At 42.2% G+C, this 72,089-nt stretch overlaps 1 protein-coding gene and 2 long non-coding RNA genes across 4 annotated transcripts; 1 reads left to right on the top strand and 2 right to left on the bottom strand.

Moving 5' to 3' along the window:
- Positions 1-17,131: 17,131 nt before the first annotated feature.
- ST8SIA5 (ST8 alpha-N-acetyl-neuraminide alpha-2,8-sialyltransferase 5) lies at positions 17,132-59,424 on the bottom strand. Of its 2 annotated transcripts, XM_053932812.1 has the most exons (8): positions 59,036-59,424; positions 44,000-44,107; positions 32,304-32,396; positions 29,771-29,857; positions 25,553-25,697; positions 23,096-23,208; positions 19,521-19,613; positions 17,132-18,544 (listed from the first exon to the last, which is right to left on the bottom strand). In XM_053932812.1, exons 1-8 carry the CDS (start codon positions 59,164-59,166, stop codon positions 18,082-18,084), a joined length of 1,233 nt encoding a protein of 410 aa, XP_053788787.1. In that variant the 5' UTR covers positions 59,167-59,424; the 3' UTR covers positions 17,132-18,081. The 2 variants fall into 2 exon arrangements, with proteins under 2 accessions (XP_053788787.1, XP_053788788.1); XM_053932813.1 differs by lacking the exon at positions 44,000-44,107.
- A 4,200-nt stretch (positions 59,425-63,624) lies between these two features.
- LOC128782147 (uncharacterized) lies at positions 63,625-68,170 on the bottom strand. The gene is made up of 3 exons (XR_008428668.1): positions 68,030-68,170; positions 67,791-67,904; positions 63,625-64,091 (listed from the first exon to the last, which is right to left on the bottom strand). It is a non-coding gene; the product is annotated as an uncharacterized LOC128782147 (long non-coding RNA).
- Positions 68,171-68,278: 108 nt separating this feature from the next.
- LOC128782148 (uncharacterized) lies at positions 68,279-69,372 on the top strand. Its single transcript, XR_008428669.1, has 4 exons — positions 68,279-68,568; positions 68,854-69,014; positions 69,091-69,131; positions 69,231-69,372. It is a non-coding gene; the product is annotated as an uncharacterized LOC128782148 (long non-coding RNA).
- The last annotated feature ends 2,717 nt before the right edge of the window (positions 69,373-72,089 follow it).

Raw genomic sequence — 72,089 nt, 5'->3', positions numbered from 1 at the left:
CCCTGGTGCAATTTGAGGCCGTTCTCTCTCCTCCTGTCCCTGTTCCCTGGGAGCAGAGCCCAGCTCCCTGTTCCCTCCTGTCAGGGAGTTGTGGGGAGTGACAAGTGACCCCTCAACCTCTTTTCCCCCAGAGCAAACCCCTCCCCACTGCTCTGTGTTGTAGCACCAGGCACGGAGCCACCATGAAGCAAACAGGTGATGATTTTTTTTTCCACTCTGTTAAGTTTTCAAGTTAGATTTCTGAAATTACTCTTTCAAGACCAACCCTCAATATCCATCTAAGTGATCATTGTGATTCCACACAGCTGAACTCCAAAACAAAGAGGAGGATGACAGCCACTTCCATTTGCTAAGGGAAAAGGAGACACCATGGCAGGAGCAGGGAGAGCTGGTATAATGTGCAAATATATATGCGTACACAGACAGTAAACAAGTATCTGAAGCACTAGGACAAATAGAAAGGAGAAAAGTAATCCAGCCCAGCTAATACTGTCTTTGCAGTGGGCCACAGCACATGAAGGACAGACATGAAATCTCAAAGCAGACACGCAATATAAAGCAGATGAAGTAACCTGACAGAGAAAACCAAAAACCAACCAACCAAAAAACCAAAACGAAACAGAAAACGCCAAACAAAACAAACAAACTAACCCCCATATATAAAAGGCACCTTTACAAGAGGACATGTAGAGAAAAATGTTTTTACTGTCGATAATCTAGGAGGCATATGTACTTGAGAGCCAATTCCCATTCAGATCTTTGTAGGGAAAGCACTCATGAAATTTCCTTTTATTCCCTTCACAAAGAAATTGCACAAGACCAAATTTCCCAATTCTTATTGCCCTACCTTGAGACATATGTTGTGCTATTTTCACCAGGGCTAACTAAGTGCACCTAAATAGGTTTTTTAGAAAATTTCCTCAGACCTTCCTCGGACAAAGGCCACCAGTGCCTACCAGTGTCACCAGAAGAGCAGCCTGTGCACTCCTCAGGGGCTCTGGGCAGAGCTAAGGACAAACCTCCCCCTCCTTATCCCTTATCACAACAGGGAACAGTCTCCAAGATGTTTAAAACCCACCCGAAAAATCCCTGCCTCAGAGATCAGTAATTGGGACCACGCCTCACTGGGCATCCTCCATCCCCTGCTTGGGTTCAGTCCAGCAGCACACCCAAGACAGGCTTAAAATTAAGCCTCAGACTCTAGGGTCCAAACCAGGGATTTTTATGGTGATGTTAAAGCTGCTCAAAGAACAGGGAACTGCTCCAAGTTTCACCCATACATGATCTCCAACACGTAAAGGAGAAATCTTGCATGTATTTGAAAGACCCTAATTTCTTTCATGTGATGTTACAAAGCGGAATAATTAAAATATATCATTAATTAAGAGCCTGTGAAAGTGTAACTGCTCTTGGTCTTTTGATAAGATTTACTTTCACACCACTTCATTTGCAAAGAAAGATAAATAAAGCAGGAAAATCTCCTGACCATTTACCATTTCGCCAGCAAGGTTTTCAGTACAGCTCAAACCTCATTGCCAGGGTCAGAACATAGAATGGTTTGGGTTGGAAAAGACCTTTAAAGATCATCTGGTCAACAAACCCTACCCCAAATCTTCAAGTCTGCATTATTTCATTTAAAAATATTGATAAACCTCCTCTCTCGTGCTGCAGCAGTCTAATCTATGCCCCCCAACCACATGGATTTGGAGAAGCTTATTATAATCATAAGCTACCAAGTCACCATTTAAGTTTTTAGTTCCTCCTTATTAACTTATGTAAATTCAGCTCCTTTGAGAGTGAAGCTGTGGCAGGGAGTGAACAGGGCACTCCACTGCTCTTAACCCCAATTTATGCATGCTCTTACAGGCACCTTCCACCTGTGCTAAAGAACAGCAGCACTCATTTTTGATGTCACCTGTCTTCTCCTGCAGGGGATAATATAAAAATTATATAAGTTTTGAGATTTTTTTTTTGGGAAAAAAAAAAAAGAAAAAAAAAAAAAACTAAAAGCAACAAAACAAACAACAAAGTGTGCCAGTGTAGCTTTTTTACCTGTCTACAAAATATCAGTATTAGGCTCAAAGTAAGCAGAAGCTATTATGGCAGTTTGCTGCATCCCTTCAGCCCGAAGGCTTTTTTCTCTGCATATTTTTACCTCTTTCTCCTTATAGAGATGAAAGACTCCGAAGGTAATTTTTTTTTCTCTCTGATTACAGCAGGGAAAAAAAAAAATCACATTATAGCTTCTGATTATAACTGCATATTGTTTCAGCTAATTTCTGGAGGGGAAGGGGGTCTGTGTACTTACAGATTTGGGGGTAATAAACACAGAAAAGTAAAGACCACTACCCTACCAGCAGACTGTAGCCTCTTCTCCAACCACATGGTGCCCACTCTTGTTCTTGAACTGCTGAGCCAGTTCCCTCCTTCAGCTCCTGGGTGCAGATTCCTAAATGAAGCCACCTGAGAGAGGGAAAAAGTTCTTCCCGAGGTCTCAGTTGCCCTCAGCAGAGGAGTTCAGCCAGGAAGGGAGTCAGGGTATTTGCATGCCAAAGTCAGCTGGGAGCCCTGACTGAGTTAATGAGGGCTTTAAAAAAATATGAAGCCAGCAAGGACCTATTGACCTCTGAGAGATGGTAAGGAGATGATAACAAAAAAATTTATTATTATTGTTGTTATTATTATTGTTGTTGTTGTTGTTTTTGTTGTTTATGGTGATAATAATGGGAAGAAGAATAATTGTCCACTAATTCAGCCATTGCAGGTTCACCCAAGAGTTCCTTTCTCCCATTAAATTCACTTTGACTTTCTCCAAAAAATACAGAGTAGATCCATTTTATCCATTTGTACGAAGGTGGAGAAAACCTGCAGTTTCTGACTTTCAACGTCAAAGAAGAGTCAAATCCCCTTCTCAAGGCACAAATCAGGTTTGTTTGATGGAGTCAATCCTATTTAACTGAGGATGTTCAGTCATGAAGATAAATGGACCTTACAATATCTTTGTGCTTTTCAGCTTGCAGACCTCAGCACAAATTCTCTCCCTCTTTCCCAAGCATTTTCTACTTGGGAAAAGGAACAAAGGATGACTGGGGAGAGCTGTACACGATGGCCAGCTTGTGCACTTGACCAAAGGGCAGGTCACTGCTGCTTTGCAACAGGAAGAAAATCAGGTCAGTGCAGGAATTCTTAGGAAAACGTGGTGAAGAAACCCTGCATCGAGGGCACCATCTGCTGCTCTTCCTCAGGTCACAACTCACCAGCTGCACTTCCTATTGTAAAACAGAGAGTTTTCACTGTAATTAAAACACTGCATAATTACAGAGCTGCTCTTGTGAAGATCTGGCCACCAAGAGAGGGATATATCACCGGGTCTCTCTGAAAGAGCAACCTTTAAGGTTTAATATTGGACTTTGAAGGCATTAAACTTATCAGCCCTGTCAAAGGTGGTGTTAGGGGGGTTTCAAGGTGCTCAAGCCTTAGCTGGGGTGACACTGCCAGCCCACAATGCAGCAAGGACCAGTCACAGGTGCTCATCCTGCAGCACACCATCCCTCAGAGAAATAACTGAATTTAGACACCATTTCAGTTTACCTGCCCCAGTTCTCTGTGTTTAGGTGAGCACACACTGAAGTAGTCTTTGCTTTGTTGGCTTTTGTAAATTCAAAAGGACAAACCTTGAAACAAATAATGGAGGTGGTTAGTGAACTCAGCTGCTTCAGAGAGCTAAGGGAACAAAGCATTGGAGACTTTTTGTGTCAGAAGGTCAAAGCTTATTATTTCCAACATAAATAGTACTTTAAGGGGGTGATGAAAGAGGCATACTGAAAGAGTCAGTCTGAGTCAGACTTTGGAGCTAACAAATAATAAGCTATATTGCAACACAGATTTTATAAACAGAGAGAACTAACATAAATTCTTTCTCTGATTACTGACTACTTTTTCAAGGAATGAAAATGTGCCAGCTCTCATATATTTGCAAGTTAATCTGTTATGGAATAAACTGTGAAGTGGAAAATAACTTAATCAGCTAAAGAAGGTGTGGGCTGATTCAAGTGTTGGGCAGGGGAAAAAGAGTCAAGCAGGTTTCCTGAAAGGTGAATAAATGGGCCAGAGCTTATCAAATGGAAACCCAGCATGTGTGAAAGATGTTGACTTCATTTAAAAAAAACAAAACAACAAAACACAGGAATAATCAATATGAAGGAAAAGGTCTTTTCATTCCTTTAGATGCAAATATGCTCCGAGCATATGGAGCAGCTCCAGGTACATGAGACCAATGCCAGCCTGCCCACCTCATCCTTCTCATCCTGGATTTCCTATCTGGCAGCTGTCCATTGAATTGGGTTGGGTTTTGCCTTTTTAGGTGTTTTTCATATCAGTCTCATTGACTGTGATAGCAAGAGGAAAAACTGCCACTCAGGCGCTGCATTAAGATCCTCATTAAATAATAACATTTGTGCTTGTGAAATTTTGATCATTTTTCGTGTGGTTTATTTGGCGTCCCTTTGATCTGGCAGCAGTTACATCTCCTGGATATATATTTAACACCAGAGAAAACTCCTCAAAAAGGCAGAAAAGTGTAAAAACACATGGGCTTGCCTTAGTCAAACCAGGCAGGGGTATTGGTGGGGTGAAGAGGATGTTCCATCACAGAAGGAGCATTGTCAACCTGAGCTGTGGAATTCAGCAAAGAGCAGAGCAACTGTGCCCCGTTTAGACAAAACCCAGCTCAGCTGAGTGGCCTGGGGGACAATTTCTGAGATATTTTGCTGTTAGAGGCAGACTTTCTGCATGGTTGTGAGGGAATGACCATGAGGAGCCATCCTGCACAGCCAGGAGAGGTGGCCCAGCACCACACTGATGGGCACACAAGTGCTGTGAGAGGGTTCTGGCATCCCAAAGTGTCTCACACGGCCAGAACTGGGGGGTTTGGAGCAGCTTCCACCCCACAGGAGCATCAGCAAGCCATAATCAGACAATCAGATGGTGGCAGAGGCAATTGTCCCCGCGTGCCTTAGGGCTCCACAGGTGGAGATGTGGAACAGTTAAGGATGTGTCCTTGAAGGTAGACAGGGACAGCATGTTCAGAACAAGGAAAGAAATGAGTAGGTGGTGAGCAGGAACATTACCCCCTCAAATATGAACAGGGCAAATGATGAGCTGTGTCTGGGAATGTCTCTGCATGACATTTTCCTGGGCTGTTCTTTGCATGGCAGAGCTGACTACATTGATATTTTGAGTTAGATTTTAAGCCAACAAAGCCCTCACACTCCCCTCAGCCCATTCTAGCCTGTAACTTCATGTTGAAAAAAAATCAGAATAATCTGAAATATTTTCTGCAGGGTCTTGTTTATATATATTTTGATTTCTGGACTGTAGTTTGCAAAGATATTAACCAACTCTAGTTAGAATTTGAAGACTAATGTTGTCTCACTCGTTGTTGATCCGATCATCTTTGATGTGCTTGTCTTGATCTGTTTTCCTTTGAAGCCCTTCTCCTGAAAAAATACCCAGGCAACACTTAAGACATATCTCTGTGTAATAAATAAAGCAGCAACATTAATAGTTAATCGTTAAGTGCTTAATAACTGTCTGTAAAGATATGGCAATAAAGTAAATTAATACTTCAGGGTCCTGATTTGTGTCTCACTTACATTGGTGTTCCAGCACTAAAACTATTGGTTTCTGCTGGGTCATTTACAGACAAGTAGTGGAGGTTAGCCTGACCCCGCATTGCTCCAATAAATACATCACAGCAACAACAGGTCTGGAGTCAGAAGGAGTTCGCAACAGTAGCATGGTGTAAATAATACATGGATATTAGAAAAGCAATTGCATCCCAATATCAGAGCCCATATCATGGGCACAAACCGCTCTGCAACACAAGCTGGCTCTGTGGGGATGAAGGCCCTTCCTAAATTACAGCCTTACAGATCAGCTGGATGTTCACTCTCTCTGGAGTTATGCAAATCAGCTCCAAGCTTAGGGTCAGCCCAATTTAATTTTTTTTTTTTTTAAGCAGATCTCCTCAAGGACATGAGTTCATCTTTCAGAGAGGACAGTGCCCAATTTTGGCCCTGGAAAGGTGTGGGATGACATCTCCCTTTAGCTCTGGTTCCTCCAGGCTGGTGCAGAGGAGGGAGAACAAAGGCAGGATGGTGATCAGGAAAACTGCCATCAGACTGATGCCTTTTGTAGGGAACAAAACCAACTCCTGGCCTAAACTGATAAATCTGGGGTGTATTTCTACTAAATAGAGCCTTGGCAAGGAGCTGACATGTTGGCTCTACACACTGGATGTGCCTGAACTTAGCAGAGAATCATTCACACCAAGAATTGTTGCTTTCAGTTTGCAGGAGGCTCAATTTCTCTCAGTCTCTGGTTTTCCATATGTAAATGGAGAATGTGAACAGCACACAGCTGTGCTCATTAGTGCTCCTCAGGCTGTTGGAAATCAATGGACAAAGGGACAAGTTCCCACTCCTGCATTTGCCAGGGTCTTTTCACGCTGGGGTTGTGCCTCAAATGTTCAACAAAAGCAAAGTCTTAACAGCAGCGTTAGAAATAGCTGGGCTGAGCTCTCTACTTGGCAGAAAGTTCATTTTTCACTCAAAAAATGATGAAACGTGACACTGTGAGGTGAGCCAGATTTGGTTTTCTTGTGCAAAGAGTATGATTAGACCTAAAAAGAGAGAGTCAAGGTTAACAACTCAACCAGACCCATCCAAGTCTGTGTGATTTATGGATGGATTACAATGAGCTGTCCTTCATAGCAAGCTCCTTTAAATAGCCATGATCATGCTATAAAATTATGTAACAAAACCCAATAGTTTTTAATAAAAATAGTCTTGCTGAGGATAAGGAGGCAGGGCCAAACTATTTTAATGTCATATTTGATTGCTCAGTGAGTGCATCTTGTTTGCTTTTTCCTGCTGGTTGTGCATGTGGAATTAAAAATCAAAAGGCTAACAGATGAAAAAGTTGTTAACATAAAGGTTAATTAATCCCCAGAAATCAAATCTTTTGCTCTTGCAGCTACAAAATTTTCTAATCATAAAAATACATTTTTTAAGCAACAGCTTAGCAATACTTAGCAAAACTTTGCACTAGGGGTGGCCAAAAATACTCAGCAGAGGATATGGAAATGATCTGTGCATAAAGACACACAGCTGGTGCATTAAATACCCTGCTGAGGACAGTCAGCATCTGGTGAGCTGGTTGAAAACTCACCCAAAACATTTAATGATAAGAGCTTATAAAAATGCAAACACATGCCACTTTCTTCGGAGAACCACGGAGTTGCATTTGTACGTGTCTTATCAGCCTCTTCTCTGTTACAAAGTTTAGCATCTGCCTGGCAAAATCTCTGCAAATCTATTTGGGTATAATATTTGGAGTAAATAGTGCCTACTGACGTGATTTCTTACAGAACACATTCTGTGAGTGCCCTGTCAGTGTCTGTCAGTCTCACCCTTCCACCGTCCATCTCTGGCGCTGAATTTCAACCAAGGCAGAGAGCAAGACGTAAACTGCAAGAGGGCAGGGTTAGGTGGGATATTGGGAAGAAATTCCTCCCTGTGAGGGTGGTGGGGCCCTGGCACAGGGTGCCCAGAGCAGCTGTGGCTGTTCCATCCCTGGAAGTGTCCAAGGCCACGTGGGACAGGGCTTGGAGCAACCTGGGGTATGAAAGGTGTCCCTGCCCATGGCAGGGGGTGGGACTGGATGAGCTTTAGGTCCCTTCCAATCCAACTTATCCTATGATTCCATTATATTTACCGCCATATATAGCAGTGGCTCATGTACTGCTGCCACAGCCAGTCCTGAAGCAAGGGGAGGGCCTCAGGGCCTCTCTGCTCCCATAAGAATGGAAAATCCAGGGATACCCCTCTGTCCCAAACACCTGCCGTGCTGTGTACAACTCACTGTAAAAGGTTGCAAGGCAGGAAAGACCAAAGAGCCATGAAACTGTGAGAGCTAAGGAGAAAAAGAAAGACATTAAAAAATGCATCTTCCACTGAAGGTCAGACAAGTCTGACTCTGGGGCTAGTCTGAGAGTGGTGCAGAGCAATGTGCAGAGCCTCTGTCCAGTCCTCCTGTGTCCCTTCTGCTTCTGGGAAGAAAAGGAAGCAGAAAGATTCCCTCAGACCATAAATTGAGATTGCTGCCATCAAAGTTTTTCTGGAGTAATGAACTCTGGCAGAAACATATCCATATTACCTTGCAGAGAATGCAAACAAGATTTCCCAGAAAAAGGCAAGAGGAGCAGAGAGTCTTATCCCCCTGAAACAGGAGAAAGGAGCTGGTAAACATAGCAACCTGCACTAAGATATTTAGATGTTTAGATTGGGTACTATGAAGGAATGTTTCATGTCAAGGGTTGTAAAGCAGCGGAACAGAGCATCCAGGGAAGTGATAGAGTCACCATGCCCAGAAATATTTTAAAACTGTGTGTGTGTGACACCTGATGGAGTCACCATGCCCGGAAATATTCTAAAATTGTGTGTGTGTGACACCTGAGGATGTGGTTCGTGGTGAACCTGGTGGTGGTGCTGGGTTGATGGCAGGAACTGGTGATATTAAAGGTCTTTTCCAACAGTAATTCCATGATCCTATATTCCCCTCAGGGGGTTGTGGCTGCACACCCAAATCTCATCAGGACAGAGGGGCACGTACATGTCCAGTGATCTGGACTCAGTGCTTCTGCACAAGCAACTGACTGTCCACCAAGGACAAAGAGAAATATCTGAGGGTGGTTAATTGCCATTCTCACCACCATCCAAAGACCCTATTCAATCAGTTTCTACATAAATTGAAATTCATCACTATTACAAATCCTTCCCCAGTGTTGCCACATGAAGGAAAAATTGTGAGAGATTTATTAAAGATGTGATTGGGGAGACAGATTTGAAACAAACAAACAAACAAAAACCAAAAAAACCCTGAAACCCATTCTGACTACACAGTACTTCATGAAACACGTAGATGGGAAGTCAAAAATTTAATTAATCTTTTCAGAGGGAAGGGACACATATGCCATATTTATCATCCTGCCACCACATGCTCATGGAAACCTCCAAAGAGCAGGGCATTAGGGATGCAGTATTTCATTTTATTGCCTGCTGGTGTCTGTGTTGAGCAGTAAAGATGGCAAATTATTTGCAAAATTACCAGGCTCCCTCAGTGCCTCAGCACTTCTCAAGGGAAATAACGTGCTCAGAAATACAGATGTCACCGAGATTAACTTCCAGTGCCTGAAAGGCATTCACCTGCCTGACCTGAGTGCAGACCACGGCTTTGCCAAGTGCCACTCAGCAAACAAAAATGCTCGTGTGAAGCTCCAGACAGCAGCTCAGACACTTCAATGGCATTTCACTCACCTGATCTGGGGGAAGGGTGAGCTTCACTCTCCAAAATCTGACCCTCAGCCCAGCAAGGCAGAAGGACTTCTAAAACTGAGTGTGGCTGTTTGTATGGCTGACAAAATCTATTCCTTGCAAAAATAAACAAAAGATGCCCCATGGAGGGAAAACAGTGGATTTTAGACCTTATTATTTCTAAACATGCAATAAAACCCACAGAAAGCTGCTTTTTGTGGATGAATTTCATCACACTCTCTCAGGCCTGGCAGAACACCTTGTATCTTGTATCTGGAGGGCCCTTAATTCATCAGCATGTCTGGGGGGAGGTCTCAAAAGGCAGAACTGAATCCCAGGAATTCAGTGGAATTCCAAGACTCTCTTGTCCTGCCCCTGCAGGACCAGCTACCCAACGGCAAGGACCTCCACACAGCAGCCTGGAGGCTCTATTATTCTCTCTGAGGTCTACAGAAATCTGTATTGACCTTCAAGAAAATGCTCATGCTCTCAGCTCAGGGCTAAAACCTGAACTTGCTACATCAAAAGTTTAAAGGTTCAGAAAAAAGTGAGTGGAGTGCCTCCTCATAGGCAGCTTTAGTGCTGACATCCTTGCAACCAGCATCTTCTCCATCTAAAAAAAGTGCCTGTGGCAACACTTATACACACTTAATGTAGTATTTCACCTCTCTGTGAATGGGCAATAGTTTCTTTATGGATTAAAATGTTTATTCTTCTAGCCAGATCTGTTGTGATGACTAAAAGATGACTAAAAGATGTAGAGGGAGAAAACAACTAAGTGATAAAATTACCTGACTGCTGGCACTTCACCACCCAGGAGCAGATTTGGGTTAGCAGTGCCAGGGAAAGAAAAAAAAAAAGAAAAAAAGAAAAAAAAAAAAAAAAAAAACAGAAAAAAAAAAAAAGGAAAGCAGAAGATGAATAGAAATTCATAAAACTTTCATTCCAAGAGATGCTCCCTGCGATGCTTGTGCTGGGAGAAGGGAAGTCAGTACCTGCCCTGGCTCCATCTGGCAGGGCCCACAACCCAAAACCATCTTGTTGGACACCCTTGGGAGCTCGTAAGAGCAGAAGGAACCACTTCATCACGAACACAGAGCTGAAATCTGACACTCAGTACCACACAGCATTGCCGAGGCCAAAAATACAAGCTGTCAATACCAGTCTGAGGGAATACCAGCAGAAGGGCCATTTATTATTTCCCCTGTTTCTTCTGCTCTTCCCCTAAGTGCCCACTTCTGGGCACTGTCAGACTGTGGTGAAACATCTCTGTAATTCACTACGGCTTTTTATGGAGACTTTCTCGGAGCCAAGGCTGCAAATGCCACTGAGGAAAATGACGGATGCTGCAGGCTTTAGGAAATTAACCATTCTTTGATTGCTTGCTTAGCCGAGCAATTTGCAGTGTGATAGACAGAAATTATATCATCCAGTGTCAATTTGTCTATTCATTTTTCCCTCTCCACATGCTTCCTCTCCTTGATTGAATAATCACTAACAATAATCACAAGCATCTGGGGGAAGGAAGTACATCCATCAGTTTTAATGTCAGCAAGAATGAGGGCTGATTCCTCCAGCATTCACCACAGCTCTGCATCTTCAAAGTAATTTACATTTTCCTTATACCAGCACTAATACCCTGATTGTATTATTTCTGTTACGTACTCCCATTTCAGTTTATAATCTAGGAACAATAGAATGGGAAATTGGGAAAATACCCAGTTTCAAAAAATAGATGGTTGTTTCATCTGCTATCATGCATTACCACAAATATTTTTTGTGGCAATGATCTGTATTTTAATTCTCTGAGAATATTGATGGAAGTGTAAACTTGAAAGACTGAGGCTGAATAAGGCAGACCAGATCCAAAGAAGATTATTTTATATGAAGATTGAAGACAGTAAAGGACAGAGCTGTTAGGAAGGTGTAAGTAGACAAATCCCAGGGATTGCAGAGGATTTTCAAAGGCTGTCTGTGCACAGTTTGCTACTTCCAGTAATAAATTACCTTACTGTGTTTAGATATTTCATAGACAACAGTCCAGAACATATAGTGAATATTCAGTGATCAAAATACCAAATTCTCAGTTTGTACGGTTGCATAACTCTAAATATACTTTTATATATATCTATAAATTATGCTATATCATCATATAATTCCAAAGTGGCTTTCTCTAGTTTTGTGAAACAATTTCTACCAGCTGAGGTTCCAACTCCCCCTGTTCAGGGACACAGAGCAGCAGAAAATACAAAATCAGTTTGAAGGCACAATAAGTGGCCCAAAGATTGCCTTTCCCAGAAAACTGTTCAAGTGGTTTTTTTATTCAACAGAATTAAACCATCTTTCAAACACAGTGACACAGACAAAAAAAAAAAAAAACAAAAAAACAAAACACAAAACCAAAAAAAAAAAAAAACACAACCAAAAAACACCACCAAAAAAATAAACCCAAAAAACCCAAAACAACAAACCAAAAAAAAACCCACACCAAACCCAAAAACCCCTGATTACTGGTCTAGTTATGGCTTACAGCAATTGATAGGCTTTCTATCACAACCATAGTACAGCTACAGAAACAATAATAAGCCAAAATTACAAGGTGTAAGGTTGACAAAATAAAGGTCAGCCAAAGGACACAAGAGATTAACATCATCATAAAACCAACATGACTCTGCATGGATTTCTCCACCCTCACTGCCACTGCCTTACAGAAACAACAAACTTGAAACATCTTTAGTTTTGTCATAGCCCAAGCTCCCCTACAATGAAGACACAAAGTTTTACTCCAGTATTCCCAAAATAAGGATTTGCTTCCCACCAGGTGAAAATCAGGGACATACTCAACAGGCAGCAGTTTTTAAGTACAATTTACATGGGCTCAGTGCAGAGGTTTGTTCAGGAACCTCATGGTTGAGAGCAAGGAGGGCCTAGAAATGAAGCAAAAGTCACCAGATTTTTGTCCTGTCCCAGACAGAGAAGGGATTTTTCTCCCTTCCCTCATCTCTAAGGAGACAAGCTGGAATGCACACCTAAGTGTGTATCACTTGGCCAACACAATGTCAACAAATAGGGGTTAATTCTGCCTGTTCCACACTGATAAGAAGGCAATAACCAGAGTCTTCACAAGCCATATGGAGCACTGGAGATACTTCAGTGTCTTGGTCCGTCAGACAGTTTAAAGTACAACAAACATCTCGAGAACCAGCCAACACAGTATCTGATTTTTCTGGCTTAATTTGTCACTGTTTTACATGCTAACACATTTTACAGTGATTAGTACAGTCAAAAATGTACATCAGCTTACCCAAAGATCAAACACTGAGAACATCTATGGCTTCTAAATAGAAATAGACACATTGGTAACATATTTACATCTTCCAATCCTTGAAGCGCTGAGGCAGATTTGTTTTCCTTCGAGCTTCCCACTGTGGCCCAGTCCCTCATTTCTGATGTTTCTTGGATGCTCAGAGCTTTGGGGAGCATTGGAGGTGCTGACAGCCTGGGATCCTCAACCTAATGCCTCCTGTGCATTTGGATTTCCCTTAAGGTTTTTTTTAAAGCACTTAAGTACAATTTAAATTTTTAATAGAATCAGTTTGGTGTTTTTTTTTGGGTTTTTTTTTTTTTTTCTTTTTTTTTTTTTTTTTAATACCATGCAGACAACACAGGATACCAAGCAGGCTCACCCACATTAGACAGGATGAAAACAAGACACAAACTGATGAAAATAATCTGGGAGGGTTTTCTGGGAGATGCAGGTTATTAGCTTGGCTTACAAACACTGATGTAAGGCTTGAATTCTCTTTCTGCTGAACACAAATGTGAATGTTGTGGTGGCTTCAAAGGTAGTGGGATGCATCCTGGCTTGAACACATTCATATCACTGACAAATTCCATGCTGGTATTTTAAAGCAAGCAGAAAAAAAACCCTCTTTTCCTGAGGCTTGTGGTTCACATACATACTGCCAGGTACAGAGGGCTCATGTATGATTTACACTGCCATGATGAAATGCTTTGCATAGATGAGTTTGAAGAGATGAACTGATGAAATCTGGAAGGGAGAGTGACAATCACAACACTTCTGCTTCCAAAGAAGCTTGTTCTTTACTCACACCATTAAAAACATGGTATTGCTGCTGCACTGTATCTAAAGCATATTAAAAAGTGTATCTGAAATCAAGTGGGGGGGGGGGAAAGAGGTTGCTCGTCAAGGCCTGTTTCTGGAGCACACAGAATTTCCACACGCTTCACTGGATTTTGTAAAGGCCTTAAGCATAAATACTGACTTCTTTGTTCCTGAAACCTCAGCTCACTCCAGAATTTCCCAGGGAACCTGGCCCTTTGGAGATTGCCGAAATTTGCTATTTCCTTTTTCCTATACTTGTAAAACCTCCAAGGTTCTCTGCACACTCAAATGCGAGTGAGATCGGAGGGGAAAAAGGCCCATTTCAGAGCCCTCCCTGTTCACTGCCCGAGCACACAAGCCACCTGGCCTCAGAAGATCAGAAAGGACAGATTCCCTGCCTCTCCACCTCGGCTTCCCTCACAAAGCAGAGATTGCTCCTCGCCGCCAGGGAGGGCAGCCCACCCACGCAGCTGCGTCACCACCAGCGCTCCTGCCTCCAAGGCTTGAGCAGCACTTCCACTGATTCACCAAACACCCACGGAGGGGACTATTTTTGGAGATGATTTCCTTCCTTCTACTACATCTGGCCATCCCGAGTCACCTTTAATTCACCATCAGCCAAGCCTGCAAGAGGGTGGATTTTTTTAAGGACTCGGTTGCTGCAAGCTGTGAAACTTCATCTGTGGTCTCTGCCGTGTTATTCCACGGCACTAAAGTCCCTGGAGCAGCGTTGTGCTTGCAGTCTCCTCTCTTCCCTTCGCATTGTTTCTCCAGGAGACCACAGACCTGCTCAGCATGGTGCCTCTCCTCCTTGAGATAGCAGCAGAAGGAGCTGTCATGGCATGGCTCTCCCTTTTGCAATTCATGAGCTAGCTTTGACAACTCTGTTGCAATCACAGGAAATATGCTAAAATATTATAATGGCCCCATCGCCATTGAAGCCATTCTGTCCAACAGCAAAGCTGGATTTCATAAATCAAAAGCAATCAGCTAAACTGTTCCAGCTAAATACTTCCTTCCCTTTGATGACAGCACTGGCAGATTCATAAGCCTCCTCTGTTGACCCGACAATAAAGTCAAAGCAATCCTAGTTATGATTTCCAACTGAACTTGCATTGCCAGTGTATGCAGATATCAGGAACTTCTTAAGGGATTCTCCTAAATAATGTGAGGAATTGGGGATTAAGCCATGACATTTTCTCTCTGCCTGTCTCAGGCTTCATATCCTCAGCAGCAGAGCTGAGATTACAGCTCAAGCTCAGGATCTGGTACCAGACAGCTGACAGCCTTTCTTCATGGATAGGTCAGAATTATTGGTGGGGGGATTTCTCTGGGGCCTGAAGACTTTTTTCTGGGAAAGCACAACGTGCTACACACATCCTTTACTTGCAGCAAACACACCTGACAGTCACTTCTTATCACATATATCCCGTTGTTCAGAGGTTAAGATTGGACTTTTGGAGCTTAGGCCTCATGGGAGAAGGGAAAACAAAGCCAGCCTCAAACTCAGACAAATGACTGATGTCAGAAGAATATTTTCTGATGCTCAGCACACAAAAGAATGATGGCAGAAACCAAGGAGAGTCCTTCTTTCTGCAAAAGCCCTTCTACATATGGCATTTCTGACAAATGCCATAGTTTTGCAATCATTTTTTGAGCAACACCTGAAAAATGAATCAGAAAGTGAACATGTTGTGACATGTATTTCATCTCAAGGACTATTTTAATATATTTCATTAATTATCTTTCTGGCTTGCGAATCACTCTTTATATCTAACTGTAAACCTATGTACACCTTCACAGAAATATCTGGGCCTGTTTCTGCAGTCCCTACACAAATAAAATACCCACCCACCTGAATGGGGGCTTTTTTCAGATAAATGTGGCAAGATTGGGCCTTTGGTGCATATGTGCAAATAACCGGCACACACTTCTTAAAATCATTAAAAAAATATAGTAGCTATAGATTTATAAGCAATCAAAATCTAAACACAGTAACACTGCACTTATTACAGTGAATTTACATTGCTCATTTATATGAAGCAAACAATGGAAAGGAAATGTCTGTGACCCTGTAATTACAGATTAACTGTAAATGCAGTTTTGCTTATCCTTTTGTCTGTCCAAAAGGATTTCTTGCAACTAAAAAGAGGGATTTGCACTATTTCTACCAACATATGGATGCTTCTCAAGTGCTTTCCCAACTTTTTTGAAGTGCCTTTTGCAACGTATCAGACTCCTTCCAGTTGATTTTGTTCACTTCCATCACCATAGTAAAGATTACTAAAGAAGGTAACCTTAGCAGAGCAGCAGCAGCAAAGCAAACCTGAAGTCACTACTAGTCCCAAACTCAGGCAGAATAAGGAGTAAGGGCTCCAAGTACCAGCTTCAGGGTCATTACTGTTATCATAAAACTTAATGCACAGCGAGACGGCCAACCTGCAGTGTCACATTGCTCTCTAAATAGCACTTTCATCACAGCACTTCATTGTCAAAGCCCTTTGCACACAAATTTACAGAACACAGCAAAGACAAAGATCTCTTTTGCATATTGAATCAAGGAAACTGTTTCACCAGCAGGTTGATGGGGTTGCTGCCTATTTCACAGGTAGACGATACGAGGGGGTGCTCAATAACACACAGTGTAACTCTAAGACCTAAAACACATCACCACAAATGATATATTAAGCTTAAGCACTGGTCCTTCACCTGCCCCTGGCTGGTGTTTCCTAGGTGAGTTCTGACACTTTCATCAAGGTTATGGGTTGCTTCTAAGGCAATCAAACCTCAGGAGTCCAGTGTGTAAATAAAATACACTCTCACTTGCCATCCAGGTCACTGCTGGCCAGCAGGGACTTTTGAAATGGTGACCAGTGTGCTTCCACTTTCTTTGTGATCAGTTTATCTGTACTGCGAGCAACTTGCACAGCTCTCAGCATAGCACAGAGGCTTTTAAAAGAAGCTTTGTGCATTCATGCATTACAAAATCAAAATCCAAGTCCATATTTGGATTTAAACCCTCTCCCCCCAGCCCCACTCCCCCCCGAAAAAAAATATCCCTCATACGGAACTTTAAACTTCAAATCCTTGATCAAAGATCTTGTAATCTACATAAGACAAGACAAGGCAACAGCCCTAGTGCTTCAGACTAAGAACTTAGACAGGGAAACTCTGTTCATTTAACTATGCCAGCACAGCTGGAGCAGCAAACCTCACCTCCTGTGTATGCAGTCATACCAGTATGAAAGGGCATATACCAGCAGCCTACGACTACAAAATAAATCCAGCAGCTTGTGGCATCTTTTCTGCTTCAGGATTTTGTCCAGCTGTAGCAGGTGAAAAATTAGGCTTGGCATACCTGACAGAGCTACACTGATGACATTTAAAGAATACACCACCAGCCCTTTTACTACCCTAATAACATTCTCAACATACAAAAACACCACATTAAGACATTTGACATCTCAAGATGCATAATTTTAAAATAAGCATCATAATCTAAGCCACAAAATAACTTCTCTGAATTTAAACTTCATTTCCTGACATTAACATATTAAAGATACCTGAAAGTGTTAACTCAACCTGCACAACAGTGAATCAACATTCAGATACTTTTACAAAGTCTTTAATAAAAATCAACGAGGAATTTTTTTTTTTTTATCTTATGCTGAACCAAAAAATCAACATGTAAAATATAACTATGTAATCCCCTTGCCCTTCATCTCAAGAAAACCTTGTGAAGGAGCTTGTTCCTTCAGCAGGGACTCCAATGTGATGCTGAGATGGTGGCTGTAGGAGGAAGTACACACATTGACATGTGTTAGCCAGAAGAAAAGCATCACAGACAAGGAGAAAGGAAGCACAATCAGCAGAGGAGAACAGAAATGCAAGGCGCAAGAAGGAAGAAGAAATAATCTCTAAAACAATATCACAACATGATTCACACAGTTACCTGTTGCTGTGAATGGGAGTTCAACGTTCTGTTCTATCCTGGTTGAAAAAATTCATAAAGCGATTTTGTTTATTCCTAACACATCTATCTGCTATTTTTTATCAACACTTTGTGACATTATGGAACAAAGATTTTAAGTTATATATCCCCATTAAGCTGTAATGCTAAAGAGTATTTTCAAAAACCTAAAGGCCAGAGAACAGAGTGTTCAATAACATCTGGCAATACCCCAAGGTACGTGATTCAGAAACCTATGTAAAGTCATATAATCTACACTAAAATTCTCCACCTCTGTTTTTCCTCAAAAGTTTGGTGCTTTTCTCTATAGTGAAATGATAAATACATTAATGTGGCCTATTTATCCCTAAATGTATTGTAAATGTGCTTCTTATCTGACTTGCTTTCCAGAACAGCATGTACCCTGGGGCACAGGAGTTTTGCTTCTCCTACACTGTTACGGACCCAACTCTGCTAGCAGGAAAGATGCTGGTGTCCTAGATCTTATGGGATGCAATGCCTTGAGGAAATCTATATCAAACAATTATTGCATAATCTCGGGGTGTAACAAAAACCTCCTACACCTTACACAGGCCATCGAGCTCCTGCCACACTCTCGCAGTGTGTCCCTGTCAGCTGCAGGTCCCCGTGTGAACCCGCAGGATCCCCTTGCTGTGCATGTGGAGGAAATTGAATATCTCCGAGGGCATCGCGTGGAAGCCGGGGCGAGGCTTCACGTTGTCGTAGTAGTGGTGAGTTATAAAAATCCCTGAGGGGTTCATGGGGAAGGCCCAGAAGCCGAAGAGGTGCACCTCCTCGCAGAGCTCCAGGGCCGCAGTCACCAGGATCAGCCCGGTGCTGACCCGCTTGGCCCGCACGCCCTGGCCGAGCCAGTAGCGCGAGACGTTGATGAGATACTGGGGGTGGAAGTAATAAACGGCCTGCTGGGACTCGAAGTCGTCCAGGACGTACTTGACCCGGATGGACACGTCCGTGTTGCGCGTGTTGTAGAAGGCCGGCAGCAGCACGGAGGCGTTCTCGTACACCTGGAGCACGTCGTAGAAGGGCTTCCTCCACTTCTCCAGCTTGTGGAATCTGAAGGGGAAGAGCGTGCGAGTGATGGTCAGACCACTCCCAGCAAGAAGCACCCAATGGGCTCTTACTGAAATATTTCTGACAAAGGGATAATTGAGATGATACTTCCCGTTGGTAGCTTCTCGTTATCAACGGGAATGTACTTAGATTTGTAGCTACAGCATCAGCATGAAATGTAGGGTAAAAATTCAGGGCATAAAAAACTTCATAATAACCTTGTGGCCATCTCTAATCATGTCTCGCTTCTCATGGTATTATGAGAAGTACATAATTTTTCCAAGATACGTGGTGCACCATGCAGTGCAGAGCTGTATAAAAAAATGGCCAACACCAAAGCTAGCAGGTGTTTAAAATGTCTAACTGTAACGTTTTTAAAAGAAATCCAAAGTCAAACAATTTTTTTTTTATGTTGCTTGAGAAAAGAAACACATTCCCCCACTGAGAAAGAAAAGCAGTAATGAACCTCATGGTCCCAAAAATGTCACAAGGTAGCATTAGGGAATTAACAAATTTAAGATTAAAATCACTTAGGCAGTCCTGTCTACAGTAAAGTTACACTGACATTTCTTTAAGACATGTGACAATGCGTGTTACTTTATTTATTGATGATCTTAATTTTCCAATGTTAATGACTCTGATTCTATGACTTCAACATTTCGAGTGGGATCCAGTTTCTTGCACCTGAATGTTTCTAAAATGTTTCACTGGGACTTGCAAGCAGAGCAGGGGAAGGATGGCTGTGTTGTTTTAATTTAATTTTAGCTCATTGCCTTTCCATTTTCTATCATCAAAGTTCAGGTTTAAGTGTTTAACACATTTCTACTACTTGTTACTTTTTCAATTCAGAATGAAATGTATGATTCATAGCGACAGTATAAAGTAGGATTTGGGAAAAAAAATCTGTGTAACAGAATTAAGTTAAAGGTAGGTTTGGGAAATCAAGAGAAATGAAAATACAAAAAAACCCAGAAATAACCTCTCAGTGATTATACTGGGATTGACTGTCACGACATCTGTCTTCACCCCAACGTCCATGAAGTATTTCTCAGATATAGGAGGCAAATTGCATCTATAAAAAAGAGAAATTAATAAGAAAGTTTAAAAATTTATTTCACCTTTTCAGGGCTAGAAAATAAAATTCATTTAGGCATTTCTGCCAAGCAACAAATCTAGAAACAGAGTGAGAATTTAAAATTCCATCAAAACTTGTTGATGCCCAAACTGTGCAATAATCCAACAAGTTCTTGAGGGCTGTATGAAGACCTCTCTTGTTCCCTCACCTGTGAGAGATGACCCCTCTTTGCAGGTGTAGCCAATGCTCACTTTGCCTCCTTAAGAGCAATTTACCTATTTACTCTGGAAGTTTTGGATGCAAAATGGATTGAAGCTCCAAGGCCAATCAGCCTATAAAATGAAAGGCTTGCTGAGCAGTAGCTGAGATGTATTCAATAATTAATAAACTATATCTAAAACACTGCCTTTAAGATGCTTTGGTTTATACCCAGGAGAATTTAGGGGAAATGTTCCACAAGAGAGAAATCAACCCAGACATAATTAATCCCAAACTATCTGCTTCACTTCCTTTTCCATTTATAAGCATCTCCCAACGTGGTGTAATAGCAGCAGTTCTGACTCTACAAGTTCACCACAGGACATCAAAGTTATTGGAAACAAACTTGTGAGATTTGCAAGCCTTGACTTTGCCCAGCCTCCATTCACCTTGGCCTTGCCCTAGATACACCATCTCGCAAAAATTAGAGCATCTCTCAAGAGATGCTGAAGTTACTGAAATGCACACTCACAAGCCATCACGCTGTCTTTCCTTCCAAAGGAAATCCAGCTGAAAAAAAAAAAACACTTCAGCATGTGTTTTCAGGGATAAAGCGTGTGGCCTGACAACCGGTTTTACACTCAGTTTAAGCTAGAGCTGGGCACTGAGTGACACTTTGAAAGCTTTTTGAAGTGACCTGCAAGCCTCAATTAAAACCATCACTGTTAAGACCACCCACATCTCAAAAATACTGCTGTGCCTAATTCTCAAAGTTGCCCATATTTCTGAAGAACGGGGCTGAGCAAAAACTGTGGTGGTATTTAGGGTAAGAGATGCTTACTGTTTTCACAATACCACAGCTCAGCTGTCAGGATAATTTCTCAGTCAAAGACAGAGGACGGTTTGAGGAGCAGAAGAATGCACAAAATTCCTTCAAAGTCCTTCTAACACTCAAAAGGTTCACATCCACCTTACAGATAGTCTTTTATCTGGCCAGAGAATTGTTTTTGGCTATCCTTTTCATAGATAATGCCATTTCTAGGACTTCCTTCTGCTGGGTCATGCCGCTCAAGTCCTTGGGCACCCCCAGTTCTGCCTAGCACTGGGCACTGTGCTTATTAGATGATATTTGAGGAAAGTTTTCAGCTTCAGTGTTTCTGAATAGGAAATTTACGCCAGGATTAAGAGTGACTGAATTTTTTGAAGGTGATAATAACTTATAAAAATGGTCCCATCTGCACAAACTGTACTTTTGTCACACAACTCCAAAAACTCATCCCCAGCAAGAGAGCAGTCCCATCTCTAAATTCTCCCGGTGTTTCACCACAGAGCTCTGCTCTGGCCAGTAGATGGAGACAGACAATAACTGCTGGTAAATGCAACCCTGGTGTGCATTTTATACATTCTATTGTACTATAACTAATTGCTTTCAGAATTTACTTCACGGAACAACCCTGGCTGTATGCTGCTGGCCACAAGAGAAGATTTCCCCAAGTGTCCTGAAGGTATCACTGGATGTAATCAGGGCTCCATAAGCAGCTTATGAAATGTTTTAAATAATTTTACTGGTGGCCAAGATGATGATTCCTGATAGTTTGGCGGAGTGGTGACTGGAGAGCTGATGTGTTCAGACCTGACCTTGAACACAAGCTTTACTTTAAAACTGATGTCAGCAGACCTTGAGTTTTACAACACTGGCACATCTTTTTTGCACAATCCACAATTTGGAAATGGTGAACCAGGGGTTTCTTTGGCACGGATATATTTATTCATATTCCAGTTCTATAGACTAAACCTCTATTTAATTGTTACAGTTACCAAACACAACCCAATTTCTAAGTTCTGTAATAATATCCTCTTTTTTTTTTCAAAGTTTTAGTACCGTTCAAGGAAGAGTAGCAGTGGTAAAACAGGACCTCAACTAAAAGTCCTTAAACATAAATGAGATTTGCCAGACATATTTCAGCTTCTGCTTAAAAGCTTGCCATCTCTGTGTGTCACATGGGCTGTTCCTTTCATCCATACTTATGGTTGTGATCCAACACAACAGCAGGGAATCTACAGTAATTATTTAATGCATATGGAGTACACTAGGCTTTTAAAAAAGAAATTATGTGAAGCCTGGACTTTCTCACAGCCTTTTTTTTTCATTGAAAACTAAGATAATAGTTTTCTGTAAAGCTGGGATAAGAGGCAGACAGAGGGGTCTGAAAATAATGAATCCTGAATGTAGGACCTGTAAAATTTTCTCATATGATGTCAAATTAAATTAAGACTGCACTGAACAAAAATCTGATCTAATTTTTGCTGGTGTGAGGTCAGAGAAATTAATTGGTTTGTGCATTGTAATTCTAAACTGACAACAACATACCCAAGATCAGAAAATAGGCCAACTGAAATAAAGAGGTTTTTCTTTTCTAGAGAACAAGTCATGAATCTGTGAGCTAGCGGTCATATGCCATGACCCAGGCAAAGAGCTTAACAGGATTTAGAGAGGGATTAGTCATGCATATGAATAACAAAAAAAAAAAAAAAAAAAAATCTTTCTCATATATATTAAGGATTATAAAACTGCTGCTAGACTCTCTTATCCAGGGACACTCATCATGGGACATCCCAGTTTATACAAAACCTGTATAATTCCACATATAGTGAGGAGCAGTGAAGACATTTAACCTTTAAAGTCATTCTGGTGACTCTGGAGGCCCTGGGTTGATTATTGATTACAGTAAGTGCTGTTATTGAGCACCTGAGCTCTGTACCAGTCCAGAAACACACCTCTGAGGCACGTCAGGTGTGAGCTATTAACATCTGACCAAGCTGCTTGTCACTCAATAGAGGCTCAGATCTGCCCCAGAAAATTATGCCCAGGTTCATAGGACACTGATTATAGGGTAATATCCATAGAAGGATGAATCCACAACCTCACTGGCAGGGGATATCCTGAAAAAGAGCATCAGACTTTGCCAATAAATCAGTTATTAACCCCCTGGAGTTTGGGAGAAATAATTCCTCAAAGCTTTATTAAAAAATTATTATGAAGTAAGATGTTTTGGGGTTTTTGGGGTTTCTTTTTGTTTGCTTTTTTTTTTTTCTCGTTTTGGTTTTTTTTTTTTTTTTTTTTTTTTGAAACACAGCTTTTCGTGCAAGAAGCAGGCTTGACACAGCCAATTTAGCAAATGTCATGTTTCCACGTGAGGCAGAGTAGCTTAGCAATGTTCCATTTGTCATTAGAAAAGGCAAAAAAAAAAAAAAGAGGAAAATGGAGCCGTGGCGGTTACCGAAAGACGAAGTCTGCACTGTCAATCTCCCGGCCACATCTGCTGTCCTTCAGAATTCCTCCGTTCCCAACCACTGCACACCTCTTAAACTGGGAGCGGTGGTATGGCATGTCCTGCAACAGCACGGCAAGGAAACAGTTAAAGACCCCAAAACATGGAGACAACAAGCCTCTTTTTCACTTTTTCCTTTTTTTCCTCTGCAGCTGCACCTCGATGCATTAACCACAGGGTGTTGACACTGGCTCTGGGGTGCAATATTCCCTCTACACAAAGTGATGGGATATTTTGCTGTGCAATTAGAGATGGCACAGGCAACAAACCCAAATGAAAAAAAAAAAACAAAAAAACCCAAAAAAACCAGCCTGTTCTTTTTTCCTAAGTTCAATAACATAAGGAGTAATTTTAGACATTTGCTTTCCCCTTTGATTTCCACGTGAGGGCACGAACCATGAATTAGTGTACCTCAGGCACTGTTCTCTGAGCTGCCTGCAAACTGCTGGCTCCTCAGGCTCTGGTGTCCTGCTTTTGGGAAGTCTGCACACAGAGCTCCGGGGCAGCCAGTAAAGCCCAAGAAGTCTGTCAGACAGCACATCACAGAAACCAGCCCAACTTTTACTGCTTACCAACTCTAATTGTACTAATAGTATTAATGATTATTAATTAGCATTGGCACTCCCAGCACTGCCTTTGGTCAGGCACCTTTATGGATGAAGCATCTTCCTGCAATCTTTGGGCAAAATCCTGACTTCACACACAGAGGTGCAGCTGCTGCCAAAGCCAGAGAGTGAAAATCACATCTTGAGAACAAACTGGGCTGTTAGGGTGAGAGGGCTGTGATGAGGAACTGAGCCATGTTACACTTTATGAATATGTAGGGATGTGCTTATATAAGCATGAGAGTGCTCATTTTTGGTACATACATATTTTATCAATAATCTCACGCTGCAAAATACAGAGGGATGCAAGAATGGCTTGACATTTCTGGGTGATTATTCCCAGGATCTTTCCACGGCATCCATAAGCCATGAGGCAAAAAGGGCATGCAATTACACCTGTCTGAGAAAAGCAGCAGCTGTCTGACAGAGAGGAAATATAGAGCTGTCTGTGCTTTATGCAGTGATTTCTTAACACACAGTCCCTTGGCAGCCCTGGAAGGGAAATCAGAAGCCAGGTGTCCATGCTTAGCACAAGGCTCTTGCCCCTGCAGCGTTGCTTCTGTGTTTTCAGCCCTTTATTTCCTACATGTGCCAGGCTGCAGCCCTGCTCATATGCAGGGTGGCTTTGGTCACTGCCCAGTGACTCCCAGAGGCATTTTGGCATGTAATAAAGCCTTCACAGCATCCTGATCCTACCTGGATAAACACCACATTAGCTCTAGCACACCCCAGATCTCAGGGGTTCAGACTTTCATGCACTAATCAGGCAGGGTTTTGAGGAGAATAGTCCTGGATTTAGATGTACCCATTCTTTGCACGTCTCCAGATGCCAAAGTGCTTTCCTGGATCCCAGCCTTTCCCCTGCTTCTGCCCCAGCTCCCCATGTGCACATTCAGATAACAGCACTTCCCTTCCTCTCAGCAGCGCTCAGAAAGCCAAAGGATTAGAAGTGGTTGGACCCTGAAGGACAGGTTCAATGGCACAAATTCTAAGTACTTAACCTGAATACAGGTCTGACTTTTCAAAAGGGATAAATTTCAGCTACCCCCTCCAAGTATGCTGCTGTAAATCGAGGGGGTGTGCCTCGTGATAAATCTGCAGCCACATCAGCCCATTCCTGCTCATCAGTCATCCCTCATATGTGCAGAGGGAATTGCCCACTGATTATAACCTTGAATACCCCTGGAGGTCAAGCGTTATTTGCTGGAAAGGTTTTGAATAATCATTATGATGAATACATTATTTAAAAATTATGAATCCCGTTCACAGATAATCTGCAAATGGAAATAAGTATAAAAATAGTCATTGTGAATATTAATTATAAAATAATCATGCCGAAAAGAAAAGCAGACCTACCCTCAAGTGTTGGATTTATTATATGTGAATATTATACTTTGAAAGAGTTCTGATAAATCAGTGTCTCTTTTATTTAGCTTTCTTATTTCATTATCCACTTTGCTTCTAAGTTAGCAATATTCTGCACGGAATTACATATATATATATATATATACATCTATTAAAAAATGGATGGATGGATGGATGGATGGATGGATGGATGGATGGATGGATGGATGAATGAATGGATGGATGGATGGATGTGTATATATATATTTTTTACAGATGACACCAGAAAACAGAAGAACCACCTAAAATACTGTATCAAAAATAAAAATTTTCAAAATATAAGCAGTGAATTTTTGAATTTTGTGGAAATGTCAGACAAGTGCTAAATGCTTGGCTATAGGGTAGTGTGTAATGCAGCAAGTACAGTGAAGTTGATCCTGCAAACAGGCAGAGGCACCTTTGGAAACATTTTGAAGATTTCTTGGTTGATATGAAAGATTCCACTCGTGTCCACTTCATATTTCAGTTTCGTTCCCAAGGGAGTATTTTTCTGGGTGGTGAACAGAAAGGATGGGGCGTTGCAACACCTTGACAGAGTAGACCTGTGAAATGAAAAAGAAATAAGAACTAAGAGCTCATGGCATGACACAGGATTTGCAATTGCTGTTACTACTAACAAGGTATTTTTCACCAAAAAGAATTTTTTTTTTTTAGCTCTAGGATGGGTAAAATGGTGTTTTCCTGGATTTTCATTCAGAAAACTTCAGATTTTGTGAAATTTTCTTTGATTGAGAAAACTGTGGCAAAACAAAAAGAAAAGAGTAAATTAGATACCTGTACTTGTCACTTCTAGGCTGTGGGGAATTCATGTGGAAATTCTGCCCTGCTTTAGCCCCAGAGATGAGCTTCTGCCTCTAATATCCTGGCAAAACCACCTTAGTGAATTAGTTCCTCTTTACCTTAGAGGTCTTCAACATTTTATGAACTATATACTCAACACTGGGCAGGAAATTTAGGGGTTAAAGAGTCCCTCTGGAGATGTGGAAATACGTCAGGGCAGTATTTAAACACAGCAATACCCAAAGACACTGCCCCACTCGACAGACTGCTGTGGAGCACAGCACACTTTGACTACAACCAAAAAAACCTTCAAAGATCTTAGTTTTGCCCTTGGCCTTGCACAGGTGTGCATCAGGAAGGTGATGTGGCCCTGACAGATGGGCGCCAGGCAAACTGGTCTTGCCTAAAACTCCAAAATCTCAAACAAATGACCAAAATTTTCTTTGTCCCTGGGACAAAATAGAATGAATTCCAGTGCAAATAAGAACTGCATAACATCCCAAAGATGGGATTCAGAGTAAGAGAGACAAAACTTTCAGCTCTGATCTCTTTGCCATGTTTCACATGAAATGTAAATGAGAAAAGCAGCTTTGTGAACCTCTTTCCCACCTCCATCCTGCCCTGGATGCTTTTCTTCTTTTACTGGTGGTACTGAAAGCCCTGACTTCTGCTGACCCTTATTCCAGAGATGGTTTATTTCTCAGTCAGTGTGTTTGATACCTTCAGTGAAAAATACATGTCATGGTGAATGTACAAGCATGAAGAGCCAGATGGCTCTCAAATAACCCAGATTAAATGCCTTGCCTCTGGGGTGTGTGGCCTCATATTCTAAGTTGGAAGAATAAGCCTGTTTTCTTTATGGGCTTCATTACAAGCACCAGAAAGCAAATAGAGAATTATGCAAACATTTCAGTGATGTCCAATTACTCTCATATACTTGACTCATGCAGGATGGCACCAAATGACCGTCAGATCAAGGCAGCAAATGAGGCTGAAAAAGCCAATGAATAATGTCTAACAGCAAAAATAATTACCAACAGATAGTGGAATTGAATTGTTATAGTTGGGATATGAGAAAAACCTCTTCATTGGCTGCTCCTTAAGGAATTGAAAGAGATGTTTTTCCTTAATGTCCAGCTGGTTTTCCAGAGGCACAGTCTTTTTTGTGAATGCCTGATATCTGATGGAAGAAGACTCTCAAGGAAACTGCTTTCCTTAATCTCTAGATACAAACTTTATTGTGATTTTTGCCTTTCATCCCCGTCTGCTGCTCAAGTAGCTGCCATTTAAATCCCCTGGATTCTCCCCATCTCACATGATGGGGCTGGACTGGCAAAGCTCAAAATCCCACAGCTCAGAGGGTTGCACATTTCATCCTCCTCCTAAACAACCTCCAAATTCAGAGACCTTGGTTTGCTTTTAAGGGACAGCAGCTTCCCCACAAACTCACACACTGATGTCTCTGCCCCACTGAACACAGATGAAACAGGCTTTAGACATTTTTTTCTTTTTAATTGCAAGCACTGCTGTTGTTCCTGAAACCAGCTGACAAAGATTATGTTTAAATCTGGGTGCCAGTGAGGGTTCCTGGAGCAGTGATATATCAGTCAGGCAGGTATAAGCATATTTTTTTCTCTCAGTGCACAGGGTGAAGAGGGGTTCTTTGTTTAATGTGCTGGCGCTGGTGGCTTGAGATAGATTGGTGGTCTTTGGGAAGTCCTTTCTCATTGCTCCCACCTCTGCTCTGGACTCCAAACCCCAGAGGACTCCTTTCCATACCTCAGAGTGCTGCTTTCTCTCTGGGCACAATCATTACTCCTCTCACTCCAGCTGTTTCTAAAATAATGAGTTGTAATCCTGAATGACTCTTCTGTTCAAAATAGGCACTGATAATTGCCTATCAAGTAATTTCCAGGAAGAATACAGGGAGAAAAGAAAGAAAGAAAGGAAAATAAGGAAAGAAAGAGAGAGAGGAAGGAAAGGAAGGAAAGGAAAGGAAGGAAAGGAAAGGAAGGAAAGGAAAGGAAGGAAAGGAAAGGAAGGAAAGGAAAGGAAGGAAAGGAAGGAAAGGAAGGAAAGGAAGGAAAGGAAGGAAAGGAAGGAAAGGAAGGAAAGGAAGGAAAGGAAGGAAAGGAAGGAAAGGAAGGAAAGGAAGGAAAGGAAGGAAAGGAAGGAAAGGAAGGAAAGGAAGGAAAGGAAGGAAAGGAAGGAAAGGAAGGAAAGGAAGGAAAGGAAGGAAAGGAAGGAAAGGAAGGAAAGGAAGGAAAGGAAGGAAAGGAAGGAAAGGAAGGAAAGAAGGAAGGAAGGAAGGAAGGAAGGAAGGAAGGAAGAAAGAAAGAAAGAAAGAAAGAAAGAAAGAAAGAAAGAAAGAAAGAAGAAAGAAAGAAAGAAGAAAGAAAGAAAGAAGAAAGAAAGAAAGAAAGAAAGAAAGAAAGAAAGAAAGAAGAAAGAAAGAAAGAAAGAAAGAAAGAAAGAAAGAAAGAAAGAAAGAAAGAAAGAAAGAAAGAAAGAAAGAAAGAAGAAAGAAAGAAAGAAAGAAAAAGAAAGAAAGAAAGAAAGAAAGAAAGAAAGAAAGAAAGAAAGAAAGAAAGAAAGAAGAAAGAAAGAAAGAAAGAAAGAAAGAAAGAAAGAAAGAAAGAAAGAAAGAAAGAAAGAAAGAAAGAAAGAAAGAAAGAAAGAAAGAAGAAAGAAAGAAGAAAGAAAGAAAGAAAGAAAGAAAGAAAGAAAGAAAGAAAGAAAGAAAGAAAGAAAGAAAGAAAGAAAGAAAGAAAGAAAGAAAGAAAGAAAGGAAAGAAAAAGACATAAAAAAACTTAGGTGTGGAGATCACATTGGAGAAACTGTTATGAGTCTGAGACTAACAATGTTATTTTTAAAGATGTCAATGACTAACTCAGCACATGCATTCTCACCTTCTCTCATTAACTCCTGACAGCTATTTCCTGGAACCATGTAAGAGAATTTGGGATAAAGCTGGAGGCCTTATTACAAACAACATCTCTGAATTGTAGCAGTGACTTGCAGGCTTCAGTCTACAGCACTTACCCTGAAATAGTTTGGTTTAGTTTTTAGTTTGTTTTCTCAAAACCTACTCAAATATGGCACTGGAATATGTCAATATATAACATTCAAGAACTGGTTTGGCTTCAATCTACTGTTGCCTTCACAAGGCCAGTTTCAAAAGCTGTATCTTGAGAGGATCATGGAGGACCTTCAGCAGAGAAGCTACATGAAGAAAGACAGAACACTACAGAAATTAACTGAGAGGTCTCTGAAGACCAGAAAAAAATATGTAGATAATCTGTGTGTAATAGCTAAGAAGCCATTAAAGAAAAAAAAAAAACCACAAAAAAAAAAAAAAAAAAAAAAAAAAAAAAAAAACAAAAAAAAACAACAAACAACAACCAGAGAAAGTCATAACCAAGATCTGACAGTACCTAAAATACCCAGAAGAAATCAAGTTTGAGTATTTTGTAGGCTAAATTTGCATTATCACCAGTGATATTACCATTCCAAGCCAGAGCCTTAGGTTGATGTGTTAGGTGCAGCCATTAAATCTCATCTCCATCCTCACTGATGCCCAAATAACACCTGGAAATCTTTCCCACACCAAATTCCTTGCCTTTCCTGGAAGACTGTTCCACATACCCGAAATCTTGTTGCTGAGTTGTTTTTTTTTCAAAGAAGGGGGGAAAGTCCACGTTTATTCAAAAGGGTGGTACTCCAGATGTTGTCATGCTTACTCTTGCTATACATATGAAATTTTGATCTCTGCAGAAAGCTGAACTCAAACTAAAGTAAATTTTACTGAGTCTCATTAATGTGAGACATTCTTACTTGAATAAATTGGCTTCTGTGACATTCATCTCCCATTTGCACATCTGTAGGCTCTTCCATCTGTCAAACAATTCGGTTTGTTTCACCCTAAAATATAAAAAAGAAAGAAAAAAAATTAAGTTTATTACAAGGGCTTCATTTCCTAAAACAGCTGCAGATAGAATACCATGCAAATTGATGGGACAAATCAGCCAGTCTAGACAGTACAAAATTTATCATTTTTCTTCCTTTTTCTGCTCAAATATAGCCATTATAAGCTCTGTGCACGCAAGAATTGATGTTTGGGACTGATCTCTTCTCCCTGATAGGCTTTCTCTGTTTTTTTTTCAGGATAAAAAATGCAATATTGAGCAAGAAGCTCAATATCTAACTCTACCAAAATCTGCTGGGAAGCAAGTGGGTCTCGATCAGCTGGGTTTTGGGGAAAAGCTGCACCCAGCAGAAGGGCCCCAGAGGGGGGTATTGGAAAAGGGGATTAATTTGGCCAACTAAGGCTGCATTTTGGTTAGGTTAACATAATCTGTGAGAACCTACAGCACAACATTGTAGGTAAATTCATTTTATGAACAATTTATAAGCTCACGTGTAGGGATAAGAGTCTGTGATGGTAAGAGGAAATAATAAGCCCTTCACATAAGGATCTCTACCTCCTCCTCTGCTAATCAATACACCTGTAGTCACATTAAAAAAAACAAAAAACAAAAAAAACAAAAAAACAAAACACTCCTATTTCAACTAGGCTGATACCGGATGACTCATTTTTTGATGCTATCACCAATTCCAAGAACTTCCACACTGAAGTTCTCACATATTCTTGTGCGTTTGGACAACAGAGATAATGAAGGCTTTGCAAATATCTAGAGGTAGGAAGCAACTGTATAATCTGGCTAAGAAATTTGGAAGTCTGTGATTTCTGCTAGATTGATAGGTCTTAATGAGTTCTTTTCAGGCTTGAGGGCTTTTAACGTTTGAGTAAAGCATAGACTTTTAAGATAATTATATGTTTAATGCGAGTAAAACCGAGCATTTCCCAGGCTGAGGAAGTTGCAGGAAGGAATTAGGTCATATTGTACTTTCTGTAGCCCACCAGAGCACATTAACTTGGAAATCTTCCATTACCATAAGGGCTGACTTGGGAAACATAGCACATTTGAATCAAGAACATCAGAAGAGACCAGCAGAGTAAAAGAGCTTAAAGTCAAATGGCATCTACTGTAGAATTTAGGGTAACTTGTATCTAGCTGAGCAGGACTCCACTACCTTCCTTGGGCCACTGGGTAAGATGAAATAAAACGAGGAATTCTCTGTGTCCTCTGATAAGTATGCAGAAAGAAAAAAAAAGCAATTCAGAACTCCCCATCTTCAGCAGAACATTGGAGAAGTGTGACATTCTCACCCCTCCTATTTATTTTTAAGCGCTGCGAGTCAGCAAGCGGTGCAAAGTGTGTTACTCGTGTGTCCTGCATCCAGTGCAGGAGGCAAGGACATAACCTACATTTTGCTGTGCACAAATTCAGCGAGGGAGGCATGCTCAGATTCGTGCAGACCTGGAGCCACAAACTGTATTTTCTGTAGCCCTGGCAGTTTAATGTTATGCGTGTGTGCAGCTGCACTTTGAACTGACATTCCCAGGGCACTTTGCAGACCCTGTGCATTGCCTGTAATGTAAACCACTGGCTTTAGATGTGGTGAGGGATGAGGCATAATCTAAGCACCTAAACTCAGCAAAATGCTGAAAACACAAAAAGGCAACGCTAAAATCACCCAGCTGTGCACTGCCATACTGGCAAACTCACTTTTTTCACCCAATTCCTTCACTGTGGTCTCATATATACATCTCATTCAACTCATTGGTTTCCTGACATACTAATTGCACCACAAAACACAATTTAGAGATATTTTATTGTTTCCCAGAATCATATTTTCTTACCTTTTCACTGAGGGGTTTTAAGTTGTGAAAATCTCTGATGTTTGAAGAAGTCACAAATACAAATGGGCTCAGAAAATATCTAAACAAATTAATAGAAAGGTCTATTGTCCACTCTGATTACTCTTGTCTGTACTCCTCCTACTAGTCCACAAGTCCCCATGCCAGTATTTATTATCAGGAAGGGCTGAGAATTTTCTTCCTTATTGAGCCTTCACTACTGGCCACTGTCAATGAAAGAGCCTTAAGCTAGACACTTCCATGAGTCAGTCTGGATGTTCTTACTCTTTAATTACTGGAAATATGATATTACAAACACCGTACTGAATTCTCAGCAATAATTCTAGGCCTGACCAAAATGCCTCAATGTATGGGAAAAGCTTCCATGTTCTGTAAATGGACATCAGATCAAATTCAAACGCTGCTTGCACAGGTAAGAGAAGGCTAGAGATCCCTTCTGAGATCCCTGTTGATGTCATCTCTTGAGCCTTGCACCTTTTGACAGTGTCATTGTAAGATACCACTCCATCCTGCCTCAGAAGTAGCACTTTTAGCAATGCTTTTATTGCTAAGTACTTCTACTTTTTACATTTAGTTCATACTTACATAGACAAGACCTTCACCTCAATGATGTCCTGCCTTAATTCCAGGCATTTTGTAGAGTTGTATTCCAAAGGTCCTTCATAAAACTCAAAATACCTGATGAAGGACAAGAAAAGAGATAAAAAATAAGGTTTAGGCTAGAATAATTGCCTTGCACATCACCAGAATTTTGCTGAAAGTTGTCATTTATGATTTTTGCCTAATTTGGGGCTGCACTGCCTGGCCCATAGGCAGCTTGTTACTTCACAGGAAAGCACAGATGCCCCTGCTGGTCCAAGAACAGTCTCCCATGCCAAGTTTCTCCATTCCTACAGGAGTTCATCCATCCTGCAGCAACGACAAGGACCAGCTACCTTTTCCAGCAGTCAGCACCTGGCAGCTGGAACTGAAAGCCAGGGCAAAAGCACTGATCATTTAAGGAACACTGTTCCCATCTTTTGGGCGCCTGACTGTGCTGGGTTGGAAAAAACAGTACCATAAAAGTGCTAGAGGGTGTATTTCATCTGTGGAGGCTATTCCATAGTGCCTGAGCAACTGAGCTTTTCACTGGGATTTACTCTTTTGTCTGTTTGGAGGGGAATGGAAATAGGGATTATATTCTAGAAAAAAACAAACAAACAAAAAAAAAAGATAACAAAAGGATTTGAGTGCTCAGACACAGCACAAATAAGAGTCATATTCTTGATCAAAATATAAATATTTACATAATATTTACATTAAGACATAAGTATTTACTTTATTGGCTAATTCCTTTACCTTAGTCACTGGGCTGAAGGGGAAGAAAACCACAATGAAAGGGAAGAAGAAAACCTGAGCTACTCATGCTCAGGGAAAAGAAAAAGCCCAGGCTGACAAGTGAACTCAGTGAGTCTGTATTGAAATGACAAACAAGACTTAGGGCTTGAACCAAGCTCTGCATCAGTTTCACTCCTAATCATTAGAAGTCTCTATTAAAACCTAGCTCCTGAGACTTGCACGTACCCATGAAGCACTTGAGAGGACAATGAAAAACTAAGAGATGATGACCTGGAGGAATAGGTATTATGAACAAGACTAGAGAAAGGTCTTTGGATGGATCCTTCAAAATCCTGGAATTCGTGAGGTTGTAACTCCAAGAACTCAATTTTTGAATCTTCAATGGGAAATACAAGGATAAGATTTGTGAAAAAGCTTCATTCAAGCCATCACTGGAAATGTAATATTTGAGGTTTGTGTGATTGCAAAATAATATCAAAATTCATGTTTGACCTGTGTGCAACTGGAAAAAGTCCAAGAGCCTCCCAAAGCAATTTGCTTTCAGCTGGGAATGTTTCTGTCCTGTCAAGTGCTGCTTTAGGAAGTGTCTCCTTCACCTCTCCCTGAGGTTTTCACCACCTCAGCTTTGTCAAATCCCAAACCAAACATTTATGAGACCCAGTGAGAGGCATTAACTTTGAGACTGAAAGGAGAAAGGCCATGCTTAAAAGGTGGCAGGAGGAGAACAGAAAAATTCTTAATAAAGAAGTCAAAAAAACCCCAATAGCTCATTTTAAAAAAATGTGGCTATTTGTAAATGTGTTTGTACAGCCTTCAAGGCAAAAAAACATGTATTTTTATAAATTTTGTAGAGAAAAACATGTAGTTAAAGTATTCCAAAATCAATGAGAACTCTATGAAAAGACTTCCTCAGCCTGCTGAAGGGAGACCTAACATGAATCTACGTCTGGGTTCTCACCAAAAGGTGAGAACTCACACTCTCCTTCCAGCTGAATTATTCACCTGGATATTCAGCATTTACTAAGGAGCAGCTGAAATCCACTGCCCTGGCACATCTCCCATGTGCTTGTCTTGTTGAGCTGGAGATGAACAACTTGTGAAAGAGGCTTCAACTGGATTTGGATTAAGAGCCCACCTGCTTGCAGCAGGCCAAAGCCCTTTGTGGATGTACCCCAGGTAACTTCCCCAAACTAAACCAAAATCTCTCTTTAGACAGCACCATAGAATTTCTTACTGGTCACAGAATTTTCCAGGGCTGAAGGAGCACCCTCTGGCTGCCAGTACAGACAACATTTTAATCCTCTGAAATAATAATTTTTTCTGACTGTCTTTTGCAGAATCAATCCTTTTCTTTGGTTCTTTGAGTGGGACAAAGCTGGCACCCTGGATGTGCATGTTCTACACAGTAACTAGGGGCAGGTACACACCCCCACACAACACTCAGCACCTTACACACTCCTCCTGCTTCTTAGGGTGTGCAGGAGTGAGCAACACCTATAAGCCTCATCCTCACCTGTCACCTAACACTTCATTTCAGTACCTTGAATGTGCCTCAGGACAGATAAGCAGAGCAAAAAAAAATCTAGATTAACATGTATTTTTATCTCTTCTGTGCACTTCTGGCTGTGCTGCTAGGTTAGAGAGCAGCAGCTCAGATGTTGAACAGCACATGCTGTCACGTGGGAACACCACAGCACAGGAAAGCTGCCTTCAGCCTGTGGCATTGGAGTCAAAGATGTCATTTTATGAAATGGAGATGAAATTTCCTGTGTCCCAGCCATTCCCTTTGATCGTTGCCTGTTTACTCAATCCACAAACCAAAAATAGAAATGAAAAGGGATGTGTTACCACAGCAGCAGAAGGTTAAGGAGGAAAGGATTGGGTCAAAAATAAACCACTTCTGGATCTGAAAGGAAATCAATCCACGAGGCAACACTGCCTTTCTAGCAGAGCTATTCCATGAGCCCACAGATTGAAAAAGCACAGGACTGTCCTGCAGCTCTCTAACTCTCACAACAGCTTCAGCTTTCCCAACAGAGCCACTGGGAGCATTGAATTCACCATTTACTACCCCATGGAAGTGCAGAGGGAGGATTCATGGGACGGGCTGGATGACACATCGCTGGTGGGACACGTGCAGCAAAGGCAGGGGACACCAACGGCAGAGTCATTCTGCACAGAGAGAGGAGAAAATGCTGCTGGCCATGGGGTCAGTTAGACTGAAGTGAGCTCAGTGATCCCAACCTATTGAATAAACATCCTTTGGGCTGTCCTTCATCAGCCTGGACCTCACTGGAGCAGACAGCCAGCCACTGAACCCTCCTTACTCGTAATGCTACGGACGCTGCCACGCGTGGGCTGCTCGAATGGTGCTGCAACAGCATTAGGAATTTTTCAAGAGAGTAGCTGGTCAAGACTCAGGAAAAAAGGGTTCCTCTCTTTCTCCCAGAAGTGTTCATGCTATTTATTTGCTTCACAGCGATTCCTCCTGCTGCAGATATTAGCAGGATATTAGAAGCCATTCCCTGGAGCACTGGACAACCTCTTCCCACAGAAAGTGCTTCACGCTGCGCTTCCCTAGAACGCAGCTTTTGCACAACACCAGGCCCTAGCACAAGGAGCATGGGTTCCCCCAGCCTCCAGAGATGTCCTTTAAACCCACGTCCTCATCTTGCAAGGGTCTGGTCCTGCAGGGAGTGTTTGGCGATCAGGCCCCCGCACTTTCCCAGAGGAAGCATCAGTCTCACCCACTCCCTGGTCTCTGAGAGCTCTTCCTGCCTATTAACTCCCACTCTAAAACATGTAGTTCCCTGTGAACGACAATACATTTGCCTGTCAGAAAGCTTAATTAGCACAAATGGAAACTGTCCTCCCCGTCATCCTCCTCAGTTTGCTCTCCAGCTAAGAAACAAGGATGTAGTACAGTTTATTTTGATTTATGTTCTGGATTAGTGACAAGTGACAAACCTGACTATACTACTTACTCCTTTTGCTACAGAAAAGGTCTGTGTTTTGGCTTTATAAGAATGACAGTCAAGTTTTATTATCCATAAAACAGAGTTGATCTGTCACCGCCATAATGTCCTCTCCCTGCATTTTTCCACTTCTCCTGATGAAACATAAATAACTTCTATCCCTTTAAAGGTCACAAGTCCACAGGAAAACCAATACAAGAATTCATGATTCTTTACCTTAAGAACACAACTGCAAATGAATTACAACAAACAGCTCAGTTACATATAGGATTGTGCTTTCCCAGGGCACGGGGCACTACACACCACTCACTGCCCTGTGTCCGCTCACATCAATTGTGGCTTTCAAACCTACAACATATTTCCAGGATCAAATTTTTGCCTGAACACCACACAAACTGCAAGTGCTCAGAGGGCACTGGTTTTTTACAGATCACTGCACTGACTACCCAGAAATTAGATGCTATTCACTCTGTAATTTTCCATTTTTGACTGACTGAAACTTTCTTCTTTTCTAACCTTCACGTCCCCCATTGCAACCTCACCTCCAGCTGAGCTGCCTACTGAGCTTGCTAGTGAGAGACACATTTGGTTTCTCAGTACATCAGCTAACATTTAGGTCTTTGATCATCTGCAGTTGGGCTGCTTCTGCTTTGATCAGAAGTAAGCTTTTCTTGATCACACTACATGAATTAAAAAGCCCGAGACTTCAATCCTGCCTTCAAGTGACGCTCGGGTTGAGACACTGATTTGTCTGATATACTGAACAAAGGTTTAAAAGTATAATTTACTGCAATGGTCAGGCATCTTTTAAGCAGGATCACTTTCTGAAGCTGCCTTCCCATTCATTCTGCTCGTTCCTGAGGTGCCAGTTCTCGACACTGTTTGCAGCAAGGCTGCAGCACTTGCGTGGCGAGACCGCAGAGCATCGCAGGAAGGATTCCACCTACCCTGCAGGAAAAACAAAGATCTTTCCAAAAATATACATTATCCACCGACTAAGAAATGAGAATAAATGAATCAAGCCCTGCAGGCTTCTACTAAATGCTTATTAAGAGTGCTGTCCAATTAGCAGTGCCTGCACTCGTCAGTAAGGGCAGATCCATGGTCAACCTCAGATTGAGATTCACCTTCCTTACTCAGGAAGGTTCTAAGTTTGCCAGAGCACATTCCCCAAAGCACAGGGGACTCACATCATCTGGCAAGGCCTTCATGGAACCTTCAGGTCCCTGGAGCAAAAATACTGCTGGGGTGGAGCCTATCACAGCTCTGGAGGCCCTGGACAATCCATCCGGAATAGAACACAGTAGGTGTTGACTTCATCAGGGCCCATTGTGAGAGACCAAATCCCTCTGGCCTTTGCTTCTCTTAATGCTTCTATGTGACAACATCAAAACCCACAAGATTTGGTCAAAATGTTTAAGGGCTTTACATCAGTTCAGGGGTTTCTCTCCCTTAATAAAAGCATCCTACCACTTTGTATGGTCTGTCCTCCCAAGAATATTTTGTCCCACTGGGAAGCTTCTTTACCTGTTTAGCAGGTAAAGAAGCTGATGTAGATGTGGCAAGGGAAGCAGGAATCTTTGATGCTCTTAGACTAATTTAAACTTCACCAGGACTGTGGCACAAAAAAAAAAAAAAAAAAAGAAAAAAAAAAAAAAAAAAAAAAAAAGAAAAAAAAAAAAAGAAAAATCACATTGCTGCTTGTGCTGTTTCTGCTATTTGAGAGCCTGAGTTGACTTGTCCACAACAGAATGGTGCTTGAAAGGTTGAACTGAGAGAGGAAGAGATGTGGGCTCAACAGAGGAGGCTGGAGAAGCAGCAGGCTTCTTTTACACAGCTTGAACTTTTCCTACAGCTTGAGGAAACTATTTGATCGTCCCATCCTTGGGGACAGCAAATATTAAAAAAGACGGTTCACATTCCTCCTGCCTACCATGTGCTGATGACAATGTCACTGGCAATAACTGGTTTAAATCCTGTACCATCTCCATCTCTAATGCTAGATGCATTAGATGTCTAACTGATCATGAACTTTTAGTATGTGTCTGTAGGTGAGAGCAAAATATGCCACTATGGGCTGTTTCGTGTAAAAAAATTAAAATATAAGCAAGAGAAAATGGTCATTTATCTCTGTATGCATCATGTAGTAATAGCTCTTCTGAATTACTGCACGCACTTCTGACATTTCATCTTTGGAGGTTTGAGACACTGGTGAGAGTTACAAAAGGACCTGCAGAAATTTTCTGGATTCTAAAATATTATGAGAGGCGTGTGAAACTTAATCTAAACATATGGTGACTGAATAAGGAGATACTGCACCAGGAAGCAATTACCAGTGGCAGGAAAGTTTTCAATACAGTATAGCAAGGAAAAACAGTATTCAATGCCTGGAAGCTAAAGATAGAAATGGCATCTTTAGTTCAAGATTGGCTGTCTTTTTAGAAGAATCAGAGTAACTAAAATTCAGGATCTGGAATTCTTCTACTGGGGCTCAAGTTTTGCAAGAGGTTCTTGTAGCTGAAGTTAAAAGTTATTGATTCATGAACCCACTGATCATTCACTTAGGATATTTTGATATGTTTGGTCTTACAGAGTTGTAAGCTTTTCTAGGATTTTATAATAGATGGTGTTAGATAGGTCCATCCATCAAGACAAGGATCAAGATATTGCGCCTGTTTTCCAAGTTTAAATTTTTGCTTTCAAAAAACCAAAACCACTTCCATGGACCAGCCCTAAATTCCTAAGTTTGATCTTCTTCTTCTTCGGAGTGGCTTTTATATTTCTGTCCTTTAAAGGCTGTTCATGGATAGCTCACTGAACATCGCCAGAAAAGTGGAAAGTGCACAAACTTTTTTCCTCGCAGATGCTCCTTTTCTGGATTTTTTTTTTTTTTTTTTTTTTTTTTTTTTTTGACCTGGTCCTATGGCTCCACAGGTATCTTACACATCTGTGCAGTCAAGGTGATGGTTGTGATGCCCTGAGGATATATTTTTCATCACAACTATGGAAGCTCCTGGCAAACTGTCACTGGCTGCTCACTGCCATTCTTATTATGATCTCCCATCTCCAAGTCTCCACACACAGATCACTTGGAATTGCTTGGCTCTGCTGCTCATTACCTCATTAGCAATGTGAATTGACCAAACATCCACTCCTGCCAGAGGCACGTTGTTCCCTTCCCATCTGTCCACTGATTTGGGACACAAGCCTCCCCACGGTTTCAGCCTAGCACAGCACCAGAGTAAGTTGCAAAACACAGCTCCACTGCAGCAGTCGTGGGTGTAGCAGCAGGAGCTCCAGCAGAAACAGCCCTAAATGGCACAGCAAAGTCCAGGCTGCCTCCTGCTTCTCCCTGGAGACAAGCCCACCTTGCAGCCCATCAACACCACCACTCCCTGTGCTTCCCAGGTCCTCTCTGAACCAGACTGACACCCATCTTCATTTAGAGGTTTTCCCACTGTGCAGTATGTGAATGATTTGTTGGAGGCTACATTGAATTTGAGTTTCAGGGACATGTTGGTGCGTCTCATCTTTTGCTGTATCAAACCAATGCTGTCTCCTGACAAGCAGCAATGGAGTATGTTGCAGGAAGCGCTATTTTCCCAATTTCATTTCAAAACTCTCAGATTTTTAACAAACTGCTGCTTGGGTGTTTTAATCCAGCCCTTTCCTGTTCACTCTGACTGAAATAATCTGCTGATGTTGTTATCCATATGACCACCCACCTGGAAGATATAGCAAAATTCATGACAACCCTTATACATCAATGACATCTTAAAACCCATATTTTAGCTTATTGCAAGAAGCTACCTTTTTTTTTTTCCCTTGTTTTTAGATTTAGGATCCTTGTATAAGGAACTCAGCAATGTGACTTAAACAAAATCCTAAGCCCTTACATTTACTCTTACAAAACATGTATTTGATGAATCAAATTGATTCTACTTTTTATTTTGTAGCCAGTGGGGACAAAGCTTCAGATTTGTCTTACTAGAGAATTCAGAGCAGAAATTGACAGGCCTTAAAGTATGATATCCTCTCACCTACCAAAGGCTTCTGTGGTCTCATCACAAAAGCTCTACACTGAATCTTATCTGCAGCTCCAGTAGACTGAAGAGAACACCATAAACCAACTCACATGGCAGATAAGTCATCCTGTTATTAAGGCAGCTTCTTGCCAGTGAAAAATTATTTAAGCATGACAACTCACAATCCCAGTAAGTTGCAAAACATATTAAAAGGAGAGCAGAAGAATCAGGGCTCTGGGAAGGGGTTGTATATATCGCTTGTCATAACCAGCACTAGATAAAACCCTTTATATGATTCTCCATAAGGATGCTGTAAGGTTTAACAATGCTTAGCACAAAGTAAAATGCAAAAGATAGAAATATGAGTAATGGGTGATGCACAAGAATCAAAAATAAGCCAGTGTTCAACAATTGGTTGTTATTGCATCTGCGTGGGTAGTCCTCTTTCGGTTGAAATCCCTATGGCTTTTGGGGAGCTCCTGCGCTAAACTTTTTACTTCTTGCTAGTAATCACAATTTCCTTGCTACCTAGAAGGCCTTCAGCAATATAATCTGAACCAAAATTAAGGCTCTGGTGCCCAAAAATGCCCAGCAAATTGGGATCTGTCATGTGTCTGCCCAGAGCAGCGTTAGGTGACACAAAGAGGATCCACACTCTTGGTTGCGCCACATACATGACACAAGATTTTATTTCCATGGGCTGCTCCTACACAGTCTGAAGAACTGTCTTAAGCACTGTGGTGAAAACCTGGGTTAGCTGAGTTACCCCAGCACACCAGAGCTGTCAGAGCAGGGCTCAGTGAGAGAAGTGTGTTTGGTTTCAGACCTCAGCCATCAGAGGGCTGGAGCCCCTCTGCTCTGGAGCCAGCCTGGCAGAGCTGGGGCTGTTCAGCTGCACAAGAGAAGGCTCCAGGGAGAGCTCAGAGCCCCTGCCAGGGCCTCAAGGGGCTCCAGGAGAGCTGCACAGGGACTGGGGACAAGGCATGCAGGGACAGCACACAGGCAATGGCTTCCACTGCCAGAGGGCAGGGACAGGTGGGAGATTGGGAACTGGGAATTGCTGGCTGGGAGGGTGGGCAGGCCCTGGCACAGGGTGCCCAGAGCAGCTGTGGCTAACCCTGGGTCCCTGAGAGTGTCCAGGACCAGGCTGGACAGGGCTTGGAGTAACCTGGAACAGTGGAAGGTGTCCCTGCCCATGGCAGGGGGTGGCACTGGATAAGCTTTAAGGTCCCTTCCAAACTATTGTGTGATTCTAAGGAGTGACCCAGTGTTAACTGAAATCACATAAAACAATAATATTAGTCTCTTTCTTACTTGATCATTTTCATGCAGTGTTTAATCTTCACTGTTCATTGGTTTCTCTAAGGCCACGATTCTCATTAAGTTTGACTGACTTGCAATTCCAATGCACTCATTCTTTCAGTGTGCTTTTGCTTTGGAAGTCCTTCATTTTCATCTAAAACTTCACTCCTACAGGATGAGTTGTCAGCATCTCTACACCCTGTATTAAGTTATGTAATTAAAAGATAAAGAGTAGTTCTAGAATATGTTCAAGCTGATACCACATATGCATGAATAAACATATGTCTCTCTCTATATACATAAATGGTAGAAGCTAATGGAAATCATATTAATATCTATTTCAATTAATATCTTTAAACACCAAACCTTTTACAAGAAGGTGATGGCACAGCAAACTGCAGAGCTATGCAGTGAAAGGTATTCTGTGTGCTTATGCTGACATACAATTAGTTTTCTGCACTTCAGACATCTCTCTGGAGTCCTCTGTAAATATATACAAATAAAATCAGTTCTGTGAAATGTAGTCTGCAAGTTTTCCATTCAGTGGAAAGAATTATTCATTAGAGGAAGACTTGTTTTCATTTTATAACAGCCTAAAGTTGAGTGTCAGATTAAGACTCAGGAGATGTCTGGTGACAACACAGTCAGAAGGGTGATCAAATGTAAATAGTAAACAATTTTGACACAGCTCTGTAGTAGTCACCACACAGTCTCATCTCCACACTTACACAGTACTTTTTAAATTTTTTCTATATTCCCAGGTTTCCTACAGTAAACAAAAGGATAAATGATATCTCTAACACACTTAGGTGTGAAATATGTTGCAGGTAGACTTATCCCTGACTGAAAAGCTTCCAGCTCCACTGTCAGTAACACAGAACCACAGAATGTCCTGAGATGGAAGGGACCCCCAAGGATCACCCAGTCCAACTCCTGCCCCACACAGACCCCCAAAAATCCCACCCTGTGCATCTCTGGCAGCGCTGTCCAAAGGTCCTGGAGCTCTGGCAGCCTCGGGGCTGTGCCCATTCCCGGGGGAGCCTGGGCAGTGGAGACAGTCATTGACATATCACATAACACACAGGCTTTGAAATACACTTTTTTTCCTTCATTGATATTCCAACTTTTTGCAGTTTATATCTAGCTTGTGCAGTTTGTTTGTGTGAAAACCACTTGCACCTTGAACCTCTCTGCCTTTGAAGAGGCTGAAGAGACTGAGAGCAGCACTGTGGTGCAGCCCCTCTGACTATGTCTTTTGTATTCAAGGGTTTTGGTTCCCAGTCATTAAATCAATGATGGTTCAATTGTCTCTGTCAAAGGTGTCTAGAGGAGGAAATCTATATTTGTTTATTATCTCATGCCTTCAAGATGATGTGTGTCTTTGTGTCACACTGAGTTCTTTTATATGCCAAGTGCCTAAATTGAAGACTGTAAATACAGACTATATATGCAGATACTGAAAAAGCAACAAGAGTAGAAGATAGATAGATAGATACACACACCAACACATGAACCCTTTTTTCCCTGCTCTAAGTGAAAAACTGCAGTGGAGGCTGGTTGCTCTCATAAAGAACCTTTACAAGAACAACCAGCAGAGCAGCAGGCAGCACTCGTACAGGATCACATTACAGCAAGAGCCTGAACAGGAACTGCAGTATTGCTGTGCTTCAGTGACAGGATGATTTCTGGCACGTTAGACTCTGCAACTTCTGCTTGCCTTTGAAGTGCTATCAGCTCCACAGCTGCAGTGGTGTATGGTTACAAAATGATGATATTTAAAATAAAATGGTCAATTTACCCAGAGTTTTGTTTATACACAAGTACTAAGTGTAAGGTTCTTTCAATTGTTTTTAGTTTTTTCTTTATTTTACAGCTCTTTCTAAGATTTCCCTGCTGCTTATTGAACTTGATGCTACACATGACTCAGGAGTTTTAACTCCTGTAACTGGTGTTCCAGGAAGAGAGCCCAAATATCCACCCTATGCCCGTGCCTGGATTTGTGCAGGTGGCCTGGGATAGCTGTGGAGCTCTTTAGGCACAACTGCTGCCAGTCTTCTGAGTCTGCACATGACCCTGCAGACACCTGAGCCCGTGTCAAACTAGGAAGTACAAAGAGTGCAGCAGCACATCAGTGCTTCTCGTGTTGCCAAGTACTGTAAATAAAGGAAATACTCCAGTCTTATCTTGACAGAGCACTTTTACCCTGCTAGGCCCTGAAAAGAATTCAAGTCAAACTATGTTTTCATGGAATACGTGTTTTATTCTAAAGACCACATTCCCCAGTGTGCTCTGTGCGCACCAATACTGTAATGCTGGGACATTCTCTGCCAAAGTCCCCTTCTCCCATACTGCCAAACCTTGACACACAGCATTGGTAGGGAAATAGGAGAGGCCAGGACATAGAAGCCACCCTCCTGCAGACTTCATGGATGCTTAGGGCATAGTCCAAAATGTCCCCAAGGCTTGCAAAGGGGAAAACAGCACAGTGCTTGGGCATCCCTGACATCTTCTGTACTGTGGGGAGCAGTGCCAAGCAGCCAAAGCACACTGCAGATGTCATTTTTCATACAGCCTGTGCTCACATTTGTGGTTCATACAAGGAGATAGAGAACTCCACAGCCATTCCCTCGGGTGTTGGTACCTGGTGCCTGTGTCACTGCCACTCTTCACTGCTCCGTCATCCGTGAAATTAAAGGTGCCGGTCCAATTTGCCAATTCCTCTCCATTCTGCCAGCTAAACTGCAGCCCTCTAGCAAGAAAACGAGGCAGTTGATATTTGATATCATTCATTAGGTTAAGTCTATCAGCATGAGTTCTCATGTCCTAATTCTTAACATACAAATGTGACCATGACACATTCATCAAAAACAATTAAAAGATACCGAGAACAACAAGATATGACCTTACTAGGGTAAACAAATAATTTTTACGTCCCACAGACTCTGCAAGTCCTTGGATGAAAACAATACCAGGCTCCCCATACAAATTTGAAGGCCAGGAATTATCTGTGCTCATAAACAACACACATGTATGAGGAGGTAGAAATTTCATTCTCCAAAACATAAGGGTGAAAAGCTGGCGACATGGGAAACCATGGGGCCAAAGAAGCAGAGGCTCCAAACTTCAGTTTTACATCTACAGTAGTTGCTAAATGTGATGGGCACTGGGTCCTTCCTCTGATTTGTTTGCTCTGCTAGCAAAGGATGATGATTTAGAGACATTTGATGATGTCTCTAAAGTCATAATACAGTGCTTATTTTGCCTGCTTGGTAAGATGGCATTTTTTAAGGCCAATGCATAAACACCATCATTACAAGTCCCTGTTTTCCAAACTTTCACAAATTTGTTCCAACTCCCATGATGCCTGCAATCTTCTGGAAACTACACCAATAGCAGGGTAGAAATTTAAAAATGCTGGGGAAATGTTTGACAACACAAGCCAAAACCCTTCCCTTATCTCAGAAGCCAACGAAAAAGGATCTTGCAGATTGCTATTTTTAAACTTCTCCTTTTTAACCCAATTTCATTATTTCAGAAGTCTGGCAAGCTGAGTTGTGAACATTTGGTGCTGCCAATACTGAAAGTTAACTTCCCAGTTGGGCTGTGTGGGGGCAGCCAGGAAGCAATCTGCCAGCACGCTTTGTCCAAAAGAAAGGGTATCCAGGACCCCGATAGTTTTGCTGGTCACCAGGCTTATGATAAGGGCTGGTGAATCACCCTGGCCACATCCATCCTTTAGTCTAATTGGCAGCAATTATTAGCACAGGGACTTAAGAAGGAACAACATGGGACGTTAAAATATGCCCAGGGGAATCTCATGAGGTTTAACAAGGCCAACAAGTGCTGGAGCTGCACCTGGGCCAGGGCAGCCCCCGGGATCCACCCAGGCTGGGGATGAGCAGAGGGAGCAGCCCCGGGAGAAGGAGCTGGGGGTGCTGTGGGTGAGAGCTGGACCTGCCCCAGCCTGAACCCCCCTGCCCGGGGCTGATCCCCCAGCGTGGGCAGCAGGGCAGGGGGGATTCTGCCCCTGTGCCCCTGTGCTCAGCTGAGAGCCCACCTGCAGAGCTGCCCCAGCCCTGGCTCCAACAGCACAAGGACGTGGAGCTGCTGGAGCCAGCCCAGAGGAGGCCCCGGAGCTGCTGCCAGGGCTGGAGCCCCTCTGCTCTGGAGCCAGCCTGGCAGAGCTGGGGCTGTTCAGCTGCACAAGAGAAGGCTCCAGGGAGAGCTCAGAGCCCCTGCCAGGGCCTCAAGGGGCTCCAGGAGAGCTGCACAGGGACTGGGGACAAGGCATGCAGGGACAGCACACAGGCAATGGCTTCCCCTGCCAGAGGGCAGGGACAGGTGGGAGATTGGGAACTGGGAATTGCTGGCTGGGAGGGTGGGCAGGCCCCGGCACAGGGTGCCCAGAGCAGCTGTGGCTGCCCCATCCCATGGGAATGTCCAAGGCCAGGCTGGACGGGGCTTGGAGCAGCCTGGGATAGCGGAAGGTGTCCCTGCCCATGGCAGGGGGTGGCACTGGATGAGGTTAAAGTTACCTTCATGCCCAAACTGCCCTGTGATTCCATGATTCATATCAAAGTGTGTTTACATTATGCCATAATGGCCATTGGGTAATGCAGTGCTCTGGATTATCAGGCAGCCCCATAACTTGTGTGTTTCTCTGGCAGTTTTTAATCAGCTGGCCTGCTCAAGGTAAATTTATGAGTGGAATACTGGTGTGAAGAAAACATAAGAAAATTACTTAGACACTTTCACTTTGAGTGCTTGTTGAAATAAATTATTGTGGCTCTCTCCCATATACCACAATCTTACACATTATTTTGCCACACTGTAACTGGTATAGAAACATGGTTTCTTCAAATATATATCTTTGTAAAATACATTTAAGTATATGGCCTTAAAAATATCTTTTAATTGTTAAATGCATCACTGAATGATACACTGGGAGAGAAGTGTGGGAAAACCAAGCTGAAATTGTGCCTTTTAATTGGATTTGAATTCTCTGTTTGGGACTCTGATATTTGCAAACTGTAATGGAGAGCATTAATCCAGATAAATGTCTGTGTCCTCCAGAGGTGAACTCTCTTACAGCATAGCCAATATTCAGGCGGATTAAATGAAGAATTAAAACATGCAGTAAAGTCCTTTCCCTGCCTATGTCTTTACTCTGTATGTAACAGCTGAAAGGAAATCTAAGTAAATGTTCCAAGGTGGAGGGGGGTGAATTTGTCCACCTAGCAAAACAAATTGTAAAATCGCTCTTTAATGCCCCCCTTTCATCAGGCTGTTTTTGGGGAAGGGCGTGCACTGCAGCAGAGGCACCCAGTGTAAAGGACATTCACATTTAGGGTAAGACCCAAGGGGAGATTGGAAGAATAACGCTGAGGAATGGCAGATATGTCTTATGATGACCAGCTTGATATACTTAGCTTTGAAGTGGCAGGGATCTAACTGAGGTACAAAAATATCCAGTGAGGGATCTGGGTATGACACTTCTCTGTGGTTAAGGACAAAGTACAGAGCTGTGAGCTGAGCTCAGGGTCACATTAAAGTTAAGTGTCCAGCCCTGATCCAGACAGACCACACAGGGCTCTTCTTCCAACTGGTACTCCAGGGATTAACAGGATACAGACTTATAAATACACAAAACACCCCACCAAAGCAATTTTGCACAGCTCATAGGGCTGTGTGCCTCACTGTGAGTCTGCAAAACTGAGACCAAGCTGCTGCTTTGCATTTTTTGCAGAGGTGGTACAATAAATCTCTTTCTCACAGTAAGAACAACTTCCATAAATAATGGCTTGTAGTATTAGGACTGAGTAGAAACCAAGGATGAGACATTTAAATTAATTCTTAATTAATAATTAATTATTTAATTAATTATTTTTCTAACAGAATTATTTATTAATTATTAATTATTTTTACTTTATTTTATTTATATTTATTTTATTTATATTTATTAATTATTAATTATTTTTTCTAACAGGATTACTGAGGGCTTTATCATTGATTTCAATCAGCCTTGAGTTGGGAGAATTTAATTTTTGAAATACAAAGTTTTCTAATCCTCTCAGGTTTGAGTTGTAAGCATCCATAAAAAATTATCTGTCCAAATGTGCAAACAGCCTGAGAAAACAGAAAAGAGACTTGAATCACTTTATCAGTGTATTTCTTTGGTATTCTATTTCAATCAACTTCTACCACGTTCATTCTCAGCAGTAACTGCATTTAAACAGGTAAACAAATTAAGGTTCTGTGAATCAGAATTGCAATATAAAAGCACGCAGAGGACAGAAGCACAGAAAAGGAAGAGAAAAAAGCATCAGAGCAAAAGGGAGGGTAAGGAAAGGTTAAAAGAAGGTAAGGAAAGCTGAGGAAATGACTGAGACATCAAGGTCTATTATGTGATTTACATAGCTCATGTCAAAGAATTCAAACAAAAAAAAAAAGAAAAAAGAAAAAAAGAAAAAATTTTAAAAAGAAAAAATAAATAAAGAAAACCTAATTCTAAGCCTGGAATCATTGCCAATGATTGCCAAGTGGAACTTTGCCATTTGCTCAATTCGCCCTAATAAAACAACTTCTAAAATCGGTATGTGTCCCCAACGTGTGATGCTGATAACGGCAAGGAAAGAATTCATAAAAGGTGTAATAACCAGAAACCCTCTCCGTGCAGAGATGCTTTGTTTCGCCATGAATGTAAGCAAATTGTTCATCAAGGAAGATGTACGTGTCAGTTACAGATACCATTAATCACAAGGCTTATCCCTAACAAAAAAAAGTATGAGCAATGCTCTGCCTTGCGTTGGAGAAACTCGGTGAAGTTGGATGTCTTAGCAACAGAGACCTTGAGTTTCAGGTAAATGTCAAAGCAATATTTTGATCTTAATTGGTAACTGTAAGTGTTGAATCAGTGTGTGGTCAAATAAACATCGGTATAAAGTAGTAATAGGAGGAGGGGGTGAAAAGCCAGAAAATTAACAAAGCAGCAGTGACTCTGAAGGGCTTGTCAAAACCGGCTGTCAGGAAGCAGCAGGAAGCAAAGACTGAAAGCCTGTTGCTGCAATCCAAACAAAAAACAACTCCTACACAAGCAGAGGTTTTAATAGCAGAGGATGTCAGATAATTACGAGGATTTTGAACCACAAGGCAAGAATGAGCAAGAGGATGATTTGCCGAGAGAAGATTTGCACCCATGCTGTGTCACACTGAGATCCCCCCTCAGCAGTGCCTACTGTCCTTCTGAAAAGGAAAGGAAAGGTGAAAATTCACTTCAGACCAGAAGGCAGAGCTTATAAAAGCGAGCTGCTAAAAGAAGGAGACCCAAAAGTCTCCAAGCGCAGCTGGAGGTCATGAACAGGCTCTACACAGAGAGTGGGCCATGACTGTGTATGCTGCAGAACCTGTTCAGGAGAGATCCATGTGCTTCCCAGGCACAAGAGCAGTTTGGTGCAGGTGTCTGAGTGACACAGTGATCAGCACCTCTGGGTGACAGGGACTGAGTGGCAGCAGGGGCATCACCTGCCACTCCAGCCACAATCTATTCCCCAGATACCACCAGTTCATCCCATTTAATCCCAGGCAGCAGGCGAATTCCACTCATCTTTAAAAGGTGACAGCTACAGCTATCCTCATTTGGCATCTACCACAGGCAGGCTAAATCCAAGCCCAAGCAAAACCAGGCAGAAATGAATGTTATTTCATAATGGTGAAGCTAAGCCAAAACCTGACTCAGCTTGCTGGCCTACACAGATGGGCAAGGAAGGAGAAGCAGAGGAGGGGAAGGAAGATATGGATGTCCCCAAGAACAAGGCAAATTATTTGTCTTTCTGAGCTCCCTCTGTTATTTGTCTTCACTTCTCCTGCTCTTGCTTTCCAGCAGTTCTCATACCCCTTCTCCATAGGCACTCTCCCTAACAAAGAGGCCATTAGGAGGTGACAGGAAATCCAGGTTTTGTGACTCTGGCTCTGGTTGAAATTGTAAGCAAGTAGTATATTCATTAATTCCTTATATATTATGAGTAAGTTTATAATCCCGTTTCTGCAGGCCTGGTCATGGTGCTGCACTTCCCTGTTACTTCTCAGATATAGAAGCCATATCCAGTCCCTGTCCTGATGATCAACAGCCCAGGCCATGTAAAGGCTTCCTAAAGTCACTGGAAAATCACTTTCACTGTACCTCAGTTTCTCTGTTTTGTAATTCTTGTGCCCTTGAGGAAGAGGAACTGAAGACTTTAGTGTTAAATGATCATTTTGCTCTCTTTGAAAATGGAAAGTGATGCCCTTAGCCTATTAACAGGGGCATCACAGAGGTGTTGGAAAGTCAGATGGTTAATCTTGCCAGAGATCCAGTTCCTTCTTTCCGCAAAATAAGGAAACTGTGACTCACTGAGTCCACAGGGTGTACGGAAAATAAAACTAAAACCGTGGTATGCATGAGTGACCTGCAGATGAGAGTGATTGGAAACACTCACTAAAATGGATCAGGGAGTTAGAGGAGCTTGGGTGAGGGGAATATCAGGAGTCTCCAGTGTGACAGACTGCTGCACAGGTGAAGAGAAGCACAGCAGCTGGCAGAGACAGCAGTAAGAGGAGATTTGGAGCAAAACTAAGGATCCCTTTTCATTTTTGCACAGGCCAGAAAAAGCAAGATTATTTACACTGCACTTGGAAAGATATCAGAGGGGCCCAAGAGGAGTAAAGGACTAAAGTTACCACAGAGAACAGTTAGACACTGACATCAAACCCAGCCCAGCAGTGCCCAGTCAGACCAACCTGTGTTCAAAACCTCTTTCCTGACAAAAGGGCCAGACTTACTCCCTGAAGACAATGAAGCCAGGTGACAAGAACAAGGCGAATGCTTACTTGAATAGTTAAATGCCACTTTAAACATCCCAATCCATTTTGAAATAAACACACAAGGGACAACAACTTAAAAGATGCAGCACAGGGGAAAGAAAGAAACATAAATCTGCCTATAGCAGTCCAGGTCCAATTCACCTGTGCTATGTAATGCCAGGAAAATACCACGTGCGTGCTGGCCTCTTTCAGTCTAGAATCCAGGGCCATAAGCCTGCCAGGCAGGATACAAATAAATAAAACATTCCTGGGGCTAACTCAAGTACTTGAGCAATATGCTTTCCTTCTTACGTCAGTCCATAAAAAAATTCATATTTTTCAGTGGAAGAAGCATAGAATCTGACTAGTCAAGTTCAGAGAAATACTTACTTTGCAAGAGAAATTAGAAAAATGCAAGTTTTAGTCCTGATAGAAGATCACTGTGCTTTAATAAAGATCAACCTTTGTCTCAGTGACCTACAGCTTTGTAAATAGACTGACACTGGGTAATTACTGAGCTCATCACTTACCATCTTACAGGGACAAGATTATTAAAAGGTTTTGAAAATTGTATGAAAATATGTGGAAGAGCAGGAACGGCATATTCAGAGCAAAAGGAAGAAATTAAATAACATGGGCCCACAAAAAGCAAAATATGGATGGACAATGTGGGAAAGGAGCACGTCTGGTTTCATCACACTCTTGGCCTTACAGAATTATACCAGGGACAAGTTTGGCTCTTTATGTTAGAGGGAAATAATAGTATTAAAATGGTGGAGGAGTGTATTTTGACTAGTGTAAAAAGCAAAATTGGAAACATAGGTGGGAAGCTTCTGGATTATAACCATTATTACACAGAAAAAAAGGTTTTGTTTCATGTAGCACATTTCACATTTGGGTTAAATCTTGCATCAGATATTCACAAGCAATATCTGGAAAAGCTTGGCCCAAAATCACTTCCCAGGAAGGAAAAACACATCCAAATAGTTGGCTTAAACTGGATTTAACATTGACCAGGACATCAAGAACATCAAAGGATACCTTCCAAACCTTTGCAATCTTACCTTTTCTCATCTGTGGCTGGAAGATAAACATCTAAGGACTAATAGACAATCTCTGCCAATCCTATTGGTAACAATTATTCACATTTATATTCAATTATTCATAATTGAAACATCATTATTTGTAATACTGAGGGGCAGCACAAAACCAACAACAGAATGAAATTATAGTGAGGGAGGTAGTAGTTTTCAAAGAAAAGGAAAAAAAAAACAAAGCAAAACAAACAAACAAACAAACAAACAAACAAAAACCAAACAAAAAAACCCACCCAAACAACCAAGCCCTGAGCACAGACACTCACAGGAAATCCCAAATGTTTTATGATACCAGCAAATTCTGACATTTGAGATGGTAGATGCCTGATGCAGCGTGGGTTCCAAATCCCACCAGACCACAAGAGGTCTGACTAAAACAATTGCACTGCATCTCAAGTTTCCAGTAGTAATACATTCAGCATCAGGTCAAGTGTCCCCACACTGCCCTGAGGGCTCATGCTGAAGAAAATAGGCAAAATGCATTCACAGTCAGTGAGTGTGTACCCAGTGCTAGGCACAGGAGTAGCAAACATTCTCTCTCTCCATCACAGAAGTGGATGGCACAGTCTTCTAATACCACTTAGGCAACCCTTCCAAAATATTTACAGCCTAAGATGATCAGTTAGGACTGTCAAAAGCCCAGCTTTGGCTGTATTTGTTCTGATAGAAAATGCCAAACCAGTGACAGAGGCTGATTTTAAGGCATTCACCCTGAGAACTAAAGCATAAACCCAACTAAATAAAATGGACGTGAAAGGACATTGACTATCTGCAGGGCTGATGGAAAAACAAAATGGATGCAAACAACAGAGGGCAAGCATGCCTCAAAGAAACGAGAGGTTAAGTCCACAATTTCCCTGAAGGAGACATGGACTGCTGAGCAATGAATACACTTGAATTAAAAATTGAGGAATGAAATGAAAAAGCAATCAAGGGTAAGAATGAAGCACAGCGGAAGTAAGAAAATACAAAGCTTTGCACAGTGATTATGCCTGAACCAAATCCAGCAAGTGTAAGAATGATCAGGAAACTCCAGCTGGGTCAAAAATAAAAGACCAAGTTACCAGGTCATCAACATTGGCCACAGAGGTCAGTGGTCAAGGGAGCACAGGGGAACATGGGTGGAGCACAACCAAAAATGGGAACACAGGGCTCTGGGCTTGGCTCTTTACAAATGGAGGCAAGGCTGAACTTTGTACCTGTCCACACACAAAGAGGCCAAGCAGGTAATTCTTTTCAAAACATCATAAAACAAGTTGGTGGCACTTCTCCTCTAAAAGAAATGTCACAGCAGATAAATAATTTTGGGTGAAAAGGTGTTGAATGCTGGGCATTGGCAAAACTCAACCATTACTCTGTCATACTGAGGCAACAGATCTGTGTAAAATGAGGACTTAACCCAGATATTCAGCCAAATACACAAGGAGAATTGTTTGCATGGACAGAAGCAGGCCTAGATCTTCACACAACAAAGTCAGACTGAAGGAAGCTGCTACTGGCTACTACCTGAATTAGGATCAGGATTTAATTGTCTCTGTATTAAGCAGTAAGGACAATGGCCACTTTTTGGCTGGTAAGCAGGATACCTATAATTCACTGCTCCAGGGCAAAAAGTTTCTGGAGATCTCCTACAGCCCAACACGATTCAAACCAACCAGAGTGGGCTTGTGGACTCTGGCCTAGGAGCTGCTGGGTGACCACAGCCACAATAAAAGGGGCAAGTGGGCGAAGGCCACTCGGTAGTAACACATCCTCATGATATGAGGTCAGGAAGGACCAGGGTGTAACACACCAGGGAGTGACACACCTGGGATAATGCAATTTGCACATGTAAGACACTGAAATAATGGACGCTCATTACCTTAATTTACTGCCATCTGAAGAGTGGAGAAGGACTGGCAATTCACAGACCCGACCAGCCGGTGGTTTTGCCATCTCAGCAGCAGAGGTGAAAGAAAACAGTGCTAGAAATACAGCATAGAGGGAGCAGGGGTATAAACCCTGCTGGTTTTCTACACTGCTAGGGAGCACAAGAGAGGAAATAACACTAACACTCTAGTAGTAAAATTTCAGCCACTTTATGCTCTCCTTAAAAAGCAAATTAAAATCGTGGTTAAAAATCCCCAAACCTTTAAGTAGAAGAAGGAAAAATTTTTGGATTCAAGAGAATTGCCTAAAGCAATCAACAGCAGCAGTGGGAAAGGGAATGGGATGACAAGTGGGATGGGGTGCCTGCATCCAGCCTCTGGATGGAGGAACATCAGCGTGTTGGAGCCAGTCCAGAGGAAGCCACCAGGATGATCAGAGGGATGGAGCAGCTCTGCTGTGAGAAAAGGCTGAGAGAATTGGGATTATTCAGCCTGGAAAAGAGAAGCTTTGGGGTGGCCTTTCAGCACGTGAAATGAGCTATCAAGAAATATGGAGAGAGACTATTTACACGGGCCTGGAGTGACAGGACAAGGGGCAATGACAAATTGACAAAGGGTAAATTTAGGGTAGATGTTAGGGGAAATTATTCCCTGTGAGAGTGGTGGCACAGATTGCCCAGAGCAGCTGTGGCTGCCCCTGGATCCCTGGCAGTGTCCAAGGCCAGGTTGGACAGGGCTTGGAGCAACCTGGGCTAGTGGAAGGTGTCCTTACCCATGGCAGGGGGTGGGACTGGGTGAGGTTTAAGGTCCCTTCCAACCCAAACCATTCTGGGATTCTGTGATCCCATGAATTTGGAGACAGCTGAATTAACCTGTCAGATCCCTGCTGGTTCTGCTCCCTCCACCCCACTGCCAACAGGGATGCCTGCACCCCATGAAATGGTCTTGGGAATGCCCTGCAGCAGGAACAGCATGGCTGGAGTCTCAGCTTCTCCTGCTGTGCTCAAATAGATCTGGCCATTTTAAGGTGATGTCCATATCCCGTAAACACACTTTTTTTTTTGTGCTCTTTATCGTTTGAAGACTTTGCTTTGTTCTGAAGTTTTAAGCACTCTTCTCTGAAGAAAGCCTCCCAAACCCAAGACCTGCCCAGCACCTTGTCAGGGATTCATTCAGATGACTCATAGGATACATGTAATTTCTGTGGGGTAGCAATTCCCTCTGGTTAGAGCTGGAAGCACAGAGCTATGTGACCAGAGAGAGATGACTCACTAGGTGACCTTCAGATTACGTCTTTTTGGGGAAGATGCTTAAATGGGAGTATGGAAGGAGAGTACACAGAAATAGATGGTCTTAGGTTATGGCTAGCACTTTCACAGGGTGTTAGGAGCTGCACCAGGCATGGGGCAGGAGCTCTCAACTGACCTAAGCTAGCTGTAGTTAGGACAAAAAACCCAGTTTTAGGACAAAATACAGCTTGGGCCACATGTAGCCTCCAAGTCCCCATTGCAAGTCCTGCTGTCCCTGCAGTAAGAATGACATGAATTTAGGTTACAGACTAAATGTGTAGTTCAGGTTTATTTCCTCTGGGTTTATTCCTTTAGTCCATGCAGTGCAGAAAGTGATCACAAATAATCTTACATCGTAAGGAAAGAAGTAAGGATGCCTGGGAATTGATGTGCAACTGTTGAATAAAAGCTGCCTAAAATATTCATAAATGACAGGTTTACCTCAAGTCATGAGATTCTGATGTTAGTACGAGGGCACATATACATAAGAGTGATGTTTTATTCTCACTTAGAAGACACAAAGCTTTCCAATAATGCAGGCTGCCTGCATGGGAAGGTTTGCTGACTCTTGCTGTGTGATTTTTGCCATCTTTTATTTACCCTCTGGCAGGCCCTGGGGTAATATTTGCTTAAAGTCTTTAATAGTTTTGGAAATGTGTTCTCCTCACTCAGCTGAAGAACAGGAGTTTTAAAGGTACAGATTCCCTTCTTCAGGTGACACTCTCCCTGTGCAGAAGTCAGTCTGTTAAAACACCCAGAATTTAGTGAATTTCCTGCCAACAGAATATTGATATATGGCGAAGTATTGCTCTGATGTTTTTCCCTTGCCAAAGGGAAGGACTGTCCTATTGATCTCTCCCATGCTACAGGTTGGGAGATGAAGACAGATTTCAACATTTTTTTTACGGTAGTGGCAGTTTCCTGATGTAATCCAGGATTATTCCCTGCTGGCCAAACAAGACCTGACAAAAAAAGGCCAGCCCTCAGCTGAGCATCTGATTCAAAAGAAAATTCAGCTGAAAGGCGAGCATTGGAAAGATGAGTCAATACAAAAGCAAGCGGCAGCTCTGGATTTAAGCAGAAGACCACAGCATTTAACCTACTTTAGCAGATCAATGCAGTGGATTTTTAATCATCACATTAATCCTGAAATAAAAATAATTACCCCAGAGATCGGTATTAAAGTCCCTTAATTATATCTCATTTCATCATCCTTTTTACTTGGGATCAGAAGCTACAGAGACCAGAGCTTCCCGATGTAATTTCTCCAGCTTGCAGTTTGGCTCTCCTGTTAGGACTTCAGCTGCAACTACAGGGCTGAGGCACTGGCCTTGGTGAGAGCACCCATATCCATCCCACCTGGGAGAAAACTGAAAAAGGGAAAAAAAAAAAAAAAAAAAAAAAAAAAAAAAGGTGGACAAGGTGGACAGGATTCTGCTGTCCAATGACAGTATAAAACTGCAAAGGAAGCAGTGGGGAACATTATACAGAGGGTAAAAAAACGTGTGAATGCCTAGAAATTCAATCTCTACACTGTCCCCTTCTTCCAGCAATGCCAGGAGCTCATTAACATCCCAGAAGGGGAAAGAGAGAACTTTGACCAGAGGCTGGGCCCCTTATCAAATTTCACTGAGCAGAGTTTATTTCCTGGAGCATCCTTCCCTGTCCACAGTCCTGCTGCCCCCACAGATGCTCTGGGAACTTGGCTATGGGCAAGTGCAGGACCCCGAGCCTCCAAGGACAGCCTCAGGTGGGATTTCATGGCCATCAAACCAGCCCATTCCCTGCTGATAAGGGTAAGTGGCATGGCACAGCTTACAGCCACGCAGCAAACTTTTCCATCTTTCTCCCAGAAAATGGTACTTTTCTCCACTCTGCTCTTTGGGACCAGTCCTGAGTCTGTGCTGTCACTTGCATTGTGCCCAAGTTGCTTGTTTTAGGTCATACTCCCCTGCCTTGTTGGCCTTCACCCATTTCCACCATCTTCTTGCACAGAAAAGAGCTACCCTGGTGTTATATTTAGACTTAAAAGCACTGTGCATTTACTGAAATAGTACTTTAGGGCAATTTTCAGGTTTCTCCAAATACACGGGTGAATTTCTTCCTGCTGCCCTGGGAGGAGGCCATGGGGCCCGCTGTTGCTGCAGGTGTTGGGATGCAGGCAAAGGCATCCCAAACAAGCAGCACATGGAATCCCAGGGAGTAAATGGCTGCGGGTTCAGGCAGCGTCCCCAAGCTCCAGCTTGGCAAGTGGCACCATGGCTATAAATATCCCCCTTCCCCTCTCCAAGGAGCCTCTCCAAAACCACCAGGTACAAGTTAAAACATGTCCAAGGAGCCTCACAGCCGGAATCAGCTCCTAGCAGGGGGCTTAACACCGGAGGTTTGTGAAATGCAAGAGTAAATTAAAGGTTACAGCTGCCCCTGCACGGAGCTCAATGCCAATCAGACTGCCCTGGAATGCTCACCATAAGGTACTGCAGGACATTAAGAGTGAAGGAGGGATAGGAAAGCTAAAAAAAAAAAAAAGTACGTTCATAATAACACTGTGGTAACAACGCAGACCGCTGCTTAAATCACCTTTCTGTCACCAAAAACTTACAGCCACATCCTGCATTTTTATTTCCATGGAAGATGGGAACTGCCAATTGCCAGCAGAAAGGAGCTGAGGTGCTTTTTTTTTTTCTTCCCTGTACTGAGTTAGGGGAGCCCTCTATGAGACTATTTTCACATGATTAATTAAAAAAAAAAAAAAAAAAAGAAAGAAAGAAAAAAGTAAAAGAAAACATTGCAAATTGGAGTAAAAAAGAAAAAAAAAAAAAACCAACCAAAAAAAACCAACAAAAAAAAAAAAAAAAACAATCCAGCAGTGTTTTCCAGTCCAAGTGACAAAATATATGCTCATGTCCCTACTTGAGACTCTTTGATGGCAGAGGGCTCAGAAACAGATTTTCTCCTTGAAATCCCTGGACTTCGACATCAGCCTTTTTTCACTCCCTGATGGTGACAGGAGAGGTTCCCCAGGCATGAGGCAGGACAGAGGCAGGCCACAGGGATCACTCAGTGGAAGAGTTTTTGGTTGCATCTTCTCATAACTTTATCTTTACACTGCCATTTTTCATTTCAGTTTGTACTTGTGATTTATTTTTCTTCTCTCCCACCCTATTGCAGTAGTTTTGACTTGGAAAAGCAAAGATTGGTAGGACTGTCAGGCCTCCAGGACAAATGGGAAAAACTGAGAAAATAAGATGAGATCTCGACCTGGCCATAAAGTCGTATTTTTAACACTGAGGAAGTTTAGTACTACCCTTGTCTACCTACCAGGTTCCTGAAGCTCCCCAAATATGGAGATTTTATACCTCATCACATAATTATTTTCTTTAAAAGTTCCCCATCATGATTAAATCCAAATCTTTCCTGCTGCAACATTTTAGCACTTTGTGAGTGTTTAGAGAGATGTATTTATTGCTTTTTTTCTTCTAAGATTTAATTTGGGTATTTCAAGTCAGTTAACCTTTCTCCCCTCAATTTTCTCCAAGCCAAAAAACCCCATGTTTTCTACACTTCTGCTCATTGTTGCTTCTTCCAGCTGAGGAAGCCACATCTTACTGGAGCTGAGGTGCCCAAGAAAATCAGAGTCCCCCAGACAAGGCCTTGTGCTACACAAGGCACACAAATTGCTCTGTGGATAAACAACACCCCTGTCTAAACATATTAATATCATGCTTGCTTTTCCCTCACAGAGAGAAACGTTGGCTGATTTGCCAGCATTTTGCTTGCTCTTGGCACAAGGCAAACAACTACATGAGTTGCAAGCAAGGCAAGAACCAAACCATTTATCTCTCCTGGCAGAGTACAGCTTAATTCCAGTAAAAAATTCCACAGCAGCTGCCTACATAACTGAAACACTTACCTCAAAGCATGTAAGGGAAACATTCATCTCCATAAAATCATGCAAACCGTAACTTCTCAAACTAGGTTTAAGTAAAATAAACTCTGCATGGGTCAAGGTCAAACATTTATAGAGCCCCATTGGTGTTTGCTGTGAAAAGAGCATTTTCAGATCAAAGGCTGATGTTCTCTACAGCGAAGCAGTCTCAGCAGCAGTTCATAAGAACACAGCAGTGCAAAAATAAAGTGATCTCTGGGTTGTCTGGAACACTAATATTGATTTTAGGAACTGCATCTGCATGTTTGTTTCTAAAGACATCGAAGTTTCAGCAACGAAAATGCTACTTCAACATCTCAAGCCATTTCACCCTGAACTTACACAGAGTGGGAAGCCCTGTAAGGGGCAAATACTCAGGTGTCATGAGTCTGTTTAAGTTGAATACAAACCCATATTTTTGCCGCAGCTGAGGATTAAAACATAATCCAGGAAACTCACAAAACATAATACTCTGCCTAACCTTCTCCTGCACTCATAATCTAACAAACATTTCAGATGCTGGATGCACCTTCACAGACTGACAAGATATTGTTACCATCAGCAAAAACACTGAGAATACATAATGGTTTGCCTGGAGCTCTGTCTCCCCTCAGTCTGATCAGACAACTTTTCCTATTCCCTCTGATCCCCCCTTACCTCTTGAGATAGTTTCTCCCGTAGAGGATCTGCTGCAGCAAGGTGACCACGGCAAAGGCGCAGATGAAGATGAAGAACAAAGTTCTGTTTCCCAGCAAATCCCGGCTGGATGAAGGGTCAGTGTATCCCATCCTCCTTAAAAGCCACTGAAGCTTCACCGGGTAAAATTCAGTTCATTGCCACCTTTTTGCTGGGGAGTGGAGGGGAATGCCTGCTGGCTTTTCTGTGAGCAATCCAAGGACAAGGTATCCCATTGTCTGGCCCTGCTGCCCCTTCCTTGCCCCTTTTGGATGTTAGCTCCAGGACCGTGCGCAATGGCTTGCTTCCATGGCAAAGTTTCCAGGAGATTCAGACGTGGGTAACATCTAAAATCATCTCTCAGAGCTCTCTCAGCGCAGGCAGCCTGTGCTGTGTGAGAGGCATTCTGTTCCCTCTAAGCCTCTCTTGAAAACCCGCTGCTAGCAATTATCTACTTCAATCCCATTTTCATATTCCAGATGGGGGAAGCTGCACACAAACCAGAGAACTGCAGCCAATGGCAAACACGGGGCTCCGGCAACCTGCGTTGGAAGCACATAGTCGTCAGCTCTTCTCTGCTTCTGCTCACTGATTCCGACCAAATGTGCTCAGAAGGAGACGTGACTGGGGCTTGCTATTATTGAACAAGCGTGCAACAGTCATGAGGATTTCATTCAGAACCCTGCAGGAAAAAAAAAGAGAAAAAAAAAAAAAGGGAAAAAAAAAAAAAAGAAACACAGCAGCAGCAGTCTGGTCAGGCTAGCAGGAAAGCTGCATTCTGTGTAGCAGCGTGCCGTCCGTGCCGTGGCTCCGGTGCTGTGGCATTTGCATGCAGAATGCAGAGCCTTCAGTCCCACACTGCTCACTATTTGGGCTCCTCTGTTTCCCCTATTCCTCCAGAGTAAGCATGAGCAAGGTCACTGTGCATCCCTTCAAGGACAGAGCTCTCAGTGCCTGCATGCTGATTTATTGGAGGCTCTGAGTAGCCTCACAGCCGCAGAGAGGGAGCCTGCCTCTCAGTGCAGGCTCTAAGAACCATTCATTTAAAGAGACAAATATTCTGATTGTTCCTCCACTAGACACAGTTCTCTTTTGAAAGGGCAGAGCAACAAGACCTTGTCCACAGACATCGTAACTCCTCTAAAAACCCCCCATTTTCAGAAGAGGCTCAATTCAGCTCACGGGGAGTTTTGTCGCTCATTTCATTGGGAGCAAAATCTGCCCCAACCCTAAAACAAGTTACAATGAAAGCTTTATCCATGAATGAAACATCCAGACTAGGAGGTTGTTTTGCCCCAGTAACAGATGGGAAAAGGATTTTGACAACAAAATGAGGGGGGAAAAATCCATTGTCTAAGAGAATAGGAAGATTTTTGTGTGCATAGATTTTCCAACAGTTAAATCAGTGTATGCAAATTGCTCTAGTGTGCCAGCAGCCCAGCTGTGTGGAACAGCAAACAGAGACTGTTCTTGGACTTTATTTCAGCTGTAACTGGTGCTCCATGTGAAGAAGGGCCAAAGGTAACTTTGTGCAACCCTTTCAAAACAATCCTTAAACACAGGGCTAGTCCTCAGCATGACCTACAGCAATTTAGGCAAGATAGACAATGGCTAAAGCAGGCTTTGCCTTACCTAATTTTAAGCAACAAAAATCACACAAGTGTTTAAGGTATGAAGCTGGTCAGCCTGAACTCCTGCAGGCTGGAGAGCAGCACTTTAGACACAACTGACTTTGCAGAGAAGATTTAGGGATCCAGCCCCTGGTATGTCTTGCCTCAGTGCCTCTCACAGCTCACACACCTTTATTTCTGAACCCTGCTCAATGCTTCCATTATCACCTTGCTTATAAATAGAGTGGGGACCCCAGGTCAGATCAAAGATTATCCAGGGAAATGTAGGGGTAGAGGGCAAGGACAAACTGATACTTCCTTGGAAACAATCTTCTACTGTTTTGTCATTCAGGGTCTTCCAGAACGAAGGAAAGAAAACCAATATTTAGGTCAGAAAAATAACTCAGTGGGATGCACTGTACTGGGAATACTACACGTACCAGGGGACTGCAAGCTAAACACAAATAATAGTTTGATTCACTATTGTCAAAGCCATCTGGGGCCAAATTTTTATTCTTTAAATGATCAGTTCATATAAGCTCATATTATATGAGACTGTTTTCCATATAGGAACTGTACCATTTCGATGGATGTAACCAAAAACCCTCTCAGGAAAAGGAAAAGCTGTATGGCCATCAAAATTCCCAGGCTGAGACCCCACAAGACATTACACTGGCAGATTTGTATGCAGTAGCTTAGTCAAGGCCAATAAGTTCAGAAGTGAAGGAAAATTTACTTAATGATTTGAACTGTTTTATTTCTACTGATAGCTTTGAAAACTCAGAGAAATTTGCCTCAGTTGCTCTGGGAGTCATTTTATAATAACAGCAAATTATCAGAGAGTAGAATTTGGCTTCCTATGATTTTCTGTAGGTGTGACACTGATTTTGCATATTCTTATATCACCTAGGTTTTGGTGAAAACACTTTCAGCTTTTCTACCTTTACTGCCCTCTATTCAAAGGGATTTTTTTCCTTGAGATCTGTGCAGTAATGCACCAAATTCCTGAGTCTAGCAGAAGCTCTTTCTCCTGGAGTGATGGTGAGCCTGAGCTGCAGCAATCAGCCCATGTATTCTGTCAGTCTTTGATTTTCTGTGTCCTCTCATCATTCTCTGCTATTTCAGGACTGGCCAGAAGATGCAGCACCTGAGAGACCTATGAGCAGGAGAGCTGCAGACCCAAAGAGCAAAGCACAAAGGTATCTACAAAAGATAGGAGAGGTTTTCTGTGTCAGAGCTTGCGCAGGCATCATTCCTGACGTCACATATGCAAGAGAAATCTGTTTGCTGCCCTCAGCCCAGTACAACAACACTGCACAACTGGAAGCAGACCAGCTCCATGCAAGCACAGAGAAATAGGATGTCTATTGACAGATTTTCATAGGATGTGCAAGGTTGCCTGCAATATTTATTGTGAGAGAAACCGTCTTAGAGTGCAGCAGAAGTGCTGAAATGAGCAGTGTCAGCACTCATTCCCAGGGCCCTTTGAGAGTTTGACTTGCAAACTACAGGCCTCCTTGAAACTGTCAGGCCTCTGCAGAGAAAAAAAAAAAATATTTTTTTAAAAATAATTGTACACCATGCACTTAAACAAGCAGCAGACAACAACAGATCCCCTCCAGAGTCTGAGAAGGATTGGAAAAGCCCTCTAAGACCATTGAGCCCAACAATTCCCCCAGAACTGACAGGTCCACATTAACCCATGTCCCCAAGTGCTGCATCCACCTGCTTTGATAACATTTCCAGCACGACAGACACAAGCTCAGAACAGGTAGTCCTGCATCATTCTTGGAGCACAGACTTCAAAATCTAAAGCAAATCTGGCAAAATGGATCTTAATATGAAGCTGCCAGAAGCAGTCAGTCTTACACGTGTCTGGCCTTTATTTGTTGCATGTGAGCTGCTTGCTAAATATCACCAGAGATAATCTGTCACAAGAAACTCCTCCAGCCTGAGCAGTGAGACTCTGAGTGCTCTCACACAAACACAAACATTCTCCTTACAGTGACACCCTCAAATGGGAGCTCATCATTTGCTCTTCAGGCCCAATGAAGCAGGTTTGAACTTATTTATTTTTTTAAAAAAATAAGTTAGCATTAAATCTCAAAGAGAAAGAAGCCAAGACCATTCTACTGAAGATCTATATGAGGAAAGATGAATTGGCAAGAGGACAAAATCTGGTAAGAGTCAGACTCTACTTCTCTTCTGGAGGCAATAAGTTCATATCTTTCTCTCTGTTGAAAGGACAATACACAGCCCTTCCTACTGAACTGCAGTTTATTTTTTTAATGCAAATGAACTAGAAAAATTCATTTTTGATAGGCAGGCCTGACTGCGAATTTTTTAAAGCATCTTTCACTGAACCTGTCATTTGAATCAGTGTTTGACTGATCATGCATTCTAATTTCGGCTGAAAGCAAGGTTATTTGGTGTCTGGGACAGCAGATATGTCTCTTGGTTGTTTAAATCACAGAACACTTAACTGAACATGTTAAACTCACAGACTCATAGAGTCAACAAGACATGCTTTATGTTCCCCTTCAGGATTTTTTCTCTTCCTGCCTGCTCAGCCACTCTCATCTTCATGGCTGTTATTCAGACCAAAGAACTCCACAGCCAGCATTGCAGAATACTATGGGTGGTGAACAGTTTGAGGAGAACATTTTTTACATCTCATTTTCCCCCCTAAATGAAAATTAAATCATACCTATTTACAGTTTCTACAATGCTTGTGTAAACTGCTAGATTCCTGATTTTGCAAAGAGCTGGCACATAGGTATATGGCTGGAAGGTTCCACTGAATACGAAACTCATAAACATATGCTTATCAATATTAATTCTTTTGCAGATATAAAACATGAATTTATTAGCATAATCGAGTGCTTAACACAATGTCTAGTCCCCCACCGCTGCCACAAATCCATATGTCTTAAGCTGAGAAAGTGAAGGAATCTGAAAGGATTCAGTAAGATGTAAACATTTATTTTCTTCAGAGTTGGGTTCAGCACATGGAGATGGCAGTGGCTAATTTGGCACCAGGCTCCTACCTGTGGAGACAGCTGAATTAGAGGACATGTCCTGAACATAACATATGGTCTGTACACTGGATATACGTCATCTCTCAAGTCATGACCAATTTTCTTCCAATTATGGGTCACATAGTGCCCCATTATGGGGGGAAAAAAGTGACCCAGTGCATAAAATACCCATTTTTTTCCCTGATGACATAATTTCTGTTGGAAAAGGAATGATGTCTTCCTCAAAGGAATAATGTCTTCTGGCAAGAAGCTCTGCAGAGGCTGCCTTGGCTGCAGTGCTGTACATTTACTGTTGACAGTTCCTTATAGCAGAGCCTGCTAAAATGTATAGCAAAATGCAAAACTCAGAGCTGGGGACATCTCTGCTTTCCCAGTAGTATTTCCATGTTCCTAGAAAACAAAGGAAGTTAAGTGTGAACGTTATGGTCCTGTTCAGGCTCATGGCCCTGGAAGTAACTGAGAACAGTGGAAGCCGAGCTCCTCTGCAGAAAAAAAGTAACAGTACCCAAATTCATTTACAGGAATGATCAATAATAAACATTAGTTTGATTTTGGAACACTGCATGGGAGCTCTGGGTTTAGCAACAAATCAAGGGGACTGAGATGTTGGCAGAGCCACAGAGGGGTCAAAGGGTTTCCATGGCCAGCACTTGCTCTCAGAGAAACTTGATCCTGCCTCTATTCCAAACAGGACATAACTCCCACCTAGTTCACCAAACCTTTAAAACCTCCCAAAGGAAAGTGCTGGAATTAGTAGCACTCACTTTAATGGGTGTTGAAAGATTGATATTTCTTTTGGATGAAAATATTCCAGTAGTAACATCACAATGAACAAATATTTCCCATGGCCAGAATAAGGATCACACATTACCTAATGCTGAAAACCACAATTAATAATTATTTCACTATTTCAAGAATACATTTTTACAGCAAAAGTGAAAATGTTAATCTCAGATATTTTTAAAAATACGTAATATGGCATATTAATTCACAGAGAGAGCATATCAGATTTTGGAATGTGTTTTTGCTCTGTCAGTGAGTGGCATTAATCAGAATGGATGTAAATGTGAAAATGAAACTTTTCCTCTGAACTACCAGCTAATAAAAACCTTCAAATTTTTACACTGCTCTTATAATCAAGATGTAAAAGACAGCTATTATAGAAAATTATTTAGGAAAAATTACAAGGCTAACTTTATATCTCCGTTGTGCGCTGATTTTGTATTCAAAGGAATTAAGTATATTCCTCTTGAATTAACCACCAGCTTCAGTTCCCATGACCTTTCAGGCAGCCCAGACATTCAGGTTTTGAGCCATTCTTCATTATGCCCTCCAACAGCACTAATTACAATGCTGGCTACACACATTACTCATCACTGGTCTAACTACTACTTCACATGAGCTACTCCTCTAGCCAAAGCCAATAAGTATTCAGACACATCACGATTTTTTTAATAATCCATGCTAGTCCATGTTTAGTTCAGTCCTGACAAAAATTATTAATTAAAAATATAAATCCATCTGGTTTTTGTGGTCTTCAAAAATCCCTATTTTTCATGAGGCATATTTTATTTTGCTCTTCTGGCACTGTGGAAATGCCCACTGGAACCTGGACAAGGAACCTGGAAGACAGACACCTCTACTGTTACAGCACTGTGACCAGACACACCTTTCTGCCCCTCCTGGGGCAGGGTGGATTCAGTTTTTAAGCCCTGCACAGTCTCTGGTCTGACCTGAAAGTGGCCACAGAGGTGTCTGTTAATAAAGCTGGTGGCATTTTCAAATTCCTTCCTTTGGATCTGTGATCTGCCAAAAATCCCTGGGTCGTGCTTTCCTGTGTTAGGGTAACAAATAAAGACCATTCCTGGAACAGTCAGACACTGCAGCCAGGCATCAGCTGAGTCAGCTCCTGCCACGGGCATTTGTAATTTACCCAAGAAGGCAAGAAGGAAAGGTGAGAGTGGGATTTATTAGCGCCTTTGGCAGACAGCAGGAATTGCAATTTGGAAGTCGTGTTTGGTAGCATGGAAACGGCTCAGCTTGCAAACAAGTGCAAAACCAAGACAACAATGGTCCATTTTGCTGCCAAAATTTTGAGAGTCTCAAGGGCAGCACCAGCCACCCAGATGGAAAAGCTCCAGCCACAGGCAGGGCATCGATCACCCCTGACCACTACCAGCAGCTTGGGCTTTTACAGCACTGTCACAGGCAGTGCTGGCATGGGCAGGGAGATGGAGGGCCACGGCCAAAAACATATTTAAGCATCTTCCTCCCCTCAGGATGTTGGGAGTTAAATGAAAATCCTTGTTTGGCTCTTGGCTGCAAGTAAATTGTCCAGGGCTATGATTGAGAAAGACTTACAGTGAGGCCTTAAACTCAGCCTGGGATAATGGAAGGTGTCCCTGCTGATGGGCAGTGGCTGGAACAAGATGGTCTTTAAAGTTCTTTCCAACCCAAATTGTGATTCTATGATTTATGGTGACCCCGTTGACATTAGCTATATTCCAACTACCATTCCATGTGCTCTATTCCATGTCTTTCTTTCTATATATATAACAGGACCACCAGTACATCCATCAGTCAGAAAACTTTCCACTTTTATCCACAATCTTTGGTGGTGGTATTGACCTCTTGCTGGAGACCCTGCAACAGGTATTCACTAAAATAGCTGAGTACAGCCAATTGGACGTGTTTATTTTCTCTAAGAACCTAAAATGGGGAAGACAGAATGGTAATTTATCCACAGCCAATATTAACAGCCTACAGGACCCAGTGCTGTGCAGGCAGATATTAAGGAAATGCCTTTGAGAGGGAGAGACATCCCCAGAAGAGTGGGGACGAGGAGAGGGTAGCACAGCATGGCATTCAGCCAGAATAGAGCTGTTTTTTCTTTTCAGAATGTTCCTATCAGCATCACCTTTATTTAAACATCACTTTCAATCAGCTTTTTTATTTTCTTCCAGGTGTATCCAGCAGCTCCTCTGGAGCTAAGAAATTTGTGCGTGGGTTTTCTTTCACGCACTGTGGTTAGGGAGGTATGTGGGAACTATAATTCAGTCACTTTAAATCACATGTAGCTGAAGCTTGAAAGAAAAATAATAATAAATGGTTTGGATTGTCAGGCTCAGTGCAATTCTCAATCAATTAAAGCTTATTTTAGCACCAGGGCAGTTTATTTTTATAATGTTCTTCTGGCATTTTGATGCTTTCATGTTACTGTGTAGCTAAAAGGTCCTGCTGGGAACAAATTACTCTTGGTAAAGCATTCTCTGAACTACAATTTGAGTTTCAATGATAATAAATATCAAATGATAATAAATAATATCCACAAGAGCAAACAGCAGCAAGAAAAGGGCTACTGGCAGTGAGAGAGAAAGGCTTTGGACCTGGGTAAAGGAGGAAGATAAACCAAGGGCTCAAACACAATAAAACCATGGTTGTTTGGGCTCAGAGTCTACAAAGTATTCCTCAATGCACATGACTTCCAAATGTAATTCAATGTATTGAGACATTAAACAGTGAGAAGTCACCAGTGAAGATATTCCTCCACTGGCTTGCTGCTTCTTTTCATGAACGGTTAAAATTGTATACTGTGCCTGGATTTTAGATCTGCATTTTCTGTTGTTATCATGGTTCCCCTTTCACAGATATGGATTGCCCAAATCTGAATTTCTCTTTTGCTGCACTTGAGAATTTGAACCACAGTGTCAGTTCACACTAAAGGTTTCAGAACTTCAAAAGTTGCTTAATTGATGAGGAGAGCTCCTCACTGATGTGACAACAAAAACCAAAACTAGTACTGTTTGTGGGTCCTTGCAGTGCATGGAAGCAGCTGGCAAACAAGAACACCACTGTGAGTTCACCTTTCCTTGCTGGAATCAGAGACAAAATATTTGTTTAATACAAGGGGCAATAATCACAAAAAGTTATTATTTTTTTTTCACTGTGCCAAAGACAAAGATATTATGGAGGATATATCCTAAACTGTTGCATACTTTCATTATAAACTGATTCAACTTTTGCTCTAAGCTTTACCAGGCAAGGGAATTAAAAGCAAAGTGGGAAGGGTGTATGAAGAATGTCCCTTACCCCTTTTTTAATTTGCAGATTTCTAGCCTCCTAGTTGCTCTTGCTTTTCCTCATTTGGAGCCATCCCTCACAATACACTGCTCCAGGTAGAGGTTTTCTATTTTCCTTTCGCAGCTGGAAAAAAGGACTATATCAAACACAAAATAATAGGAAATTTAAGTCCTTCCAGTGCAGGAGGGAGCTATGGCAGGGTCATTAGCTTCCCTCTGGCAGCTCATGCTCAGGTGCTGGCCCCTCACCTTGGATATCACTACAGGTTTGGCTTGGAAATCCAAAGAAGCTGCAGCTCAGATCTGTACATTCAGCATTCTTCTGCTCTGGACAAAGGAAGGACAAACTTTTTTCCTCAGCACTTCTCCTTCCAGTTGATGAAGCAGAACCAGCTGGCACTGCAAAAAATCAGTGTTTGCACAACAAACACTGTGCTGTGACGTATCACCTTAGCTAAGACAGTCACCAGCTCCACAGGAACACACACCTTGCTCTGGGTCACACACCTGGCAAATCCCTGCAAGTTCTGACCAGCCCTACACAGAGCTCCAGATTTGAGTTCACCAGCTGCTGCCTGGAACCAGCACGTCACCTCCCCTAAAATATGCAGAAAAGCCATTAACTCTGCATTTTGTATCCACTGCCTGTCCTTGCAATCTCCACTCTCCCATCACAACATGTCTGTGCTACAGCAATTAACGTGTTCCTGTTAGTAGTTTTTTTTCTCCCCAGCAGCTAGTGAAGAGTTACACAGCTCCAAAAAGTTACAGTTCAACATCCATCCAAGGTGATTTCAAACTACGGCTCTGAATGTTTCATACCCCATTGGCTTTAACAGGTTATTAATGTTATACGTAAAAGCTTCAATTAAAGAATCATTAATGATTTTGCTGCTTTTGCAGAACTATCCTGTCTTATTTTCATGTAAAATCCTAAACTTCCTCCCAGCAGGCCAAAAAACCAAGTCCATCCTTATCTTCATTGGAGTGGGGACAACAGCCCTATCATTTCCTAATCACCTGTAGGTTTGGGCTCAGCTACATGTTTTACCAGGCTTCCTTCCTGACTTCAGGCAGAGCTGCACCACTGAGGTCTCCAGGCTGGCTTGGCAAGGCAAGATGGGACTTCTGTGATAGCATGGCTGCTTCCAGCACCTGAACTGTGACTGCTGCACGCTGAGGGGGAGTCGTCTGCCACCTAGTCAGCTCATCCCACGCTCCACACGCAGTGCAGGTGGGCATCTTTGCCCTCCTCAGCACCTCTTCCCTCATTTCTGAACCAGCAATCAGAGCATTTCTTGGCCTTGCAGGTGTACTGCAGAAGGAACAAGGACAACTTTCCACTTACTGTGTAAGGCAAAAAAAAAAAAAAAAAAAAAGTAATCCTGCTGCCTTTTAACATATGATTTTGCCAGTTTAAGTTCCTAATATCTCGCTTTTGCAAGAGCAGGATCCACCTGACTGAGCACAGGATCCACTTCCCTACGCAATGCCATCCCGGATTCCTTGACATGCCTGCTGAAGATGCACAAGTATCACGCACAGCTCTTGGAAAACAAGAAGTCTTGATGTTAACAGCACTGAAGAGAGATGAGTCTGACTCCCACCACCAATGAATGTGCCTACACTCACCAAAACCCTCCAGGCACTTAGCTGGGATTTAGTCAACAGGCTCCCTGGAGAATAAGAGCTCTTTGAATACGAAAGTATCACAAAGATACGTCAAATGAGTCACATCCCAAAACCACCTTTTTCTTTCCTGAGTATAACAGGAGCTTTGGATGACCATTTCAGCTGCAGATGGGATGGCAAGAGGGCCAAGTGTGAAAACAGCTTGGAAACAAAAATTATTTACCTGACAAGCTGATGTCAGGTAAATAATGTTAGGATGTGAGCCTTGATTGTTTTCCCCTTAATATTTAATCCACTCAAAGTGCCAGTCTTAAATCCAGTGAAAATGTCACAGAAAATCACAGTTCCTGCAGCCACCTACCACTGAAGGGGCTACAGAATTTTACCCAGATTTCCCCTTTTACCCTGGTCCTCTTGTTTCTCTCCCACAGCTACTGTAGATGATCATCAGCAAATGAATAAAACATACTTCCATGTGAATGGAACAACATGTGCCAGCTTTGCTGCTGGCATTCTGTCCACATGACTAGCAGTCCCCTTTGCTGCTAGAAGAAGGGTTCTTCTTCCCTCTTCTACTGTTAACCCTCCACTCACAGACAAAAGGAAAACAAAGCAAACCTTCGGTACTTCTTCCTCCTCAGTGACATCAAAAAATGGTCAGGATGAGGAGATGGGGGAAGTTATATTTCCATACAACATAAGAGAATCAAAATACTTTAAAATAACAGGTGTCCTGGAACGGAAAGATTTTTAAAAGCAAGAAAAAGATTTTTAAAAGCAAGAAATAATTTGAAACTATAAAAAGGAAATGCCCAGTTGTATAGAAGGTAGCTTTTGAACCTCCCTGCCACAAACCAAAGTGCTTAGTGAGCTTCAAAATCTGCTCTGACGATCCATGCAAAGGGTAAGATCATTGACAGCTTCACAGACTGCATATGAACACCTCAAAATCACTGTGTGAGCCACTCAAACTTCCTTCAGCTCAGCTATTCTGTATTCATCTGCCAAGAAGGTGGGACACAGGGCCAGCTTGCATGACCTGAAGTATTTATTATTCAATATTATTCTGTATTTTCATGTTCTTCAATAAGATGCCTGACCTGCAGGTTACCCCACAGGGATGGCAGGGAATAAGGACAGGAATATAAAATGAAAAAAATACTAATGTTTGCATAATTTGGCCCCTGGATGAAATCTCAGAGTGAAATCAGAGGCTCTAAATATTATTAAGAGACTCTGTCCTGATTTTTAGGTTATATTTCACCCTTTGGCCATCTCACTTGGCTGCAGGATAAATATCACCTGCTCTGGCAATAACAAATACAGTTTACTGGGGCTAAAGTTCATGGTAGAGTGCTTTATTTGCCTTGAACACTTCAGGAAAAGAATGCCTGCAAAAGAAATCTTCATTTATTGCACTATTTGAAGGCTAACAGAGAAACCCTCAAACAACAAGCAGCTAACAACTGGGTAAATGCCAGATTTCACTGAGGATGTATTTGGCCATGTATTTTTTTGTTCGTGCATCCCCCATAAAGTTGAATCATTGGACAAATTTTGCTTAATCAAGAGCCTAAGCCAGTACATGTTTAAATCAATGGGAAGCAATCTAGATTTCCAAGGGAGGAATGGCAATCTAAATCATTTTATTATCAACTCAGAATCTCTTTTTTTTTTTTTTTGTTCTCACAGCAAAATCTACTGGTCAAGTGGCTTTAGTCTACCCCTGTTACTATCAGTAATAAAGATCTTTAATCCAGCAAGTGGCCAAGCACCATCCACAAGCTTTTAAAGCCCTGGGGAGAGCTTAGAGAAATCCTGGGAAGCATCCAATACCATACTGGACTGATACGTAGAATAGCTATTTCAAGCTCTTTTCTCTATTTGTTACCACCCTGGATAAAAAGGCATTAACAAATTATTTTAATTGCACTTTTTGTAGTGTTTCTCATGGGACCCGACTGCAGCTGCCTCAGCTTGATCCCATTTGGCTGGGGGATGGGATGCTACTATAAAATGTGTTTTCCCCAGAGTGAATGGGGCTTTCTGCCGCAGCTGTCTGTGTCGAGGTGGGGGAGCTATTGGAACAGGTGTGTGGCACAGAAATGCTCCCTGGTTTGAAACTATCTAATAATCTCCAGCAGAAAATCTTCAGCCAGCTCCTCAGGAGCAAGGCCCCTTTTGGTGGGGAGGAAAGCTCACAGTGATTACTTTTAAAAAGGACAAACACCTCTGTGGGACCGATGCCTTGACAATTGCACTGATGCGATTTTTTTCAACCAGGATTTTCTTAGTTTCCGAAAGCAAAATGTTGCAACTGTTTGGAAGAGTCATGATCTCACAGGCAATGAGCTATCTGCAATAAGATTCGGATCACTTATGGAAAAATATGCTGTTAGGAATGGAGCGAAGGAAAACACCCCCACAGAAATCTGATTAATCAAGTACAATTGGCAGCGAGCACAGAAGAGAGACTGTGCTCTTTAGGAGACATTTTATGGTGCAGATGAGTTTCTGCTCCCCTCCAAGTGACATTGTCCTGTTTTCTCTGCTCCCATTCCTGTTTCGGGCCTGGTGGAACTGTTGGTGCCTCAAACCCCACACTCATTTTGCTTGGGCTCCGGTCTTTTACAAGTGCTTGGTGAGAGGTAGGAGAGGAAGTTAATTGGGATTTCCA

This window comes from Vidua chalybeata, chromosome Z (assembly GCF_026979565.1).
Source record: "Vidua chalybeata isolate OUT-0048 chromosome Z, bVidCha1 merged haplotype, whole genome shotgun sequence".
In the NCBI taxonomy this organism is placed as follows: Eukaryota; Metazoa; Chordata; class Aves; order Passeriformes; family Viduidae; genus Vidua; species Vidua chalybeata.
Note: the sequence above shows the minus strand (reverse complement) of the source record. Positions and strands in the feature narration are given on the sequence as shown.

What these genes read in the sequence shown, in the direction of transcription:
- ST8SIA5 (XM_053932812.1), bottom strand. Translation starts at nt 59,166, where the DNA reads ATGGGATACACTGACCCTTCATCCAGCCGGGATTTGCTGGGAAACAGA. An exon ending in GGGAGAAACTATCTCAAGAG is followed by an intron (nt 44,108 to 59,035) that starts GTAAGGGGGGAT and finishes TTTTCTTGCTAG; the next exon opens with AGGGCTGCAGTTTAGCTGGC. An exon ending in GGCAGTGACACAGGCACCAG is followed by an intron (nt 32,397 to 43,999) that starts GTACCAACACCC and finishes GTCCTTCATCAG; the next exon opens with GTATTTTGAGTTTTATGAAG.